The sequence below is a fragment of the Amia ocellicauda genome, chromosome 1, assembly GCF_036373705.1.
Source record: "Amia ocellicauda isolate fAmiCal2 chromosome 1, fAmiCal2.hap1, whole genome shotgun sequence".
NCBI classification, from domain to species: Eukaryota; Metazoa; Chordata; class Actinopteri; order Amiiformes; family Amiidae; genus Amia; species Amia ocellicauda.
The window spans coordinates 37,393,790-37,465,878 of NC_089850.1; the positions used below are offsets into that span (position 1 = coordinate 37,393,790).

Here is a 72,089-nt window from a genome sequence, read left to right on the forward strand (position 1 = left end):
CCCTTACAGAATGATCATGATAACGTATATTCCTCTGTGTTGTACTGTACTTATCTACAAGAACATTATATATCCATTCATGCATGGGTTTTATGTATACACACACACACACATATATATAAATCTTTATAAGCCTATATTAATACACTGAATGAAGGCCTCGCCAAGATGTTTCCACTTGCTTTGATCTACAGCTTCTCTTTTCCATGCCTGTAAAGTTTATGATTTCATCTTCCCATATTTTATGTGGTCATCTTCCATAGCTTAATTTGTCCATATTTGATCTGTTCTTCTTGCAATGTGTCCAGCCCAATGTCATTTTAACATTTTCACTCTTTCAATGATGACACAAATTTTCGTTTGTTCTCAGATCCATTCATTTATTTTTATTTACATCTCTTCTTGATATTCCAAGGATACATCTTTCATACTTTGGTATTTATTATTATTATTATTATTAGTAGTAGTAGTAGTAGTAGTAGTAGTAGTAGTAGTAGTAGTAGTAGTAGTAGTAGTAGTAGTAGTATTTCTTGGCAGATGCCCTTATCCAGGGCAACTTACAACATAAGTGCAAAACAAAGTGCAAAAATACAGTTCAATAAAGGCATCAATCATTACAAATTCAATTTACATAAAACATAGCAATTCAGAATATAATACATTTTACAACTTCTAAGTTACAGTTTACACGGGATTTACATTTCACATTTATAAGCATACATATATGTATATATATATTTGAAAACCCAAAATGGAATGTACTTCTATATAGTATGGAGTCTTGTTGGCAAATATATTCATACTTTAAACAAATAATTATAATAATTTGAATAACCAGCTGTATAACAAGATGCGATGTGTTCCGTAGATGCTGAAAACTTCTCCAAAACACCAAGCTGCATCAATAGAAAACTTTAAGTACATTGTGATTCTAGGTTTTCTGCCAATATTAAGACCTCCTTGAAATAATCAGATATGAGATATCAGTGACTTAATCAAACAAAACAGTTAAGTCTTACAATAAACCTGTTCTCCACGGGTGAATTTATAAACACCAAACTGGAGGCTGGTTGCATTTGGTGTGAACAAGCAGTAAAACCAGGTGGTGTAATTAGCTATTCATTGTTGCATTCAAGTGACTTTAAGCATTTCTGCTCACTCTTGTGAGACAAACAGCTGAAGTATCAGCAGATCTCAATGTCTGCAAGCAATTAAAAATAGCTATTTTTTTTAACTTTTTGCAATTATGATGATTTTATTTTTCTAAGACTTAAAATTGTAATTATCTAAAATAACGCTGAGATGGTCTTAGTGCCATAATATATTTCTTGTCGTTTTAAGGAAGTGCACAGTGTTTCCTTGCAGGCAGCCAAAAAGTAGGGAACATTGTACTCAATAGTGAAGTAGGATGTAATATACTGGGAACCTTAGCCAATAAACCACCACAAAATTAATTTAATGGATACATTTCCACACTTACACACTTTCTTCTAAACACTTTATGGAAACAAAAATAGTCACAATAACTCTTGGGTAAGGTGAAACATTTATACAGCACCATTAATTTATAGATGCCTACGTGTACTGCATGTAAACAACATTATTAATCTTATTAATGCAATTTTCCACTGGCATCTTCATACTAGATTACTCTTCATTACTTTTAAATGTTCTAGGGCTCATTTATTCATTTTTTTTCATCTTATATTCTGTATTTGTTCTCTGTTTCGACCCCCCACCCCCCACACACACACATAATTACACAGTTTACCTAAACAAACAATAGTAATTTAACAGAAAGTTATTCACTCAGACAAACCAAATATTGTCACATTTATTGTGCTATAAATAAAGGAAGACTGTTGTAGATTGTGTTCCTAAGCCATCGAGACTGTAGCCATGCTTATGAATTTCATGAAGGATATGAGTAAAGAGAATAGTAAATACAATTTTAATCGGAAGTTGCATATTTACACAAAGGCCATATCTATCTATCTATCTATCTATCTATCTATCTATCTATCTACACATTATGTGTGCATTATTTTAAATGTGTTCAGGATAGTAGTGGAACAATATAGATGATTAAATGATTAAAGTCCCTATTCCTTCCACAGTGCTGTAACAGATGTTTTTGTTTCTGCGACCAAAGTAAAAGAGGGTGTACTGTAAGAAAACAGTGTGCCTGTTCTTGCCCCAGGCATGGCATCTAATGACAAAAAGGCCTGCACTGTGCATTACGAGGAGCGTTCTCACGGCGTTGAATCAGCATGTTTCCTGGTTAACACACAGCAGACCCACAACGAGTGAGTCTTCACTCAGGGCTGCTCTTGTGAAGAAGCTCTGCTGAGTATCATGCACCGTGAGTCACACACACTGCGCTGTGGGTTTCCTAATTGTTCTCACTCCTCTCATTATGAACCTGCTGTGAAAACTTAAAGTGTATTTTACCCCACAAAACCATTATGAAAAAGCAGCAAGAGGACAGAGATTATGAAGCTGAGAATTCAAGCACAGATTTAGAAAACGACAAGATATAGTGAAAACTAAAATACAAAAACACGACAACAAATAAAATAAACATTAGGACCACAGCACTCCCACACATGCCTAGAGGAAGATTGTTATTTAGAGAAAACCTATAAGACGATCAGCCCATGAGACAATCAGTGCATTTGAATGAGCATTCAAATTTTTTTCAAAAGTAATTCTGATATCAAGATTCTACTGGTTTTCAGAGAACACAACCTAGAAATGTCCTATTGTGTTCTGAAAATCTTTTGTTCTGTCGTGTAGGCACTTTTTCTGGTAGTGCACTACATGTGCAATCTGTAACCTTAATTCCTTCTTGAACAGTCACTGAAAGAAAATATCTATCTATGTATACAGTGGAATTCTAGTAGAGCTTGAAATTGATAGTCATGTAAACATTTTATGATTCACTTTTCCCAATACATTGTTTCTTGAAAAACCTGATCTGACGTAAATGCACTGAATGAGACACATGCATTGCTAGTCACTGTCTGTTTCTTCCACTACTACTTCATACAACTCCAAAACAATATTGTACCCATGTAAAACAATGCAACTTAACATCTATTGCAAAAGTTGCACAATATTTAAAATGGGAACACAGTGAATGGTCTCCTACCTTAACAGCATTCAATGAAAAAATGGGATTCAGATGATATATAATCTAATAGACTGCAATGGATGGCAAATTAAATGAGGATCTAGATTTTGTCTTTAAGTTTAAATGTTTTAAATGGTATCGCATGTATCATACTGAATGCGGTAGTACTAGGAATACAAATAGTTGCAGATTAATAATAGTTAAACTTGAAGATGTATTAGTAGTAGTAATCAAAGTAAGATCATTCATTTAAGTATTTTTAAAATACAGTTCTCTTATCAATTTGTAAGTCTGGAAATTTAACAATGTTTACATTTGCTTAACAGAATCATCCTTAACACTTCAATTCATAGTTCAATACAGGGTCAGTTTGTCCATGTTAATATTAATTCCCTGCCATCTCTGATTGCTTATCTCTTGTTCATTAACAATTTCAGATGTTCCTAGCAACAAAAGGATTATGGTTAGGTTTCTAACCATTCTCTTCCTATGATGCACATATTTGTTTTATCATAGGGTAGGAACAGGAATGATGTCTTAACTTTTCAGTCTTTCTGAAGTAGCTTTGTTATTTGTCTTGTATATCATTTACAGAATGAGTCATGACCTGCCTGATAGATGTGTTTGTTCACATGAAGTCTGGTTCAGTATAGGAGTGACAACAGATTGACAAGTACAGTTATAATGAGACTGACTGTTTCAAGCAAGGCATAGAGGATATATCGATCTTCTCTTTTTCCTCCCAATACTATTAACATGTACACTCACCTAAAGGATTATTAGGAACACCTGTTCAATTTCTCATGAATGCAATTATCTAACCAACCAATCACATGGCAGTTGCTTCAATGCATTTAGGGGTGTGGTCCTGGTCAAGACAATCTCCTGAACTCCAAACTGAATGTCTGAATGGGAAAGAAAGGTGATTTAAGCAATTTTGAGCGTGACATGGTTGTTGGTGCCAGACGGGCCGGTCTGAGTATTTCACAATCTGCTCAGTTACTGGGATTTTCACGCACAACCATTTCTAGGGTTTACAAAGAATGGTGTGAAAAGGGAAAAACATCCAGTATGCGGCAGTCCTGTGGGCGAAAATGCCTTGTTGATGCTAGAGGTCAGAGGAGAATGGGCCGACTGATTCAAGCTGATAGAAGAGCAACTTTGACTGAAATAACCACTCGTTACAACCGAGGTATGCAGCAAAGCATTTGTGAAGCCACAACACGTACAACCTTGAGGCGGATGGGCTACAACAGCAGAAGACCCCACCGGGTACCACTCATCTCCACTACAAATAGGAAAAAGAGGCTACAATTTGCACAAGCTCACCAAAATTGGACAGTTGAAGACTGGAAAAATGTTGCCTGGTCTGATGAGTCTCGATTTCTGTTGAGACATTCAGATGGTAGAGTCAGAATTTGGCGTAAACAGAATGAGAACATGGATCCATCATGCCTTGTTACCACTGTGCAGGCTGGTGGTGGTGGTGTAATGGTGTGGGGGATGTTTTCTTGGCACACTTTAGGCCCCTTAGTGCCAATTGGGCATCGTTTAAATGCCACGGCCTACCTGAGCATTGTTTCTGACCATGTCCATCCCTTTATGACCACCATGTACTCATCCTCTGATGGCTACTTCCAGCAGGATAATGCACCATGTCACAAAGGTCGAATCATTTCAAATTGGTTTCTTGAACATGACAATGAGTTCACTGTACTAAACTGGCCCCCACAGTCACCAGATCTCAACCCAATAGAGCATCTTTGGGATGTGGTGGAACGGGAGCTTCGTGCCCTGGATGTGCATCCCACAAATCTCCATCAAATGCAAGATGCTATCCTATCAATATGGGCCAACATTTGTAAAGAATGCTTTCAGCACCTTGTTGAATCAATGCCACGTAGAATTAAGGCAGTTCTGAAGGCGAAAGGGGGTCAAACACAGTATTAGTATGGTGTTCCTAATAATCCTTTAGGTGAGTTTATATTAGAAAGGGTTCCCTGTATATGATGTTAGATGATGTTCTAAAATATATATAAAGCACGTTGTCTCTTCCATGAACTTTGAACAAAATGTGTCCATCTCTTACTATTGGTTTATTTAAAATCCTCTGCAAAGGATCAAAATGAATATCATAAAATCAGGATGTCTCAAGGAAGAGGCATTTACCGGATGGGCTACTGGACAGTAATGAAGCTTGTACCATTTTATACACACGGCTTTCATAAACAGTTGGCTTTCTTTGCTTACTCTGAACTTGTGTCTGTTTAATATTTTAGTTGATCATGTCTCGCACATCTCAGGTCTACACCAAAAGCTATGGGAACTTGTGGAAAAAAATACAAAGAATCAGTTTTGGTTGGATGCATTTCAGACAGCATAACAATGATTTATTATATCCAAGGTTGAAGAGGCTTGAATGGAACTGCGATTTGATTAGGTCAGTGCTGTTGGCCAACAAAGAAAGAACACAGATGAATGTTCTATGTACATAGGTTTTGTTTTCTTAAATGTTTTGGGGTAAAATTGTATTTAATGTATGCAGATTTATTTTACACAATTGACCATGCAGAAATGTGTTTCAGCACTAATTTGAGCAGTGACTGATCATGTTTAATAACTTCTCAGTTTGCATACATTTGATCAATTATGGGCTCTCAGACAAAACTACAAGACAATGAAGACTAACAGTTAAGAATAATAAACATGTGTGTGTGTTGGAGATTGGCAATGGAGAAGTCAAGGACAATGAGTTTGAATGATAAAGTAACACAAGAATAATTGTAATAGTTGGGAGGGACTTCAAATTATGTAATGAGGACGGTAGAAGTTTTGTTTTTGGAAGGAGAGATTGCTTCATGTGGCCTCAATACATGGTCTTTGCTTTCTGCTCAGCCATTTGCATTGGAAGTCATTCAGCCCTGGCTTTGCCAAACGAAGACCTTCAGTTTCAGAAACTGGAGTACATCTCAGATCTGGTGGTGATCCAACTGGCTTGTCAGCAAAGAAGAGGGAGCTTCATGAAATCTGATAATAAAGACTTTCTGAAAGCATTGCAAGCAGCTACCCTCTGTGTTTTGTGCAGGATTTCATTGGTAGGTTAAACACAAGAGCAATCTATATGTTTTTATTTAATGAACTGAATTTCACTTTTATTTGCCTAATTTAGTGGCATCTGAACCCTGAAGTATCTCTGAATATACAATTATCTTATCTATATCTATATAATAATAATACAAAAAGTGTCTCTTATAAACTGTGCTTCACTTCCCAAATTATTTTTCCCCCAACATGGTATATATTTGTGATTTTGTGTTATTTAGGAGTCAAGTAAACGGCTTAGTCTTCTTGCGCTTTTTGTGTTCCAAGTGGTAAACAATGTTAAGTGGTTGTTCTTCATACCATACATGTGTCCATGTGAGTTATATTTTCTCTGAATGTTTACCAACTCAGTCTTGCCAGTACCCCAGTAAAGCTGCCTGGAGGTTACAAAGGAGGAATGCAGTGTCTTTAGAGTTCAGAGATGAACCCATAGAGCATGCTTTACAATGCTTTGATTGGCAACTGCATTTAATCTGTCCCAGTAATGTGACAATCCTGAAGCACACAATGGTATGGCAATCTATGGACTGTACTGTAACTATAAAATATTCTGAATCTATGGCAGGGATTAACACACTATGCCAAATACTTGCAGGCCTTTTTCCATTCTTGGGCTTAGCATTTAATTTTTTATATATATAACACACATGTATATATGTGTGTGTGTGAGTGTGTGTGTGTGTGTGTGTGTGTGTGTGTGTGTGTGTGTGTGTGTGTTCATTATGAGTAGTGTGGGAGGTTTAATTTGTTCTGGCAGGACTATGGGAACTTAAACATATACACATTTCCATAGAGGCAAACATACCTGAGTTTGGAACTGATGTTTTCATGTTGCTAATCCAGTCAAAATCTTAAAACTGTCAGTCGAGGTACATCTGGCACTTGGCTTGTGAAACTATATTGAAACCTAATCCAGGTCTACCCTTGAAAAAACGATAGATTGGGCTTTGTCTAAAAACTGACAAAGATGGGAAGAATATTATTGCAAGAGGTTGCAGAAAGCAACATATTTACTTGAGATCATTGATGCTGCTGCCAGTTTTGTTCTCCATCGATCAGTTTGGCCTTAATATCTATGCCAAAGCCGTCCTATTTCTTGGAAATAGCACAGTTGGAGGCAGGTGGGCATATTAGCAGACAAGGTTTCTTGGCAAACGCTTTCATTTGGACATTCTTGGCTACATGACCCATCTCTCTTTTGACTACAGCTGTCAGTGTCTGTTGTTGTTTCAAAATAAACACAGGAAGTCAGCGCTCAGAATGAAACATCAATACTGTACCAGTTGCAAAGTCAAATTGAAGCTACCTGCATTTTTAATATGCTTTTTAGCTAATTATTTTGATAGTGTCAAGAAAGCATCTGGTATCGCTGCTAAATGCATGAAATACTTCTTGGATCTTTGCAAACATAACAAAACTGCACTGCACAGCAATCACTGTTTTACAGACACTGAAATAAAACTGGGAAGAAAGATGATAATATACTGTGCTTGAGAATCTCTCTTGAATGGTTGAGAATATAAGGATGATGTACAATTTGGACCCGGACACTAGATGATTTGTTATGTATTGACTTTCCAAGTGCATTGGATGTGTATTGAGGATTGGAGCGCCATCTACTTCAAACACGTCTTATTTGAAATGTTTACCACAGTTGCAGACAGCTTGAAGGCTTTTTTAAAGTGCTGACAAAACTAGTACATAATGAATGTATTATATTTCTTTTGTTTATCCTGAAAGCAATATTCTTCTGTCTTTGCTGCTTCAATGGTATCAAAACGTATAAAGAATGTATGGTTTTCCCATGAAAAGGCTGAGTCAGAGCAAAAGTATGAGGAATACCTATCACATTAACTTGATTTTAGTCTTGGCCACTGTAATTAATCTGAACTAGTTGATGTTCCTGGAGCTGCTGTACAAGTTGAACTTGTAAACCACCTTAGTAAAGGAATTATGTTTTGCTGTTTAAGATTGAAGAAAAGCTTTCCAAGTTTAATTTATTTCAATCATAGTTTTTTGAATGCAGGGATTATCTAATCAGCAGCTAGTCTTCTAAAAAACACATCCATCTTACACTGTAATTCCATTAGTACTCATGTTTCCATCCCATCCTTCCTCCAGCACCTCCTTATGTTCATTCTACAGTTTGGCCTAACTTTTTCCTTTTATCATACATCATATTAACATGATGAGGAACCCATGCACTTTCCTTGAACTTATCATCATTTGCGGAAAAAAATTATAATAAATAAAATGTGATATATGTTGCTGACATTGACACATCTAAGTATAATTGAGGCATGCTAAACTCATTTAAGCACAGAGAAGGCAGTAAGCAAGTAAAAGCCTACAGTTCAACAAGCTATATTTGTAAGCATGAAAATACTTACGTAGTTCTCATCAAAAAACTGAATGATAAAAAAAATACTTCAAATCTTTCAGATAAAACATTATTACAGGTATTAAATGTATAAAATGTATTATTAAATACATCATTTTGACATTTCTTTCAGGTTTCAAAATCTGTTCAATCTGAATTCCAATGAAAAACATTAAAATTCAGTATTATACATCAACATGCCACAGTTTACAACTATGTGCATGTGGTAAATTACACTTGGCACTAAACTGCACAGTGCAAATGTGCAGTATTTGGCAGTGTCAGTGGGATACACAGTAGACTCCCAACATATATCAAAGGACATTTTTGTATAAGATGTGTTCATGATAACAGTGCTGAAGTTAATCATGTTTCTTGTCTAACAAAGACTGAAAAATCATATTCTGTTCTTTGTCTCTGTATTTGTACTCATTTCACCAGATTTAAGCTGTTTTCACCAAAACTATGAAATTATGTTAAATCTGGACAATAAAAATAAAATAGCAAATTATTTGAAAGCTGATTTAAACGTGCCATTCATAGAGCTTCTCATGGTTTTTTTATAAATGGAAAACCTCAAAAATAATGTAAGTGTACCTTTGTATTTCGTAACCAAATTGTGTGGAACTAATTGTGTTATACCTAATACAACAATAAACGTATTGAAGTCTGCAGACCTTTATAATATCCCAACAATGATATAACCATTTTTTTTCTCCACAATGTCATTACATACCACAACGAGGCCAAGGAATAAGGAACCCTTACATATCAAGAACCATGGGCTGTTTTCAAGAGCATTTCTGTGTCAAAATCCCTTGAAGTGGTTCGAAGCACATCTGTGATACATCAAAGCCAGATTTCTTCCTTCAGAATTCCCCGAATCACTGGAAAAACTGACTGTTGTTGATCAATAGAACAATGTTTGTCTGATTTGCATGTCACTTGTTTTGATGAATCAGACCAAAAAGTGATTCACACTATGTTTCAGGACTGAATAAAAGACTGTTTATTCTGTCGGTGCTAACTTGAATGTTGTTCTCTGAAACAGTAACCTCAAACCACAGTGTACCAGCCCCTGTCTCACAGCAGGTGAGGTCTGCAGCGATACTCATGAGTTTCATACACTGACTGCAATTTGTGTTGTATTCAGTTACATCTAACATCCAGCAGCTTTTTCAGGTTTGGTGACTTTTATATTTTTGTACTGTGTATCCACAAAGAATAACTGAGCTAATGGCTCACTTACCCTGGTTATTTGTGTTATACCTTTAACTAGGACTGGCTGACAAGGTACAACGTGCATATTAAAAATGGGTGTCCCAAGCTGTGTGGTAGATTTCTAAGATCTAGCTTCACATTCAGCGTGTACCCCTGGCAGTTGGTAGATGTCCCAGTGCTAGGAATGTTTGCATTAAGCTGGGTAAACATGAAGGAGAGATTCTTGTCTTGCCACATAGCAGCAAATCCTTTGGTTGGTCATTCGGTCCACTGCAATATGGGTGAAAAATGTATTAGGGTCTGTCCTCCACTTAGCTATGAAATCTTTCTGTCCCACTTTGAACTGTGACAAGCCAAGGCACTTGGAAGATTGCATGTTATTTTAGTCCCTCCAAATAAGGACAAGTGTTGAGGGGCATTTAATTCTGCCTGAAGAGTCACTTGACATATGTATCATGGATCATCTAAGGGTTGTTCTTAACCAATCCTGGTGAAATCACTACCCCTGTCACTCCACTTCACTGTGACTCCTTCATATGTGTGCAAAGAAGACTCTCTACCACCCCATAACAGGATTGCTGAAATAGTAAACACTTATAATGTGTGCTTATTAAAGCTGTCTCTTTTACAGTAGCATCGTAATATATAGTACAAAGAAACCTAGCCCAAAACATGTGATTAAAAAATATTAGGGTTGTTCTGGTTACAGTTTGGAGGTTTTGAAGGAAATGTAGAAACTTAAGATCTGTTCAGATAATTCACGGGTGGTAATGAACAATAAAACAAGATAGTTATCATTTAATTCTGCTTCCATCTGAATTTCACATACTGCTAAGTAATATTTCCTGAAAATCTTTCATCCAAAGCGACATTCCTAGAAACTGTGACTAATTGCAAATTTTTGAAAACTGCAACTGTAATAAATTACTTCTGAAAAAATGCATTTCACAACAATTGTATGATACATTAATTTTAGCCAAAGTTGTTCATGGTACATTTTCATTAAGATTAGAAAGTAAGTTAATTTTGTTTTCGTTTCAAACTGTTTTTCCCTGAACCACACAAAGATTTATCAATACAATCAAATGTAATTTTAATTGCACACTACTGATATCCTCACAAGTTTTTTAACCCATGTATTTGTTAATTTGAACCTTTGCAAAAGTTCGACCTTTGAATGTCAGTGCCTATAATCATTACTGCTACCTTTTGAGATTGATTGATGTCTGATATGACAGTGTTAAGCTTGGCTACTGTCCATTCCTTATAAAGGAACATTAAAAAGAATGCAGTAAAGGAGTCAAAACGATTTGATTTTTAACTTGTCCTGTACAATACACAAGTTGACTCAGTATATTCAGTGATCATTTATTGATTGGTATTTCTCTTATCTGAATTAAACTTGAGAAGGTTTGTCACAGTTTTCATCATAAACAACAGATTTTATTAGAAAACACATTCAGGGAAAATATTACCCTGTAAAGAGAAATGCATTTTAGTTGTTTATTCAAGTCAGTTGAATACTACATTGTACTGTTCCGCTATTGCCACTTTTCTGCCATGGAAAACCCATTTACTACATAGTAATGAAGTCTAAAATTATCCTGAGCAAGCAGTGACATAAAAACAATGATTAATGGGGAAATTTTGAAATTAATGACATACCACTTAAAAAAATCATCTAGCCTCTCCCATTTCTACAATGACAGGCATCAGTAAGGACTATTTTTTGCCTCCACCTGTTTCTTTTCATTGCTTTCATGTGAATTAGTTTTTCCTAACCAGCCATGCAAAGTTTCCATGATATTTTATAACTGCAAAGTTTGTGTATAAAACCTCATTCTATTAAGCCTCTGACAGAATGCATGTCGTTTATAGAATCCTAACAATACATGCCTGAAGTATACATTTTGTCTGACTCATCCTGGACAAGATTAACTCAGATCATATCGGAAGTATTCAAAGCTGCACGTTTTTATTCCATGGTCTTATTCTGCTTGGCCTGCCTGTGCTGACTTTCATTCAAAACAAATGCTGGAACAGAATCGTTCTGCCATTATCTTTGTAGTGAATGCGGTGAGTGGGAATTATACTGGAATAGTCTGGTCTTGAGTAGGACACAAGGTCTGCTTAGCTAAGGGTGCTTTACAGTTGGCAATTGTTACAATACTTGCTGTCAGTATTTGCAAGAAATTAAATGACAGCAATTTCTCTAATCTACACTTGTCAATGTATTGCTGGCAATAAAGCTAGAAAGAAAAGTAGGTTCTCAGATTTTTCCACTTGGCATTCAATGATTCAAATGAAAAATAATGGTTACAGTATCTGCATAATAAATATAAATATTGTCTCCAACTCCAGCAATATAGCAAGCAATCGTGTTCACTATGTTACACTAGGCAATTTGCCTACTAGCAATTATTGTTAACTATAATTGGCAAGTGTAAACCTAGCCTAAAAGAGCCAAGGCTCTATAAGGCAAGTGATAGACAAGCTGATATATTACACAACTTCCTGGGGTTCCTTTCTCTGCATTTTAATAGTCTGGCTATAGGATTCATATTATACTAATCTAATATATATTGTTACCTTAATTTAAAATCCATGTTATTACACAAATTGCACAAGAGGCTAAATATTCCTCACTTTGCAGTCTCAAAAGCACACTGGCTGCCAGAGTTGAGTTGCACAAATGCACTTGGCGTATGATATCAGAGACATGCTACCTTCTCCTGCACTGAGCATAGAGGCCCTAATGAGAGAAGACTGGGCACAGGGAAGGACGAGTAACTTTTTCCCCCCTTTTGTGTTTAAACCGATCTACAGCAAGGATAGTTTCTCCAACGGCATGGCAATACAGTACACAGATTTGCACCACATTTCAAATCAAGAGCATTCTTTGGTTATTGTGTAGTTTATCCTTGTTTGCTGTCTCATGTTTAATGCAGCACACGCTTTTCATCTTTCAGACAGAAGTATAAATCTGTAGCAGATGCCCTGCCTATAAACAAAGACAATTAGCGTGTGGCCTTCTGCCTATGATCACATGTCTATTTGAACAGAACAGGCACAGAGGAATGGTGAACTGCCACTAGAAGTGCCCATTTACAGTTGAATGGCATAGTAATGATCCAAACACATGAGCCAGTTATGATGCTATGTGCTGACAATAGAGTGAGAGTGGAAAACTGGATTTACAACCTGTTTTCTGGATAATTAGCCAGGAGGTTCCGTACAGCCTGAATAAGAAGCAATATATCTATTAGAGTGCAGTGTTTAGGTCTGTTTGTACTATAACTACGGAGATTGGCAAGTATGGCATGCAGAGCCTGTCCAGAAAGTTATTAATGAGGGACCTTTGAGTTCTTTTGCCAAGTTTCAGCTAGGGGTTTAAAAGGAAGTACTGATTCCTAAATAGTATTCACCTGCACTCAACATAGTGTTTTGTACATTAGTATAATAGCCTTTCTTAGGCAAAAAATGTAGTCTTGACCCACCCACCAATCATGTATGACGAAAGATGTTTCTGGCAAATGCCGCCATCCAGTGCCACATCTGGAATTTGCAACTCAGAAATGCCAATCAATCTATGCCTTCGTTTTGAATTATTTACAAAATTGTACAAATAAAACAGTTATAGGGGACATTAAAAAGCTTTTATAGGCAAAATCAATCATTATAATTATTTATATTACCAATAAGTAACAAATGTTTGTGTTTCAGGAAATATTTTTTGTTTACAAGCTTCTCTTAGCAGAAGAACAGAAGACTAATGAATAAATGAAGGCATTGTGTGTTGGTCCACAATTAGCCAAGGTGTTTCAAACAGGGTATCAACTGCTGCATTAGGAATGGTTTGTTTTAGAAACAAATGCAGGCCTGCACATTGCTGAGGGATATTCATTGGGCTTTACCATTATCAACAAAGTGTCACTGCAGCTACTTACTTCTAGAAGTCTGCGATTAACTGTGCCATGTTTACAGTCTAATCTAATGAGGTACTAATGCCATATCTCTAGAAAGAGCCTTCTGATGGAGCACCTCTGTGAGATGTGTTTAACCTCCCCAGTTTGTTGTCAGCTAGTTTTTTTTTTTTCTCACCATTTCACAAGTTAATGTTCAAATGCAAAACTTTCAGTCGCCAGGTGTCAAAGTCAATTTATCAGCTACAAATAATGAGATCAAAAGCCCCAATCAGTCCACAGCTTCAGCTGGGATTGCAAAAGACACTCCAAGCCTCCTATCATCCAAACAAGCCGCACATAAAAAGCAGAGTGTTTATTATAAAACAGAGAGAAGAGGAAGGGGTCATGTCAAGCTCGCTGAACAAAGCAGGTGGTGCTTACAAGCATGGCAGAAGAACATTGGAGGGAGGGGCAGAGGTATGAGAACTATCTGGCGGGCAGGAAAGAAGCTTCAGGGGTTATTTATGATTCCTATCCACGGGGGACCCACCTCACAACACTCCCAGCAATATTACATGAAGTGGTAGCTCACAGCTTTTTCAGTTTTAAAAACACAGCATCCATAATGCTTTGTTTTGTCTTCAAATAAGCGTTCAAAACATTGAATTATTTTTTAATATAAGTTTCTGTAAAACACAAATCAAAAGTCAATAGGCACCTTTTCCTAATTTGTCCCTGTTCACAATGTAGATAGCGAACACGTATCCCTCAGGGTGCATTACACCACAGTGTTCAGGCACCCTTTATAAGACATACTTCTTGTACTAACGTTTAGTATACATGTCAGGGAACATGGTAGGTGTGCAGAGGCTCACTAAAGCCAAAGCTTTTGACATCATTACAAAACTTCCCCATTTTAAGTCTTTTTACTTTTTGATGTATGTTTGCTTAGTTCTTAACCAAAAAAATCATAGAAATACACCAATAACTAAAAATATACATAATTGAATGTATCTTATATAACAGTTTAATTCTAGTGATGTTTGTGTGCAGGAATCTGTGTGCTGTACCTGGAATGTTGTTTTTCGTGTCCCCTGGTGTTGAAACATCCACACGTATCCGTACAATCCCAAAAGTAAAGGAACTGTGGCCACCTAGTGGTGCAAACAACATCTTACATCTTCAGTGGTGGTGGTGCCTCAGCCACACAGGAGAGAAATGTAAGTATTGTATGTATTGTGTAAAGTAATATGAGGATTTACAGCTTACAGTTTTTGAATGAAATTATTTGTGTATTTAGTTGTTTTATGCCATTATAAATGATGCCGTTTAAAATGCTCGTTTCTGAAACTGAGCTTTTGAAGCCTGTCAGTAATCTACTAACTGGCAGGCTGTCAGTTGAACACTAACAGTCACAACCAGTTCATATTCTCTAGGATCTAAGAGCAGAGTTTGACACCATAAAACCTGTTTTTTGTTTTTTCTGGATAACTGTGACAAATACCTTGGTCTCTCTGGTACAGTATAAACACAGATGTGGTTTCCTGTACTCGTATGTGTGAAATGAGGGCAATTGTCTACTCAGAAGCTCTATTTAGTGTTCTGACCCACTTCTCCATGGACAATACCCAGGTACACTTGAGGATTACTCCTGTGTATCTCTCATTTTCCTCCACAATTAGTCCATGCTTAGAAAATGCAAATGTAAGGAAATCCACAAGGTGAATTCAGGGAACACTGAATTGTTACTGGTGAGCTCCAAATTACAACTTCATAAACACACCACCATTTCTACCCAGTTTTCTCTCCAATTGCTCACATGTCGACCACTCTGTGATCACTGTGGATTTGTCTCCTTGGTAACGCATAATGTATGACCTTCATTTGGTCCAACCATACTGTTGTACAATTGTCTGTTCTGGACAAGAAAGGGTGCCATTTTTCCACCTGTCAAGTGGTTGCACTTCAATAATTAAGAATCGGTTTGACTATGACATTCTTATAAAGCACATTAGGAACCTAAATATGGTTAAATGTACTATATAAACTCAATACCCATTTAATCACTCATTAACATGTAAACAATTAAGTAATGCCACTAGGTCATTAACACAAGTATGTAAATTGAGGCCACAGTAAAGAGCTTTGGATTCATTCTCCTATGTAAAGTGAACCTGTACTGTTCATAGTATATCATCTATCAAGTTTACCAAAGCTGAAAAAACACTATATTGTTGACCTTGGAGTAGCTGACACCAACTGGAACTGCAGGTGTAGTATTACGTAAATTTAATTTTTGCAAGCAAAACAAATTGCTGGTCAGTACTTGGAAACTTTAATGTTGTACACAGCCAGCAGCTTAGAGATGTATTGCACAGAGAGAGAGAGAGAGAGAGAGAGAAAAAAAAAAAAGTTCCTCCATTTAGGTACTGTATTTTCATCCTGCATAGTCACCAAAGGATATGACTCTGATACCCTTAACATCCAGCAGGCATCAGACCACCAATCCTGTCAGAAAACCCACTGGCCCTTCTGGCAGAGACTCCTAGCTAAATGGCAGAAGTTAAGTAGTTGTTAGAATTTGCGAGTGCTGTGTAAATAGGGTCTTCTGAAACTGAACCGGCTGTGGGCTGTGTCAATGTCCCTGCTCGCTCATGAGCATTAATTTCCGAATAACAAGTTATTTTAAGAAAAATAAAAGGTCAGATCAGTTGGTAATTCGTTATTACAGATGGTGCAAGTGGCAGCATGCCCTCTCAAAATTATGGTGCTTGACATTGTTTAAAATTGGCTTCAATTTGGAAAGTTTCATCTGTGGCCTTTGCTCTACTTTGTTTGCCAAAATAGACAACTAACAATTATAATACAATGTCAATATATATGCATGTAGATACATGGAGAGTGACGGAGACTTATTTATTATTTAAAAAATTCAATTCAATTCCCCCTCCTAATTTCCTCAATCATATCTTATGTATAATAATGTGAATTTCAACTTGTCATTTACAATCCACACCTCAGCAAAGATTACTGAATGTCACTAAGAGGTAAATTCCCTGATCACATTCTCTCTAAACATGAATAGCTGGCAATGGTAGAGACTGGAGATGGATGACAGCTCATTGATACTGGGCTCTGCAGTTCCTTCATGCCGAAGCAGTGACGGATTCTTGTGTAATAATTCTAGAATGGTGCACAGTCCTTGTCCTGGAGTTGTATAGTGTCTTCATGTTTTCATTCACGTTTTATGCTTTCAAAAGTCCATTGTACCAAATTATTGGTTCGGTTGGACCAGTTTAACAACTCTTCCCTGGACCAGGACTGTCCATCCTTGCTTGAATAAAAAAAGGATTAAAAGTAAAGGTGTGATCTAGTGTGCTTTACCAAGAACTTAACGCATGATACAAAATTTTAGTATCTCAAATATATATCTTTCAAGTCGAGAATATCACTCATGTAATGGATTTGTAAGGGCAATGTATCCCATAGTCCCCTTTGGGTGTTATTCTTTCTTTCAGAAAACCAAGGTTGCAACTTATCGTTTTATGACATATTCCAGGTGAACGTGACTTCTGGAAAGGTGCCTTTTTAAAAAAAACACATGTAAAGCAAAATAATTATAATAAATATGCAAAATATTTAAATTGTGTGGGCAAAACAGCACCTTAGAGTTAGAGCCAGATGAAACTGGAAAATATGTTCTAAAATTTGAAGACAGGCCAGAGATTTTTTTTTCCCCCCGATATAAAGCAGGCTGACCAAGTATTACCTAAGATTGATTAGGCTGCTCTAACAATTACAACACTAATGATACTATTTAAAAGTTTGTAATCTATTGTAATTGTTTTTTATTGTTTCAGTTTTAGCCAGCACTAATTTATTTTTGACATACTTGTGTGAAAAAATCTGATAGTACGGGGGTAACATGAGGCAGTTAACAAAATTCGTCCGTGCTTTATTTTTATTACGTTTCTTAAACTTCAGTTTTACCTCAGCCAGTTTGCTGAGCTACAGCAGTCACTGATTTGAAATGTGTAAAGCACACAGAAAGCGTTCTCTGCACCCTTGCTTTGTGGTTGAATTGGAGGAAGTATGAAATCTCTTTGAATAGGATCCAGCAGCATATCTTTTCTGAAATCTTCTCTCTCAATTATTAGGGCTACACTTTTCAAAGTATATAAAATACAGATTATTTTATTATTATTATCCACACCCTTTGAGACACACACACTGGTGGCTAGACACGGACACAGCCCATGGAGGTTGCAGGAGTGGTATGTTTCTTGTTCTTTTGTCCTTTGGCATTGATGCTGATTGTGCCAAATCTAAATCCTGCCAAACTAGAATTATTACATTTCAAACGTATTTTCATATTATGATAATGGTTGTCATGAGCAAGAAGCCAATTAGCTACTGGCATTGTCTCTGGATTGAGTCACCCAGTGGCTCTGGCCTTAATGAAAAGCATGTACATGATCTTACATTTTACTGTAATCTACTTGATGGATCAAAACTGTGTCAGCTTTAAGGAAGCTTAAAAAGTTTTGAGTAAGCCCTTCCACACTGGAAACATTAAACTGAATTTAGTCAAATTTACCAAAATCCTCTGGTTTTACTTCAATCTGAGCTCTCCGGTGAATTTGTTGAAGGGCTTACTTCCTTAGCTGAGCGCATTTTTTTGTAATCTTCCCAGCCATGTCTAAGGCAGTTTTCAATTAAGTAGTTCCAATAAAATGTTTCCAACCTGTTTTTTTTCTTTTCTTTTCTGAATTGACATTGTAAATATAATAATGTTAAAAGACTGCATTTTTATCACATTACACGTTTGTTGAGATATGTTTTGAAGAAAGCGGTCACATTATTTCCCATGGGACTGAAGTTCTGTAATATCTGGTCTAGTGTGTACATATGTGCAGCAAAGTAGGACTGTGGCCCTCTGGGACTTATACTTAAGTTATGAAGAGCAGTGTGACCTAGAGAATCATCATGGATTTTCTCCAATTGCTTTACACGGAGAGATTAAGTCAGCATATTGATGTATTGATCTGAGAATTTGTTTTTGAACAGCTCAGCATTTGTGGAAACAGTGTCCCCTAACTGGAAATAAACTGCTATCATAATTCCCAGTCCTCTTCATCAAGGATGCAAGTCATTAATCTCCAAAGTAGATTTTGCCAAAGCAAGTGACAGATTCAGACTGCTGTTTTCATCCAGACCATATATAATTTTAAGGAGAGCTGTTTTTTATTATGGAAATGACAGATTGACTTTTCATTGTTATTATGTGGCAAAAGACTGGAGGAGGCTGGCATACAACATTTTGAATTAAAAACCGTTAAATACATTAGAATACTTGGAAGATGTGCTTTTTCCCCAGATTATTTCAAATATATATTCTATCAACACATTTGTATTTGAAATTAATACTGAAGCTTCCTAAATGGATACTTTCAAACATCACTTCTCAACAAAGTACTAATGGAACTGAAATATTTAATAAACCTTGACTACTGTCTACACAACAAATAAGGCACCTCAACAGTCCAAAGTGTTTATTCTAGTGTCCTCACTTGTATTGTTGTGATTGTTTAATGTTCAGCAATTACACTTGCACAGACTATTAACTTATTTCCACAGTGTAAAACAAATATCCCTTAAATACTGCCTTGACCCCAGCTGTGTGAGTGATACAAAATACCTGTAATAACCATACTTAATCTTTTCTAAAGACCATTACCAAAAGCAGCATACCTCCTAAATTTGAATGATATCTTATTTTGATGAAAATGCTCTTGGTCTTTGGGAGTGTTCACACATAACACACCCAAGAGATCACTGACCTGCGCGCAGCATGCATACTAACCTACCCAACTCCCACTCCCACACTAAAAACCTGTTTTATAATTTGATTAAAAATGTACAATTGTGTAATTAATGTGTGTGTGTGTGTGTGTGTGTGTGTGTGTGTGTGTGTGTGTGTGCATACTTGAACATATTTCATTCAGCTGATTATATTGCATTTAAGTCTAAAAACATTTTTTTTTATTAATTCACATTCTGATTAGATTTCAAGCAATATAAAAAGCTTCAAAATCCCACTAATCTATATTCTAGTGCAAGTGTATTAATAGTCTTGAAACCAATTCAGAATGTTTTATATCTCTCCTTAAATAATCATCTGCTTTTAAGCCCCTATCCCCTTTATTGTGTAGGATCAATCACAAAGAAACAGGCCCATGTTTTTTTGTGCGATTAAATGGTGTTGTTACAAAAACAAACAAAAAAAAACATATCAGAATTTGTTGAAAGAAAAGTTTAGCCTACTATGCATGTAAGTGATCCTCTGGTGATAGAAATAATTACATCACTGTTGACCTGCATTGAAAGACAGAAGCTCCCGGGCACAGGGAAGGAAGTGTGGTGAGCCTACTTTATAATTAACAGCAGTATGTAATGCTCTAGTGAGGAACACCTCCCTTTACATATTAAACTGACATTACCCAGATGTGCTGTGTGTTACTACAATTAGGCAATTGGAAGTGTAATACTGTAATATATAAATAAAAAGCAGGTATCATTTAATACAGCTGTAGAGATCATTTTCTAAAGCACCACATCATGAAAAGCTTTTTTTATAGAAAATGACATATCAGCAATGCCCAAGTACCAACTGTGGAAACGATACTGTGACCAGAGACTATGGATATGTTTTACTTGGCTGCAAAAGCATTCTAAGTGCTTGGTTTATTGTTCTAAGAACTTGAAAATGAAAAAAATGAAAAAAAGAATTGTTTAATAAAGTGAGGACTGGAACCCAAATATAAAAGAAAGGAACCAGGTTTTAGCAGCTACAGTTACTTGAAATTGCCACCATGCAAATTAAGCAAAGAAACATTACTGAAACCGTTAAACATGACAAATTGACATGATTTACCACTGAAATACAAATACTTTTTTTTTTGTTAAATTATGATATATTTATTCTTTACAAAAAAGCATATTTCATTACTAAGAACAGTGAGTTTTGGAATGAAAGTGCACTTGCTTTTTGAAACCTAAACTCAGGGTTCAGCACAGGTAATTATAAGACATGACCAGAGTGCCAGTGCTGTTCCTTTTTTCATCTTCTAGCTTTAAAAGAATCAAGTTTGAATAAACTAAATATAATTATCGCAAGTGCTGAAATATGCCTCCCAGGACCCAAGAAAACATAATTTGTTCCTATATAACACCATACATATTAAATGCAATGAAAATAACAACCTTTATGAAAAGGAAGTACAGTTATGTACACTATATGCATACTTTAATATAACTGAAGTATACATAAGTGTACTTAGTTGTACATCATTTTCATAAGGTAAGAGGCATGCATTTTTGGGTCTGGCAAAGGAAAAAGTACAAAAGCATCAAAGAAAATACAATTTTGTAATCTTCTATATTGTGTGTCACAGAGGCTCCCTCTGGTGCTTATGTCACACTCTTTAGCAGGAATAAGACAGGCTACCAGAAGTGGTAACTTATTTATTTAAGTCCACCGTCAGCTCTCTGCCTTTCTGTCTCAACACTCACTCCTTGATCCTCTGCAATCCGGCTTCTGCACGCACAGCTCACTCCACTGAGATGGCTCTCCTGGAAGTCACTGACTCCCTCAGCTGTGCTCGGGCAGCCTCCCTCTCCTCAGTCCTCATCCTCCTTGACCTCTCCACAGCATTTGACAACGTTGATCACTCCACCCTCCTCTCCTGCCTCGCTGACCATGGAATCTCTGGGACTGATCTCATCTGGTTCTCCTCCTACCTCAGTGACCGGTCCTACCAAGTGACATGGCAAGGCTCCTCATCCACCCCCCAACCTCTCCTCACAGGCGTCCCCAAAGGCTCTGTCCTGGGTCCCCTCCTGTTCTCTCCCTACACTCACTCCCTGGGCCCCCTCATCGCATCCCATGGTTTCTCCTACCACTTCTATGCTGATAATGCCCAGATCTTCCTGTCTTTTCCCTCTTCTGACCCTCTCATCCCCTCTCGCATCTCTTCCTGCTTGTCTGCTATTTCCGCCTGGATGCACTCACACCACCTCAAGCTCAACCTCTCCAAATCGGATCTCCTGTTTTTCCCCCACTCTTCCTCACCTTCTGCTTTATATTCTCTTTATATTTACATGCTTTTGCAGTAATAATATTCAGTGTAGAGATCTTCTGAACACATTCACTAGATCGTCCCTTCTCAGCGATCTACTAATTTTTCCATTGGGTAGATCTCCAGGTAGCACAGGGATTACACTTTGTTTCTAATATATAAAAAAGTGCACTTCATTATTTAAGTATGAACGAGATTAAAACTAAAGAGCAGACAGCAAAGGCAGAAAGAGAAAAGAGCGCAGAAGAAGTTGACTGGGCAGCAATGTAGGCAGCTTATGACAGCATCAATAAGACCTCAAGGGGGAGGGGTTACAGTATAACCAAATCGTCGCAAGGGAGGAGGCAGCGAGCTGGTAAGAGAGCTTGCCCCGAAGCATACCTACTAAGAGCCATACCAACTCTATGATAGAAGCCACAGGGGCCCCTTGGGGCCACTTCTGGGTTGCCCAGGCACGAAGACCACAGTCATGCCGAACTGGGAAGAAATAACTAATGGTGTATCCACGGGGCAACAAGAACCTTGTGCCTACCGCGAAGCCTAGTAATAGTGACCTCCTGCTCTACTAGCAGGGCTAGGATTTGGGCCAATACCAAGACCACACCATATGCTCAACATACAGTGGGCTAACCAGACTGGATAGCCAATGCTGGATAATTCAATTAATTAATGGAAATATATACACAGCATGGCAACAAGACCCAACTCTGCACATGGCAGCAGTGGCCCCCAGCACATCTAGCAGAGCTAGGGCGGGGCCACAGACTGCTGGCAAAGTAACTATATACATAGCAAGGCACAATGTGCCCTCGCTAACAACAGGAGCAGTCATCCACGCTCAACTTAATAAGGAGCGGACAAGCTCAACTGTCTATTCCAATGAACTATATACACTGTGGTGTGCAGGAACCAGCTCATGCAACACACGCAGGACACAGGAGCAAGATACACACTGACGACCAGGAGCTAGCGGCAACAGATGCTCTACTGATGTCAATAAATCAACTATATACACAGCGGGGCACAAGAGAAAACTCAAAGCCTCCCGCTGAATACAGCAGCAGCGGCCCTCAGCACAACTAGCATAGCTAGGGTGGGGCCACAGGCCTGCTGACAAAGGAAGGGTACAGGTGTAAAAAACACATGCACTCCCGCCAACACAATGAACTATATACAAATACAAGTCACAGGAACCGGGTCCATCACGTCCAGCCTGTAGAACCAAACAAAGGTGTGTGGATGAGCCCGGCTGCACAGATGTCTGCCAGTGGGGTGCCTTGAAAAAGGGCCCACGACGTGGCTACACCTTGAGTCGAGTTGGCCACCAGATGTTCAGGCACAGGGGCTCCAGCCGACTTGTAGGCCGTGGTAATGGTGTCCACAATCCTGTGCGAGAGGTGCTGCTTTGAAAGTTCCTGGCCCCGCGTCTGTGCTCCGTAGGACACAAACAAATGGTCCGAACGCCGAATGTCCTTGGTCTGCTCCAAATAGCACCGGGCACAACAGTTGTAGCCTACTCTCCTCCTCCGAAGAGAAGGGAGGAGGATGGAAAGCCATCAACTCAATAGGCCTGTTGATATACACTCACCTAAAGGATTATTAGGAACACCATACTAATACTGTGTTTGACCCCCTTTCGCCTTCAGAACTGCCTTAATTCTACGTGGCATTGATTCAACAAGGTGCTGAAAGCATTCTTTACAAATGTTGGCCCATATTGATAGGATAGCATCTTGCAGTTGATGGAGATTTGTGGGATGCACATCCAGGGCACGAAGCTCCCGTTCCACCACATCCCAAAGATGCTCTATTGGGTTGAGATCTGGTGACTGTGGGGGCCAGTTTAGTACAGTGAACTCATTGTCATGTTCAAGAAACCAATTTGAAATGATTCGACCTTTGTGACATGGTGCATTATCCTGCTGGAAGTAGCCATCAGAGGATGGGTACATGGTGGTCATAAAGGGATGGACATGGTCAGAAACAATGCTCAGCTCAGGTAGGCCGTGGCATTTAAACGACGCCCAATTGGCACTAAGGGGCCTAAAGTGTGCCAAGAAAACATCCCCCACACCATTACACCACCACCACCAGCCTGCACAGTGGTAACAAGGCATGATGGATCCATGTTCTCATTCTGTTTACGCCAAATTCTGACTATACCATCTGAATGTCTCAACAGAACTCGTGACTCATCAGACCAGGCAACATTTTTCCAGTCTTCAACTGTCCAATTTTGGTGAGCTTGTGCAAATTGTAGCCTCTTTTTCCTATTTGTAGTGGAGATGAGTGGTACCCGGTGGGGTCTTCTGCTGTTGTAGCCCATCCGCCTCAAGGTTATACGTGTTGTGGCTTCACAAATGCTTTGCTGCATACCTCGGTTGTAACGAGTGGTTATTTCAGTCAAAGTTGCTCTTCTATCAGCTTGAATCAGTCGGCCCATTCTCCTCTGACCTGTAGCATCAACAAGGCATTTTCGCCCACAGGACTGCCGCATACTGGATGTTTTTCCCTTTTCACACCATTCTTTGTAAACCCTAGAAATGGTTGTGCGTGAAAATCCCAGTAACTGAGCAGATTGTGAAATACTCAGACCGGCCCGTCTGGCACCAACAACCATGCCATGCTCAAAATTGCTTAAATCACCTTTCTTTCCCATTCAGACATTCAGTTTGGAGTTCAGGAAATTGTCTTGACCAGGACCACACCCCTAAATGCATTGAAGCAACTGCCATGTAATTGGTTGGTTAGATAATTGCATTAATGAGAAATTGAACAGGTGTTCCTAATAATCCTTTAGGTGAGTGTAGAAAAGGAGACAGCACTTTTGAGAGGAACGCAGGATTAGGCCGAAGCGTAACCCTGGAACCATCTCCCGCAAAACAGACACACGCAGAGTGAACGGACAGGGCATGTAACTCGCTCACGCATTTTGCTGACGTGATTGCCAACAAAAACGCCATCTTCAGTGACGTTAATCTGAGGTCAACTGATTGCAGGGGCTCAAACGGGGCCTTAGAAAGCACGTCCAGCACTACATCAAGGTGCCACACGGGCAGAGAAGGAGCGCGAGTAGGTCTCAGCCTGTGCACACCTTTCAGAAACTGTGCTGCCAAAAATTGAGAGCCCGGAGGTTCGCCATCAATCCTGATATAACATGAGGAGATGGTTGCCAAATAAACCTTGAGTGTGGATGGGGACTTTCCCTGGTCCAACAGCTCCTGCAGGAATTGCAGAATGACACCTACATGGCAATAAACTCGGTCATGAGACTTCTCCTGACACCAAGTTTGAAAAGCCTGCCAGCTGTAGGAGTACTGCGACCTCGTAGAGGGAGCTCTCGCTGACTGAATAGTAACCACTACCGCATCTGACAGACCCCAAGCCATCAAGCGATCCCACTCAGGGACCAAGCCCAGAGCTGGAGCAGGTCCAGGTTGGGATGCCACAGTTTGCCGTGCACCTGAGACAGCAAGTCCACCCGCAGGGGAAGCTGCCAAGGCTCTCCAACCAAGAGGGAAACCAGGTTCGCAAACCACAGTCTGCGGGGCCAGAAAGGCACTACCAGCAGAACTGTCACTCGTTCCTGCCTGATCTTCTCCAGAACCACTGAGAGAAGAGGAAACGGTGGGAATGCGTAAAGGAGACAGCGCAGCCACGTGTGGGCTTGCACGTCGATCCCCAGGGTCCCTGACTGATCCCGAATGGAGAACCATAAGTGACAATGTGTGGACTCCACCAAAGTGAAGAGGTCCACCTCTGCCCTGCCAAAGCGACTCCAAAGCTTCTGAATCACCAGCGGGTGGAGATGCCATTCCGACACCGGGAGGCCTCCCCAAGAGAGGAGGTCCGCTGCCGTGTTGGAGATGCCTGGGAGGTGGGCTGCTCTGATGGAGTGCAGCTGAGGCATAGAAGCAGATGATGCACTAGCCGATATAGTGTGCATGACTGGAGACCTCCCTGCCTGTTGATGTAGGCAACAACCTGTGTTGTCTGCCCGCAATAAAACATGACTGCCCCGAAGGGCCAGCATGAAGTGACGGAGACCGAGGAGCACAGCTCGTAATTCCAGGGCGTTGATATGGAGGGCCCTGACAGGCGCCGTCCAACTGCCCCGGACTACCTGTCCATTGCAGACAGCTCCCCAACCCTGCTTGGAGGCGTCTGTTGTCAAAATCACTCAGTGGCAGATTGGCCCCAAGGGCACACCGAGGGTTAAATTCAAAGGGCTCCACCAACAACGGAGCGCCTTCCAGCACGCTTGAGTGACTGTCATGGCAAGGATGCATCCCATGGGACCTGAACAACGGCTGCAGAGACCTTAGATGAAGGAGGCCGAGCCACTAAAAGGCCCAGCTGCCTCTGGCAAAGGGACACCCTGATGCGGGCTCTCAACCGGAAAAGGGAAAGACACACATTTATGGAGGCAACTCTCTCTGGCACCAGCGTGGACAGTATGGTAATGGGATCGAGGCACAGTCCGAGGAACTGCGCCTGCTGAGTTGGCACAAGACAGTTCTTCTCTCGCGTCAACACCATGCCTCTCAAACTGTAGGGAGTAGCCACCTTTTATAATTTGGAGCACCCAGGAGTCTTGGGTGTGGAGGCGCCAATTGGAGAGTTGCTGGGGGGTATTAGGGTGGGCCAGAGGCTGCTGGAATGCTCCAGGGCCACTGTGCGGGAGGTGAGGGGGGCAGGGGTCCGCTGCCTGTCCTCTTGCCGTGGTTCCTGTTGTTTGCCCTGGCGAGCTTGGGTAGGCGCCTGCCTGTCGGTGAGTCGCTGGCACAGGCCAGCAGGAGGGCGAGGCTTGAGGTAGTGCCCTTCTAGGCCCTGCAGGTTGTCTGCGGGGCTGGCCCAGAGATGCTGCTTGGGGGTACACTCGGGCGAGCTGTAGCGACTGCTTTCTCTCCTGTCTGCGTCCGGGACTCACCTTGCCTGGGACACCCAGAGTTGACGGCGTGCCGCCACAATGGCTGCCAGGGAACGGCCATTGGCATGTGCCCCATGGCGCATGACCATCACTAGGAGGTCTGCCGCCGCAGCCAACTCGCCAGTAGGCTGTGGGGCCCCTGAGGGCCTAGCATCTGGGGCCTCCACCAGCTGGGCGATGTAGAGGGCCAGCAGGGACTCCGTATTGCGGAGGCGGGTCGCCTGAGCTCCAGCCTCATATGCTTGGCTGAGCATCACCTCTGTCACCCTGCACTGCCTGTTAGGACAGGACAGGTCCCTTGGTGTCGCAGAGAGGGGTGGCAAGGACACTAATGCCGAGTTGGTGGAATTCACCTGCGCACCCTGGGTCCTGGCATAGACCTTGCCTGTGCTTGGGCGGGGGCCATCGCCAGGTGGTCCCAGGTGGAGTACAGCTCTACCAGGAGGTCAGGCAATAGTGGGTGTGCCCCTGTGGGATCTGGAGGGACTCCACTGCCTGCTGGGCGACTGCTCTAATTGTCCTCTAATTGTCATGGCCAGCGATGGGGCAGGTGCCTCAGCAGTCACTGGCCTGACAGAGGAGACAGGGGGGCTGAGGGCCAGGTGGAAGAAAGGATCCATTGGCACCGCGCTGTTTGGAATTCGGAGGGCCTGTGGTAGTAAAACCACCAGCCAAACCAGTGCTAAACACACCAGAACCACTACACGGACGAGTGAGCACAGCAGAGCTCAATCCAGTAAACTGGAAGAGACCAGAGACCAGCCGCAGCCGCAGTCTGTAGTGCAGGCACAAGCCAGCGGAGGAGCCCCTTTCACGGGCGAGGTCTCTTACGACCCATCAAGGCTTAGGCCGGCCAGTCAGTCTCGGCTATTACTGCCGCTGCGTGCTGCGTGGAGGAAAAAGTCCTGTGGACAAAAACCAACACAGCAAACTAGCCTGAATAATAAAAATTATAATATTAAATGACTAGTAGTCGTGTGAAAGCCACGATGAACTGAGGCGAGAACAGAACAAAACAGCGTGGCTAATTTAATTAAAATTTAAACACACAACTGTGTGAATCGGTGGGTGGATGGTACTATTTGTACTACCAGCCAGCCGAAAAATGCAATTTCTGTTTTTTATTCACAAACACAGAAGCTCTCTTGACGAATCAAATCGAAAGGCAAAAAGAGGAAGTCTTTGTGCAGACGTCACCTTTCATACAAACAGGAAATGTAAGGGTCCTTTTTGAGTGACGGGCACAAGGGCCAATGGCAGCTTTGATAGACAATTGTCTTCGATACGTTCCAGCGATGCGCTCTGAAAATCCCTCCCCCCGGGGCAGTGCTTCTAACTCAAAAGATACATAACAGGCAGCGCATTAATTTCAATTACATTATTTATTTATTTTTAGCATAGTGCCCTTTGCAACAAGTTGTCACAAGTTGCTGAGAAAATCACATCAAATGTGTGATTATATGTGTGGAGAATTTACTACATGGCTTGGTAAAATCCATTTTCAAGTTAACTAATTATGCAGTCATGCTATTGACAATGACAGAATAGAAGGAATTTAAAGATTTAAATGCTTTTCCTTCAACTTTAACAGATGGGCTCACGTGTACAAACTTTTACAATCTGAATATCTTTCATAACATTTGTGGTAAGGCTAATATGTCATTGGTGTTGCTCCTGAACTAACGAGTTGCCACATTTCTTCGCAGGTATTGCAGCCGCTACAATGTTCACTCCTGATAAAGAAATCCAGCTCTGTGACCACCAGTTGCGTGTGGCCTTCGACGGTGATGCAGTTCTGTTCTCTGATGAGTCAGAGATCATAGTAAAGGAGCACGGCCTGGATTCTTTCTTTGAACACGAGAAAGCCTTCGAGAACAAGCCCCTTGCACAGGTGATTTATTTACCAACTAACGTCCTACCACATATCCAGTAATTTTATTTGCTTTGTGTCTCTTGTAGGAAAATGTATTTTTGATATCAGCATACCATAGCATTACCATATTTCTGGTAATTATGAACTGACAATATGGTTAGATGACTGATAAATTTGAAATACAGAAGAATGTCTGTTTCTTGAGTAACACTGTCTGCTGTGTTCAGGAGCACTACGCCCTGTGAAAACAAACAAATGCATCTTTGATTATGTCACAATTCAGTATTCATAAAATTACATTTATATATATATTATCCGTATTATAGCCTTGTGTGAGTAGGACACTTTGTTTCACCTTATAAAGCAAATCAGAAAACATCAAAAGTTATGTGCCCAGAAGATTACTTCACATCTTTGACTTTATGGTAATGTATTAATAATTTGGGCTCAGTGGGATGTGGGACCTTTATATGGATCATTATCCAGGTCTTTCCTTTTCTCTGAGCTTTCTTACACCTGTAAACTATGAGAACATGTCTTTCATACTTTACCTTACACTTAGTATATAAGTGAGGAGACACTAAAAAAAATAATAATAATGAAATATTTTATCATACGAACAAAACTGAACAACAATTAAACTGATTTATTTTGCCAAAAGGGCTGGTTTCCCAAAGCCCTGGTAGCAGGAAGCAGGCTAATACAAAATATATGGCTTCTTTCTTCTATTTCACAATACAATATATAAAGATACAAGTGTGTGTTTCTGTAGGAATCAACAAAGCTGCTAAGTTGAAAATTAAAAATAAGCACAAAGAAACGGGCAACGTTGAGGACCGTAGGCCCAGTGGTCGGCCAAGGTAACTTACTGCAGCAGATGAAAGACACATCATGCTTACTTCCCTTCGCAATCGGAAGATGTCCAGCAGTGCCATCAGCTCAGAATTGGCAGAAAACAGTGGGACCCTGGTACACCCATCTACTGTCCGGAGAAGTCTGGTCAGAAGTGGCCTTCATGGAAGACTTGCGGCCAAAAAGCCATACCTCTGATGTGGCAACAAGACCAAGTGACTCAACTATACATGGAAACACAGGAACTGGGGTGCAGAAAAATGGCAGCAGGTGCTCTGGACTGATGAGTCAAAATTTGAAATATGTGGCTGTAGCAGAAGGCAGTTTGTTCCCAAAGGGCTGGAGAGCGGTACACGAATGAGTGTCTGCAGGCAACAGTGAAGCATGGTGGAGGTTCCTTGCAAGTTTGGGGCTGCATTTCTGCAAATAGAGTTGGGGATTTGGTCAGAATGAATGGTCTCCTCAATGCTGAGAAGTACAGGCAGATACTTATCCATCATGCAATACCATCAGGGAGGCATCTGATTGGCCCCACATTTATTCTGTGGCATGACAACGACCCCAAACATACAGCAACAGTCATTAAGAACTATCTTCAGCGTGAAGAAGAACAAGGAGTCCTGGAAGTGATGGTTTGGCCCCCACAGAGCCCTGATCTCAACATCATCGAGTCTGTCTGGGATCACATGAAGAGAGAGAAGCAACTGAGGCTGGCTAAATCCACAGAAGAACTGTGGTTAGTTCTCCAAGATGTTTGGGCCGACCTACCTGCCGAGTTCCTTCAAAACCTGTGTGCAAGTGTACCTAGAAGAAATGATGCTGTTTTGAAGGCAAAGGGTGGTCACACCAAATATGGATGTGATTTAGATTTTTCTTCTGTTCACTCACTTTGCATTTAGTTAATTGATAAATATAATCTATTAACATGTCTATTTTTGAAAGCATTCTTACTTTACAGCATTTTGTCACACCTGCCTAAATCTTTTGCCCAGTACTATGTATATATATATATATATATATATATATATATATATATATATATTATTATTATTATTATTAGTTGAAAAACTATGTTAAGCACTCAATTAAATAATTCTGCCTTAAAATCCCATTAAAATATTTGCTAGATGCCACTATGGTGATGCCCACTTTTCAGCTCCAGTCTTAGGAACAGTCCTGTCCCTCCATTAGTCTGCTCTGATTTACATGCAGATCTAATATATCCTATATTTAAGTATAATCTAGTACATGCCTGTGTTCTATATGCAATGTAAAGCAGGGAAGAAGAAATTATAACTAATTAGTAGGTGCCCTTCAGAGCAAAATCCTGGGCTGCTTGGTTCCACAGGGCCGATGGTAACTTGTGTGCCTTTCCTTTTACCCTTGATTGATGTCCACTTGTACTGTTCACATGGCGTCTATGTAGTTTACATCAGAAAGGCATATTGCACACAAATGTGTACATCAGCTGTATTCATGGTTTATAATATTAAAGTGTTAAAATGTTTAATACCAGTACAAGTAGTGGTTACTTTACTAATGTATATGGAGAATTTGACCAGAGGTGTTGGACTGATGTATTGTTGACCTTACAAAGAAAGTAAGGTTTAAAACTTGCTTTATATTTATTACAAAATGTTTTATTTCAACACTAATACCTATTTATTGTATTCTTTCTAGGTAATTTAACAGTAATGTTGTAATGTAGGTAATGTAACAATTATAAATAATAATGTGTCCTGCTGTTGTCTTTTTTTTTTCTTCTCTGATTGTCTTGCATTTTCACTGCAATTAAGCTGAGCTGAAACATTACTTGAGAGTGTTTACTTTCATAACATCCTTTGTTTGTATATTTTTTTAGAAGATGGTTGAATGAACATGATCAAATATGGAGCATGTTTGCAAAACATACACATCTTGGTGGTTACATTTAAATCAGCAGATTATATCCTGTTAGTTCACATCACACAGCAATTCACAGACTAATTTCCAGGTGATATCTTTGAGGAGAATAAAATGATGCTTCTATATGCTTTTGCTGTAATAATAAAGTGTAGACATCTTCTCAGCTTCCACTAGATCTCCCCCAAACGGCTTGAGGCTCATGGGTAATGGCTGCTTCAAGGAACGCCCTTGTCGGCGAACCACTCATCACTTCCGCATTGTTTCCTCCTCCAGGAACTGGGTTGGCTGTGCTGTACTTCTGCATTTAATAAAACTCCAGGTAGTGCAGGGATTAGAGATATATATTTCTTATATATAAAAAATTGCACTTCATTATTTAAGTATGAGCGAGATTAAAACCAAAGAGCCCGCAAAGTTAGACAGAGAGAAAAGCGCAGAAGAAATGGACTGGGCGGCAGCGAAGGCAGCTTATGACAGCATCAATAAGACCTCAAAGAAACCCAGACCTGTAAGTTAACAAAATGACGAGAAAATGCGTACTGTGTGCATATGCATGTATTCTCCTGCTGTTTTAGCCAAAGCAGTGACATATGTACGAAATGCATGTACAACATCACTAGACTGGACGAGAATGAACTCATTTGTGTGTTCTTGTGTTTAACTTCGGGTTTGTGAATTTGCAGCCCAAACCCCAGCATGCTGTTACTATCGCAGTGTCCTCCCGAACATTATTCAATATGGACAAAGAAAGGAAACTGTACGAAGAAGAGGGGGTAGAGAAATACGTGCAATACCAAGAGCAGCACGAAGATGAGCCGCTGATGCCGGGAGCGTCGCTGCCGTTTGTGAAGGTACGGGCGGCGGCGCAGGGACGCGCAGAATGAGCTCTGTGTGCAAAGCTGATTGCGTGTCTGTATCATTTGTGTTCCACTCTGGCACCATGCTGTGGCCTATAAGCACATATCCTTGAATTGGGTGGTGAAAGGTAGATTTTAATCAGTTGTGTTGACTTTCACTTTCTGAAAGATATCCAGACTGTAATGTACCTGATTTGTCTGCAGTCACACTACATACAATAATAATATTGTGCTTGATCTAGGCATCAAGTGTATTATATAGATTTTTTGGTTTTATTTGTCTAACACAGTGGTTGTCAAACCTGTCCTGGAGGACCACCTACCCTGCTGGTTTTTGTTCCAGCTGAGCTCTCAGTTACTTAATTGAACCATTAATTGAACTACTGTGATTACATTTGACTCTTTAAATTGTGTAACTGATCAAAAGTGTGTTCCTTAATGAGATAATCATTTCCTTATAAAAAAAATTATACTTAATTTAAAATCCCTACTGTTAAAAATAATTAAAATGCTCTGATTTAGGAAATTTGTTCAATTATGGGTTCAATTAAGTAATTGAGAGCTCAGTTGGAACAAAAACCAGCAGGGTAGGCAGTACTCCAGGACAGGATTGAGAATCACTGGTCTAACATATTTAAGCAAGACGCTACACATTTGTACATAGGAATGGAAAGTTACATAGTGTTGCATAGTTTAACCAACAGAGAGTAAAACAGTATGGTGCAATTTGTTAAAGAGTGATGTAATAATCTAGAATCAGGTAGAACAGCTTCAAGAAATGAAGCCATCTTGGAGCAGAGCCAATGCTGTAGTAAGGTGCTTGTGAGCAATGTAAAGTAGGGCTGTTGTAGTGATTTAAATTATTTGGCAAAAATAGGCATGTCATTTTGTTTTTACAGGCCTTAATGACTGTTAATGCCCGTCTGCGGGAACTGTACCCGGACAGTGAAGAGTTGTTTGATATTGTTCTGATGACTAACAACCACGCCCAGGTTGGGGTTCGCCTCATTAACAGCATCAATCATTACGGTACGCACAAACTGCAGCACGCGTAGAAACGTGAGTCTTGCTGAGTAGTGGTAAATATTGTGTTAATTAATCTGATCTCCTGTGTGTACTTTGTCATGACAGCAAACTCTGGTTCTCATGGTGTTATCTCAGTATTCTATCATATGCAAAATACATTTTATAATCAAACTAGGCAAGGCTTCACTGTATAAAACTAACAGGCTCAGATAGATCATACTTTATCATTAGACCTGATTATAAAGAAACTCTCAGTACTTCAAACGAATTGTACCAGAACACTACATTATTTCAAACCATGCACATTTTACAGTGTAATTACAAAAACGAGAAACATTAATTGTTTAAAATTATATTTATTTGAAAATCTTTTTAGGTTTAACAATTGAAAGATTCTGTATGACTGGTGGAAAAAGCCCTATTGGATATCTGAAGGCCTACCTTACCAACCTCTACCTCTCTAAGGACTCTGAAAAAGTGAAGGAGGCGATTGAAGAAGGTATGGAAGAAATATTACTTTGAGGTATCATTTTGGAAATTTTCTCAGTGGGGAAAAAAAAGATCAGTTAGCATATGTGTGAATTCTAATATAATTTAGTTTAAAAATATCATATCATCAGTTTACAACATTTGTGGTAAGGCTAGTATGTCATTGGTGTTGCTCCTGAACTAACGAGTTGCCACATTTCATCGCAGGTATTGCAGCCGCTACAATGTTCACTCCTGATAAAGAAATCCAGCTCTGTGACCACCAGTTGCGTGTGGCCTTCGACGGTGATGCAGTTCTGTTCTCTGATGAGTCAGAGATCATAGTAAAGGAGCACGGCCTGGATTCTTTCTTTGAACACGAGAAAGCCTTCGAGAACAAGCCCCTTGCACAGGTGATTAATTTACCAACTACTGTCCTACCACATATCCAGTAATTTCTGACAGTGCAGCTAGGTCCCATTTGCTTTCTGTCTCTTGTAGGAAAATGTTGGAGATGGGCGAAGCCAGATATTTATGGAAGTGGAAATAGATTAATTATTTTTTTCTTTAAAATCTCATTGTCCTGAGGCATTGCAGTTTGTTTGGTGCTCTAGAGGAGATTCCCTTCAATACCACAAAATGCAGCGATGACTTTACTTGGAGGATTCCCAGTTGATTAATAGTCTATAATGGCTATATTTGCATTTTAATATGACTGTATACCTGGGAGTCCTACAGGTAGTATTTTACTATGAACCATTTTGTCAAAACATGATATAGCATAACAGTAGTTTCTAAGCCTAGGCCAGCTCAGGTTTTAATTGTGATTAACGCATTGGTTGATAGATCTTGAATTGCCTGTGCTGCCTTTCAATTAATTAGGAAGTGACTAGATGGTTAGAAGAATTTGAAATAGGTAAATATTTACATCTAAGGCTGTCTGTTTCTTGAGTAACACTGTCTGCTGTCAGGAGCACTACACCCTCTTTAAACAAAGAAGTGCATCATTCATTTTGTTACAATTCAGTTACATTCACACGTATTATCTGTATTATAGCCTTGTGTGGGTAGAACACTGTGTGGGACTCATCAACTCTGCTCATGGTTTTTAGGGGCCTCTGAAGTGCTTTTTAGAGGCACTGGGAAAACTGCAGCGAAAGTTTTACGCCAAGAACGAGCGGATGAACTGCCCCATCCGCACCTACCTGGTAACCGCCCGAAGTGCTGCCAGCTCTGGGGCTCGAGTGCTGAAGACCCTGAGGAGCTGGGGCCTGGAGATCGACGAGGCCCTCTTCCTTGCCGGGGCACCGAAAGGCCCACTGCTGCATAAAATCCGCCCCCACATCTTCTTCGATGACCAGATGTTCCATGTTGAGGGTGCCCAGGAATTGGGCACCATTGCTGCACACGTGCCTTATGGAGTAGGACAGAAGTACCACAAGAGCAAACTCATAGAGCCGACCCCCAAAAAGTAAATAATCATAAGCACAGAGCAGGGTGACATGTTAGCTATATGCTGTGCTGGACTTTGCTGCAGATAAGGTGGCCTTTTAGTGGGACGTGTGGGGAGGGTGCTGCTGTACATTATTTCACTTTAAATAGACTCGATTGGATTCTTGGATCACTTAGTTATTAATAGACACCAAACATGCACGATGGGTTGCATGGCCTCCTCTCATTTGTAAACTTTATGTTCTTACTCTACACCTATAAATAGGACATAAGGACTTGAGTTAAATATCGGGATTGTTTTAAATATTCTAATATTTATGGAATTTTATATGGATCATTATCCAGGTGTTTCCTTTTCTCTGAGCTTGCTTACACCTGTAAACCGTGAGAAAGTGTCTTTCATACTTTACCTTACACTTAGTATATAAGGGAGACAAAAATATATGTTATCAAACAAAGAAAATTGCCCAACAATTAACTTGATGAAGGTTTGTTTTCCCAAAAGGGCTGGTTTCCCAAAGCCCTGGTAGCACAAAATCTTAGCTGGCTTTTTTCTTCTATTTTCACATTAGAGTATATAAAGATAGTTGTGTATTTTTGTAGGAATCAACTGGGCTGCTGAGTTGAAAATTAAATATTTTCTTATCTCACATTTTATTTATCTTGAATGCAGCTGAACTTGATTTTAGCAGACTGCCATATAGAATAGCTACATGAGTTTTGTAAAAATGGTCAGTTTGCTAAGTGATTGAACCCCTGGACTGTAGGAATGAATGGAATTGGTGTGCATTCATTTTACACAATAGACCTTCAGAAGGCCCCCACTTTAGTTTTCTTTCATATTTTACATGTATTTTAAATACACTGGTATATAAACAATCCTAATTTGTTTGTTATATAGATTGAGGTTATGTCTTGCAACTTTGAAAACCATTTCAATGGAATATGTTAAAGGGTTTAGTTTATTTCTTCTCCTGCATGTCATCTATTTCAAAGGCTCACTGTAGTCGGGAGAACAAAAATCAGCATTGTGTCATCATCTATCAGCCTTACATAAAGGAGGTTAAGAAAGGCATTGTTTACGTAGATCATGAAAGAAATTACTTGTGCGTAACACTTTGCTAGTTTTTTGTATCTGTTTTATGGTTCCTGGTCTCATATGGAAATGGTAACTGGTAAAAGAATGTGGTCAAGAATTTAATTTAGCTCATCATAAAACATGCTTTAGCATTAATGAGTCTTCAGTTATTAATGTAAGCCTAGTTATTAAGATGCATTCATTTTGTCAAATATGAAAATAGTAAGTAGGATTCCATCAATATATGCATGAGTTTACCTAGGTTTATACCTGTTCTACCTGTCAAGCCTAGAGACTTAGGATAATGCTGAATTATATCACTCATTATTAAGATCCTGAAGCCTGTCAGATATAACTGAGAGTATACAGATTATGGCTACACTGCAAAAAAAAACAAAAAAAACTGCTGCTTTGATCGTTGAAACAGGCCCATTTTGCACATATGTTGCATGTTGACAGGACATTGTTTTTGCAGAAGCTGTAAAACACCTCTCACAGTACTGTATTCTTTCATAGGAAACATGGAATTAGTCTTCATGTGACAATGCTGTTTTGTATTATTTTGTTTTAAATGTGATTTACATTGTACAATGTTTTTAAGAAGTCACTGATAATTAGTATGATGATTAGCCTTCCTACTGAATGTTTTTTTTTTTTTTTTTACAATTTTACATATTTGTGTAATTGATTTTAAATGAAAATCTGTCATTAACTATATATAGTTGAAAAGCTATGTAAAGCACTCAATAATTCTGCCTTAAAATCCCATTCAAAGTTTTGCTGGAAGGGCTGAGAATTGCCAGTACGGTGATGCACACCAGGAATGAATGCATGCTTAGGAATGGTCCTGTCCCTCCTCAAGTAGGGAAATGTCTAGGTTTAATCGAACCAGCACTATAAAATCTGCTCTGACTAACATGCACATCTAACATGTCCTGTATTGAAGTATAATCTAGTACATGCCTGTATTATATATATATATATACAATGTAAAGCAGGGAAGAAGAAATTATAACTAATTAGTAGGTGCCCTTCAGAGCAAAATCCTGGGCTGCTTGGTTCCACAGGGCCGATGGTAACTTGTGTGCCTTTCCTTTTACCCTTGATTGATGTCCACTTGAAATGCTGTACTGTTCACATGTCGTGTATGTGGTTTACATCAGAAAGGCATATTGCACACAAATGTATACATCAGCTGTATTCATGGTTTATAATATTAAAGTGTTAAAATGTTTAATACCAGTACAAGTAGTGGTTACTTTACTAATGTACTATGGAGAATTTGACCAGAGGTGTTGGACTGATGTATTGTTTACCTTTCAATTCATATGACTAGAACAGTGCTCAGATTTGTTGAATATATTTTTTACAAAAAATATTTTATACTTTAACACTATATTTTTCATTTTTATATACTCTTGTTTTGGTGTGGTTTGTAATGCATGTTTATTGTTTTATTTTTAGATAATTGTCATATAACAAAACATATAAATAAGAATGTGCCCTGCTGAGTTTGACTTTTTTATTTTTTTGATTCTTGCATTTTTACTACAATAAAGCTGAGGTGAAACAGTATTTTAGTACTTAATTTAAATATTCATCACTATTTTTAATTTGTTTAGAAGATGACTTAATCAATATAATGAAATGTGGACCCTGTTTTCAGAACATAGGCATCAGAAGTTTTTAATTCAATAGGAGATATCCTGTTAGTTCGCATTAAACACAGTCATTCACAGACTAGTGATGTAGCATACATGACTGGCATTTCACGATGAACATACATAAAGCAAACAAACTAAAATAACTGAGCAAAGCTGTGTATTAAAGTTCAGTATGATCCATTTGTTTCCATAAATGTAGCCAGGGTGGTTTTAAACTTGCTAATGATACACATCAACATATATATCAGCCATTATACTATTTTAATTATGTAACATTTATTTAAATTGAGAATCATTTCATGTGTATTATTAATGAACTATTTATTTAAACCAGGGATGGCGAACCTGTGGCACGCAGAGCTGTATAGGTTGTCACGCAAAGTGAGCGACTATGTGTTTTTTTTTTTTCCTGTATCAAATGGAGAAATGGCCACAATCATATTTAACACTGACAATTTACAAACTTCATGAAGTTGGCAAAAGAAAGCTGTAAATTCTCAAAAATAAATCAATTGTGCACAAATGTACTGTACAAATCAAAGGCATACTCATACTCATGGTAGATTGATACCACTGTATTATTTTTGTCTTAAAACATAAAGTGCCACACAATGTATATTAATCTACCAGTTTAAGTTATTTTACAAAATGTAAAACCAGTATATCTACTGCTTTTACATTTTGTAAAATAACTTAAACTGGTAGATTAATATACATTGTGTAAGTAAATGTGGGATGAAATGTGATTCATGCATTTTACTGCACTGTAGCAATACTGCAACATACACATGATGTATTACTTGTATGATGCACTTATTCTTTATTCTTCAATGTTGTGACATGCTATGGCATGGTGTTCCACTATATACACTTACGTTTGATTGATTTAATTTGAATGAGAATTAAAGATTTTCATTATCCAAAATTAAAAGGGACTTATTCCAGAAATGATCAAGCTAGTGATGTGCTCTTAATATTGCTTTGTATGTATGTAAATTGACAATAATCTGTAAGCAAAAATGGACCCTGCATATTTATAATATTTTTGGGGAGGAATATGTACCTCTCTTCATTCAGCTTCATACTCTGCAGCAGACCCCCATTAGCAGACTGGAGCTGCGCTTGCTCTCCAGACTACAGAGGGATAAGGGAGTGGGTCCAAGGTGGGGGGAGATTGGCAGTGGATACAGGTGGTGATTTTTCTGTATTGTGGTTTGTTTTGTTGGCATGTTTGATTAATAACAAAACAATAAATAAAAATAAAATATTGCTTAAAACAATTTAATGTATAAAGTTTTATAACCCTAATTTGTCATTGGCACCCTTTGGCACTTAGCAAAGTATACAAACCAGACTTTGGGCACTCCATTCAATAAAGGTTCGCCATCCTTGATTTAAACTTTGAGACATTGTATCTTTAATGTTTCAATCGAGCAGCTGTGTGCTTCGCAATGGCTTTTGGGATTTGTAGTCTTTCGTCCCACTGCGCTGTCTGAGTGATACGAGCAGTGCGAGGTCCTCCGTCTGGATGTCAGCAGCGGTGGTGCTGGCCGCTGTTTTCGGCGGAGGGGTGCTACTCTTCGCTCGCCGGTTCTTCTCCAGGCGGTCCGCTGTCCAAACACTACGTTATTCGACTGGGATGATGCGGGGGAAGACTATAATCGTGACCGGGGCCAACAGCGGCCTCGGCAAGGCCACAGCCGCGGAGCTGGTTAAGCTGCAGGCCCGTGTTATCCTGGCCTGTCGAGACCAGCAGAGGGCCGAAGCGGCGGCGCAGGAGATCCGCGACGAGGCCGGCCCGGAGCAGGGAGAGCTGGTAATCAAGCAGCTAGACCTCGCATCATTGAAGTCAGTGCACAACTTCTGTGAGGAGATCATCAAGGTACACCGGACTGTTTAACTATACATGCATTGCATTGCTTTGATCCACATTCACTAGAGATGCCCCAAACTGTCAGATTAGAGGTATATTGACAAGAACTCGTAGTTTTACCATTTTAGTGTTGTTTGAATGGCAACGGAGAACAACACAGATAAGTAGTTACATACAAATGTTGTATGCAGGTTCCATACAAGAATGTGCTTCTTAATAATAGGTGGAAATTATGGATGCATGTATTCTGAAAATGTTATTTTTAATGTCGATGCAATGAATCTATGGTACCAAAATGCGTGTGTGAAATGAATATAATATTAATGCATAGCAAAGGGCACCTTGCATTTCGTAGCAAAACTGTACACGCCCCCGTGTGCAGTTACTGTATTGTGCGTAACTATTACCCTGCATACAGCAAGCCTTTTGAGGGTTTCTTTATTTAACCCTCAAAACTTGTACTTCTCTGTATTTTTTCACTTTGTTTGCACTTATGTTGTAAGTCGCCCTGGATAAGGGCGTCTGCCAAGAAATAATAAAAATAAAAAATAATAATAATAACTACGTCGGGTAAAAGTAATCATGCATTTAATTAGTATGCCCAAAACAAGTCTGTTTTTGTGAAGTTTATGTTTTAAAAAAAAATATTTAAACACACACACACACACACAATATATTTTTTATTATAAAATGTAAAAGCTAGTAAGTTTAATTTAATTGAATCTTTTTCTACACTAATAGTTTACACACAAGGAATATGCATAGAAAATTGCATATAACCGCACATCATACTACAGGTCACATCAGTGCAGATTTTGTCTTCAACGTGTGTGTAAATGAAATCTCTGTTTTTGTAGAATTACACAAAACCATCAAGAGATGTTATATGCACAAATGCAATGTCTGATTTCTTTGTTTACTTTTAATTAAAAATATAGACCAAACACACAATTTAAACATTCATATTTTGATGCCAAGTACTCTTTGACAAAGGCCTCTACAAATAAAAGCATATCATATTGAGATGTAGCATATTTACAGTAGTGTGAAATGTTATCTAGAACATTTTTTTTTTTGTCTGAGCTCTTCTATGGAACTAATTCAGCATTAAAAACACACTTTGACATTTACAAATGAGTCCTCATGGAATATGGCCAATCAGCGCAGTTCCCACTGGAATACTGTGATGGTCTAAAATACTGAGGAGCTTCAAGTGATCCACAGTTCCATGTGTTCTGCAAAGTTGAGTGATGCCAAACTTCTAGAAAGTTCCAGAAATCTGCTAGATTGGACAATGATTAATGTATTTTGACCATTTTCCCATGGTTATAAGACAGGCGCTGTATATTCTTATTGTTTTTACAGAGATATCAATGCACTGTCAGTCTAAAGTGCACCCACACCCTGTTCCAACAACAGGCATCTTTTGTTTTCTCTATACTGAATGTGTTGAGCAAACTCAGGTCAGTTTAATGAACACTATTTATTAAACTAAATCAATCATAGACTAACACTGCATCAAATGAAAAGGGTGTGAATACTTTTAAACTACAACTGTATATATTTTGCCCTGAGATACATGTTCAGCACATTCCAGTAGAGACTGCTGGTAATGCTTTAGTTGACGACCTTGAAATGTTTGTTGCATCCACTTTAAAAGAATACCATTGAGTATCTAAAAATACAATGGAATGGAAGCCTAGCATGTCTTTGTGATAAGATTGTTCTGCAGTTTTTTCTGAGCATCATGCCTGTTTGTTTTCACTTTATAATGATTGCAAAGATTATAAAGTCTTTCACAGAATTGCTTTAACAGTCCAAGTAGGATGCATTCATTGGGAAAGATGAGACTGAATGTAGATTTTTTCCCCCATTTTGTTTTTTACTCCATATGTGTAATACTGACTGCATTGTTCAAGCAGATGCAGTACGTACAACATAATTAAATTAATACATTGTTCTGTTCTGGAAAAGCAGATCTGTTTAATGTGCAAAGCAGGTTAATCAGATGAAAATTTCCAGAGTGGTTTACTTTTCCTAAAAAGGACAACATGCAGGGCTGCCATTATAATGACACTAGCATATTTTCTTTGACATGACAACATCAAGTGCATGTTGTGTAATGCTGGCAGTAGTCTGACAAACACTAACGGGGCACTTGCAAATACAGTGTGTTGCAGTGATTTTTGCATGTTTACTATAATTTTCACACACAAGGCAAAAAGTACACACTCACAAAAAAATGAGAGATGTCTGAATACATCTGCCAGGGAAAGTTTCTTTATGAGCTATGGGTGTCAGATCCCTTCCTGGAGGCCCTCTTCTGCATTTTGTTTCAGCACAACTCTCCGCTACTTTATTAGTCAGATTACATGATTAAGTGGATACATTTAACACTGGTCTCCAGCCTCTGAAAAGGTGCTCCTTCATTCAACAGTACATATTAAGCCATTAGCTGTAAAAAAAATAAAACATAAATCTGTTAAATAAGCCTAATGGAGAAGATCACTCAAGTAATTTAGTAACTGAGTGCTCGACTTGCAACAAAAAGCAAACAAGAAAATGTGGCCCTACAGGAACAGCTTTGACACCCCTGGTTTTGAGGGGCTATCTAGGCATTGAGGAGGGAGAGAAAAATGTAGCAAAGCAGGCCAAGTGTGGAAATGCTCCTAAAATTGCTTTTCAAGTCTTTAACACCATCCTTTTTTTCTTTCCTGGGAGCTTTGCATGCTTCAAGAATATGATTGATTGATTTCTATGTTCCTGAAAAGAGGCAATTTATTACAAAATCATAATTCCACGTCATTATTCCAGCACAGTATGCTCTAAAACCCAAGACTGGTTTCTATGGGACTGCTAAGTGAGTTCAATAAGTTACAGGCTGAAGTGAGATGGGAATAGTACCTTGGATCATCACAAACAAATTTAACTACGACAATTCACACGCACTTACACACATTTCTGAACCTGGCTGTTACTGCAAAGTTTTTATTTTTCCTCCACTCTCCCTGTTGTTGGAGCCCAATCAAATGAGGACAAGCTTCTTATGAAATGCACTGCTTTTTCAGACAATGTTACTCCCTGAAAAAGGAGAATGCAGATTGGAAAAAAAGATTGTAGTACCTTTCTACTGAGAGCTGTCCAAAGTGCTGAAGTCTTTCTTTTCACACCTGGCCTAATAGGTTATCTATCAAATAGTTTTTGTAAGGTAACGTGCATCTAAATTGTATGATCTTCTTTTGCTCTGATCAAGCTGTTAGCCTACAATATCATGGCCAAGGGACTAGAACAGATTCCCAAGCTTATCCATTAAACATATCCATTAAACATAATCTTGTGTGCAGCAAACTAACCCCCTATTGTAATCTTTGTCAAAACGTAGCTTAGAGGGTGTTTGGAGAGCTTTATTTAGAGTAATATAGATATAATCGAATATAGCTTATACACAGAGCAATGTAGCAATCAGATCAGGGTTATAATTTAGTCTGGGTTATAGTTGGAGTTCAGGCTGTTTGACCTTAAATGGGGTAGGTAACCTGCAGATATAGCCTAATACTATGTTTTGGATCAAGTCTCTCTATTCAACACTGAATTACAGTATTGCAGTTTAGAATTAAGATTCTGATATCTTTGGTTAATTAATTAATATCTCTATGAAATTGAGTTCAATATTTTGGGGATAGGTAGGATGTAATTTAATAAGGCACACCAACTTAAAATATTTTCAGGCATGTCAATCTTTGTTTTATTCTATTAGGGACTTATTTTATTTAAATACATAAGTGATTTCTTATTTTATTTTTTTCCTGTTGAATTTTCAAACATTATGTGGCAACGCAAAATGAGCTGAAAAACTAAGCCCCATTAAGTGGTATTTTTGAAGTTCACTTTGAATCCTTTATGTATTTATTTTTGGCTTATTTTAAAAAGTGACCGCTGTGTTTATTTGCCTTAATTTCAAAGGAAGAGCCGAGGTTAGATGTCCTCATCAACAATGCTGGAGTGTACCAGTGTCCATACACCAAAACCGAGGATGGCTTTGAGATGCAGTTTGGCGTCAACCATCTGGGCCATTTTCTTCTCACACACCTCCTCCTGGATCTGCTGAAGAAGTCTGCCCCCAGCCGGATTGTCGTGGTGTCCTCCAAGCTCTACAAATATGGAGAAATTAACTTTGATGACTTGAGCAGTGAGCAGAATTATAATAAAAGCTTTGCTTATAGCAGGAGTAAGCTTGCCAACTTGCTCTTCACCCATGAACTGGCTAAACGCTTGGAAGAAACAGGAGTGACTGTAAATTCTTTAACCCCAGGAATAGTTCGAACAAATCTGGGGAGGCACATTAACATTCCTCTTCTTGCCAAGCCTGTGTTCAATCTAGTGTCTTGGGCTTTCTTTAAAACCCCCTTGGAAGGTGCGCAGTCCTCCATTTACTTAGCCTGTTCTCCAGATGTAGAGGGGGTGTCCGGGAAGTGCTTTGCCAATTGCAAGGAGGAGGAATTGCTGTCGAAGGCAACTGATGATGCAGTCGCAAAAAAGTTGTGGGACATTAGTGAAGTGATGGTGCAACTGACAAAGCAAAGCAGAAAAACAATCTTTAAGAGGTAATTCTTTACTACTGTAGTTAATCAAGTCAAGGCGATTAAAGTTATATTTCAGTGAAGTATATAGAAAATAAAGAAAATCTACAGGATTATCCATAAACTCTATTGCAGTAAAGTGTACGATATACTTCGCAGCTTCAAGTAATGTTGAACAAAGATATACAGAAAAGCTGTTCTTTTTGAATTTGCCTACATCACTTAACACTTGGTGTATAGTTTCTTAAAGATGGTCATGTTCATTGATTTGACTGTCCACTGCAGATCCTGCTGCATGCCCTTTGTACACTATAAATGTGGGTTTTAGAGAAGTGAAATGGAATATTTACAAAACAATTGTCCACACTGGTAATTACATTTTAACGCAGTGTATTTTTTTTATTATTTTTTTCAAATATAATAAATGTATTTCTTTGCAGATGCCCTTATCCGAGGTGACTTACCGGTTACATGAGCATTTAATTTGATAAGCAAGGATACATTTAGTTTGGATTTGAAATGGAAATGTGTAGTGTTGCTTTCATATAGTTTTTAATGCACTGCCTTATTCTATGCTTTGCTGAAATGATTAGATTGAGTCTAGTGATCTATTAAAATTGATTTTGAAATGTTTGTTTTATATATTTTTTAATTTGTATTTGTGGGAGGGGAGGGGTGCTATTACAAAAAAAAAATCACATGTGAAACCCGTTTTAACATTTTTATTTTTCAATAAGTTTGTGTAGTCTTTCACATTCTAACATTAGTTGTGGAAGATTTATGCAGACCTGCAATGTAGTTTACAGAGTGCTTTACACTTGCATCACCAGCTTTTCTTCTGTCACTGGAACAGAGCTCCAGATCTCGTACTCCTGAAGACGATCAGTATTATACAAAGGACTTTAAATAATGAAGACCAGCTTACACTTGTGTAGTAGTAGTAGTAATAATAATAGCAATGCCAATGGATGTCTATGCAGATAAATATGAACCCAAATAAATAATAATAATAATAATAATAAAGAAATAAAATTCTGTTAATTTCAGTAACTAAGATAAAGATTTGTCTTGACCTACATGTATTGTGCTTTTAAATGGGGATGGTGCAGTGTCTACATAGTTAAAGACCGCGCACAGGAGTGGAGATTTCACCCAATACTCCAACCATTACAAGATTATTGCGATTGATCAAGGAGGGAGCTTTACATAAATAAAATATGGCCAGCAGGCCTTGCAGTAGTAATTCCAAATGTTGTAAAATCCATTCTCATATGTTTAGCATATTAAACTCCCAGCTCGCAGAATTTCTGCACTTTTTAAACCATTTCAAATTGTAAAATTTGTAATTTTAAAGAAAATAAATCTTAGATAGAGTTGGAAATCTGATTAATGTTGATTGCGTGGCCTAATTCGTGAAGACGTAATGTCTGTTAAAACAATCCTAATAAACTGCAATTGTTTCAGAGTTCAGTTAGTATCAAATCAACCATGCCTGTTCTTGGTTCTATTTTTCTGCATGTGAATGGTAGATTAACCAGCTTTCGCAAATAGTGGCAAACAATTTTGCTCAAACTATTTATTGATTTCCCAACGTGCCATTGCCATTAATGCATTTTCTGGATCATTTACCGAGCAGTGACAAGCAAACATGCATGTGATCCAAGATCAACTAAATTAATCTGATCCAGGCCTCACAAAATAGGAGGTCTTATAATAGGAAAATATTAAGTACTTCAATTTATTTGTTTTACAAATAAAGAAAATCACCCAAAGATAATGTATTTAATTATACATTCTGCAGTGGTATATACTGTTAAGTGATGCCTAGAGCTGCTATTATTTTGACTTCTGTCAAAAGTTTTATTTTCTATCTGTACTATATCAGGATTGTTTAATAGGAAATTAAGTTTGTTCCTTCAATTATCTATTCAATTAGATATATTCATAATTGCAATCACTTTTTTACAATTAGAAAGTAATAATATGGTCCTTTTCATTAACCAAAAGCATTTAGTTTATTATAAAAACTGGGCCTGGTTAGTGCATTGTGTTTTAACTGAATTACCAGGTCTCAATTTTGCAGGAATTAAATTACTGCTGTTGTTTTGGTGTCAGCACTTTTCATAGTTACTACTAATTCTCTTACATTGAGTCATTTGTTTGTGCTGGATGCGATCACTGAGAACCTACATCGTTTGTTGTGCAGTTCGTTTGTTTTTTATTAACAGAAGAATTAAAGATTTTGAGTTGAAGCCAGACTTTAAGGAACGTAGTCTGGATCCAGTTTTATTGACCTGCCATGGGAATTTGCCAGGACAGCAGGGTTAACCTCACATCCCCTTTGAAAGAATACCAAGATCTCTCGAGCTGAAATGGTTTGTTTTTGCAAGTCTTCCAGCAGGACGTTATAGAGTCTATTGACATTTTGTACAGTGAAGTAAAATAAAAACTCGCATCTGAAGAAAAACAAAGGCAGCTGTAGGACAAGCAGAAATGCAGCGATAACACAGCCAAACAACGAGGCCTAGCGGAGCAGTGAGTTGGTACAGATTCAAGAAGACAGAACAATTTATTCAGAAAACATCCCCAAAGGAGGTGGTGCACATTATTTAAAAGTATGACTTAAAACACTATTGGAGTTTTCTCAGGCTTTAAAGAAATATTTGGATAAGTTACCAGTATGAAAAAATGTGTGTACTTTGACTTTTTTTTTTTCTTATTTTTTATATGATTATTATTTAATTTTATCCAGCGTTCACACATGGTAACAGTTACGAGAGTATAAATCTTTTCATGGGAAATGTGTAGATTTTCCAAAGTATGAAAATCTAGTGTTCCCAAAGTCAAGCTGATTAGTTTTGATTTACTTGAGCAGAGCACAACGCGTATTCAAATGCAGTGGTGGTCTGCAGAGTCTCATTGATCACAGGGCATGGTTTTGAGCCCCAGCCAGGCCTTGCTTTTCAGTCTTGACATATGGTGACTCAAACAGAGGGGTTAAGATTTATTTTTTTGGTTTAAATCATTCCTTTTATTAGTTGGATAGGTTGTTCATTACCTATCTGCAATATAATAGAAGATTACATTTCCTGAACTTTTCACCACAAGCACAGTCTTATTTTTTTTCTGTTTAAAGAATAAAATTAAATATGCTGATTTGTCTGATTTAGTATACAAGCAACCACAAATATGAATTGAATGAATTAGAACCTCAGAGAGCTTGAATGCCTTTACACTCTAAATCAAAAACTTCAATATGTGTACATTACTGGTTCAACCAATTTATAAATTAAAGGCCAATCACTTTAAACACTAGGGCATAAAAACATTTAACTCGTAAATTGTGTACTTCTTCAATTTAGGAGGACACTTGCTACTATAGCCAAATATACCAATTTTGACAATAAACCTCAAATGAGAAGCCTCATCTACAGTATATACCAGCAGCATTCTCTTAACACAAGACCCAGCAACATTAATATCAACCTCAAATGTTTTTTCATCGATCACAGATTCATATGAAGTTTTCCAAAATACAGCCAAAACAAATTAATACATCTTAACATTATCTTTAATTCTGTAAATCAAAGTATATCATGCAGCTGACTACATTCTGACTCATCCCTCTGTGGCTACTTCCAGCTGAAATGTTATGACATGTTTCCAGAGGTCCAGTGATCTTGCAGTACTACAGGGATCTGCATGTGAAAACGTTTTGTCTCAATCCCAGTGGTATTCATTGCAATTGTCAAACTGGTCCACATGAGCAGGCATGCGTGTCATCCTCTGAGGTTGTCTTTTCAATTCATATTCTCATTTCATCTGTGCATATGAAAAGAAAACACATTTTACTTTCATGTAGGACTCAATGTTTGTAGAAACCTGTGCAATGTTGGAATTGTTGCATTGTAATCAATATTACATCCAAGGTCACAATAGCCACTGACAGGTTTTTTAAGATATTTAGTCTGGCAACAATAAATGCCATAGAAACCTAATTTATTGGACGAGTTCAAAAGTCATTACCTAGGCAGACATGAAACAGGTCTAGTAGAGTTTTTTTTTCTTTTTTTTTGTAAGCAGCCAGATCTGATTATTCAAGGTCCAACAAAGACGATTGAGTGAAACTACTTGATTATTGCAGTGGGATAAATGAAATGTTAACTTACGCGACCCTAAAATCAAAACGTTGCTTTTCAGACAAATACACACTGGGAATTTACAGCCTCCTTCATCACTGGGTATTTCAGTGCTGTCTGAGGTTAACTTCACACACACAGCCATATCTGCTGCTTCTCTGACAAGTAAACTTGAGCTTCATATCTCTTCTCTTAAATATGTAGGTATTAAAAGACACACAGTCCACTACCTTTTTCTGAGCACATCTTCCAACATGAAAAATACATCCTAAACAGTTATTTAAACATTAGGCTTAGCTGAATATCACAGTTACATACATGGAGGCATCTGAATTACCCCAACGTTTTCAATATAGAGAGATGCAGAAAAAATAAATGTAGTATTTCATTGGTTCAGTGAAGAAGCTAGATATGGAAAATATCTAAAACAAGATATGCATTGTATTTATATCTAATTTTGATATCAAGGAAACTGACATCCAATTATGAATCAATTATATATGTATGTTTGTGAATAAATATTTGTATATATAATTTCAATTTATAATTGTCAAAAAACAAACACAAATTATGTTATTTGGGCAGATCTCAGTTAACCTGGCTCAGAATGTCTTGCATGTTTCATAATTATTATTAACTGAAGGTACTGACATCTGGCAAGCAGTAAGTATGCCATTTATCAATTTTTTGGACTTCAACAAAAGTAGCGTGACTAAAAAAGGAAGGCTGAGTAAAACTGTGTTAACACAATCTGAATCGTGTCAGCTTTTACAAACTATAATTAATGTAGTCAATTATTTATCTCTGTCTTTCACCATTTCTCTTAATACCATATGGGTGAGATCCAACCTTATAGGCAGTAGAAAGAAAACATTACCATGTTTTCCTTGGACAAAGCTGCTGTGTGCATCCAAATGTTAAAAACATGAAAGATCCTCCTGAACTTTTAAACTGTAATAACTAGTGAATAACAATGTAATATCTTCAAAAATGTTATTGAATTATTAATAAATAGATTAGCCCTACTATTTAAAAGTAATACAGAGTAATTGACAAATAACTGACACTAGGACAATTGTTTATATGCAATTCTTCAAAATGTTACAGCTCAGTTACATGAAAATGGTGGTTCGGTTAAAAAAGGTCCTAGCTATTATTTAATAAGTCCTTCACCATGCATGTGAGAATATGCAACCATGTCTTAAAAACCACAATTCACAATCAAAAAGTATTTTCAAAGTTCCTTGATTCATTATTGAGTGTCAAACCTCTTTTGAACCCCAAACAGCAGTTGCATCTTAAACAATGAACATGAAGAGCATTAATCCGATTCCAATTAGTCAACAATAAAGTTGAGCCAAATAATCAAGTAGTAGCTCTTCTGCAATCCAGTTAAAACAGAAAGAGGCAGAATTATTTCAAAAGCTGTAGTTTGGAATTAACCTTCCAAATGACCCAAGAGAGGGACAGCAAACACAGGAAGGCTCTCTATAGTAGGGGGGCTGGGATGGGACAAATCTTTGCAGAAACTAAAAGTTTTTGTTGTATTTTGTCCTCCCTCTCTCTCTCTGAAGCAGAGAGGGATTTGAGTTTATCCTGCAGGATACTTCAACCTGACGGTGGTCCGGTTGATATTGCAGTGTATGTTCAGTGTAGTAGAGCAGCAAAGACTCTCTGTAAGGAATGCAAGTGAAACCGCAGCTATGAGAACACACACAAATCATCTGGAACCGTTTACTGTAAAGTAGCAGAACAATCCTGTTGAGCAGGGAAGGAGTCAGGGCCCCTCTTGCCATTTGGCTGACAGGGTTTTGTTTGGTTTAACCAATCCAAACAACCTTCTGAGAGGCTCTACCATTAATAGTGTATCATCACTCAAATACCAAATATTACAGTTGCTTTGTCAGGATACTAGCATAAACACACAATTTATTCTTCTGTTAGCAAGTAAGAATGGTTTCCTTCCGTTTGCTTGTTTGAACTCTTTTGTAAATGCACAGCTTTTAAGTTTAAATCTCGGTTTGTGTATGAATAGACTGTAATTGCTGTGCAAGTTTCCCAATTTTGTGGCTTTTTGAGGGCTGTAAAATGTAAGTTACATGCCAGTCCTAAGATGGTTAGGACGTCGAATCCCAGCCATAGCAGTAGTCACTGGTCATTAACATCACTGAGCTGGTGGCAATGCTTGTGTCCTAGGAAACTCACTTCTACAAGACTTGCTCATGTGAATCCTGTGGCAGCAACTGGCTGCAAAAACACAATTCACTTAGGCCTGATGTGTAAGAATGCTTTCCTTTGCCCTGGGCAAGGTAGTGCAGCCACAAGCCTGGACTCCACTGGTATTTGGCCTCTGTTGTGTACTGTTCCAGCACAAACACTACCCAAAACTATGTCTTTCTATGTGTATGTTGTTATCACATTTTTCAGGAAACACATTTAAAAGTTACACTGGGTGATCTTGAAAAGAAAAAGCAGAAAGTCTAAGAAAAGTAGACTTTATGGAAATTACTGCAGAGAGCTTGAAGGACTGAATAGCTCTAAAATATGTGAAAAACAATAATAGTAACCCTCTGAGTATTAAAGCATTTATAATCTTGAATAAATATTACGTCATGCACTTTTAAGTACTATTTATTTCTTATCCATTTTGTGTTGATACAAAAATAATTGTAATAATTGCATTGCTTTGTTAGTCAATGTAGTCACATGGCACAAAAACAGTTGTCTGTCCACACCTTTCAAATAGGTTTACCTTACAGTTACACTGTATAAAACAACTATAAACACACTACAGGACTGCAAGCTTTGATCTGAATGTCCTTTACTGAAAGCCAGGGTAAGATCAGTTATGATTAAGAGTTTTCTTCCGTGATAAATATAAAAGGAGACATTGTCAGGAGCTGTTTAAGGTTTGCATAATTAGCCACACCTTTGGGAATAGAAATAGTTAACTAATGAAACCTGACCCGAGTTTATTTATTGATATCAGTGAGATGTGGTCTGTCATTTGCACTGTGATTATAAAATGCTTGTAAATTGTCAAGGCCTCTGTAAACTGGGGTTCCAGATCCGCTGAACTGAGTATGTGAGTCCATATTTATTTTCCATTCAGAAAAAGAAAAACAATCTAATTGTATCCAAAAACTCTGGTGTAAAATCAAATCACACAGATAACTAACTAGACAAGTGTGTGTCATAAAAAATCACATATGTTCAAAAGTTTAATAGGATTTTTGAAGAGACACTCGGCACAGTAAATAATAATACACCCACTATCTACATACTTATAGGTAGGTGCATTTCTTTAAATTAGACTTCACTGAAGTGGAAATACAATAAAAAAAGTACATAGTTATATTTATGAAACCACAGTGCACATTTTTAAGGGGAATAGCATATTAATTCATATGGGTTCATGAGTACAAAATGTATAAAACCACAGTTAGTCAATGTTGGGTATTCTGTCAGCAAGGCTTATAAACTGCATACAGTAGCTACAAATTATGTTCAGATAAAGGCTGTTAACAGCAGTGGTTATATGCTTTAACAAAGAACTCGTAATGGAGCCAGTTTGCTTTTTGACTGCTGAACAGTGGAGGGTGGTTTCCTATAGCTGGCACTGAATTAGCAGATAGTTCACCTTTTGATGTACAGATTGTTGAAATTAACAATTATAAAACATCCCTGTCAACAGATTTTAATTGAAATCCCAGATGGATTACATCACTTTGGAGTTATACACAGACCAGACATGAAAACATAAGAGGACAACATTGGAACAAAATGTTGTCTTATTTAACTTGTTGTAATGGATTTGATTTTCCCAGAATACATCTTATTGGAAAGAAATCTGGAAATTAAAAGGTTCATGACATCTGGATTCATTAAGCTGTCACTGCAATACTGCAAGCAGACAAAATATGATTTATTTATTTTTTCATTCTTTCTTCCCTTTTTGTTGTCTTTTTATTATTACTAATAGTAGTAAAAGTATTGTATTTAAATAAAAGTACATCTATGATCATAATGTAATCAATTACAAAAGTATTTAGCAAAGTAAAATTAGATTTAGACAACACTACATAATAATATACTGAAACTGATAATTATATTACAATAATAAAAATAAACAGTACAAATACAGTAGATTCTAGAGGTTTGCCTCCCCCTACTGGAGATATTATTGAGGATTACAATAATTCACACCCATGAAAAGGGAGATATGAAAAACTATCTTTATATTACTTTTAAAGGCTAATGTAAACATCCAAATTTGTGTTAGTGGGCACCGCTCACTGGGTAGAATCTTTATTGGCAGTTCTAGCACCTTTGCTTTTTGTAGGGAAGAAAACAAACAAACAAACAAACAAAAAGTTTGGATTGCAGAAATCTTGCTTTTGAGCTTCTGAACACATTATCATAGTAAACACATACACAGGGAATTCAAGGGAGACTGTTAGGGTCCTACAGGCAGCAATGTATTGGATCCCAAAATATCCCTGGAAAAGCCTGCACCCATATATGTTTGCCCATCTTGTCTCAAGCCTTTTATATGCATACCTTGTTTAGGACGACGTTTTCACTCTTCCAAGAATTCCCCTAATACGCGGAAGATGGATGTCTTAACTTTTTACATCTGTTCCACACACATATGCCATTAACGGGAGATTACTTGTCCCATAAAGAATAATCTAGTGTGCCCTTTCTCAAAGTGACACTCTATCACCAACTAATGGGACTGTAGTTTAAAAGAACAGGTTCAATTTGCTATTAATACCGATCAGGAAGTACACTTAATATACACACACTGTCACAGTCTGCTGTAAACACAGCTAAATAATACCACTGTGAGAGATCTGTTTATGTTCCACTGGTGCAGCCTTCATATGTTATGTGGGGACTGTAGGGAATATTTTTTTTTGTTTTGATTTTGATATGATTTTTGTTTTGTCTGAACCGTAAAGAGATAATGAAGTTCTTGCGTAAGGATGTGTAATGTAAAACTGCTGCTGAAAACCATTTCTTCTGTATCTTGTTCGAAGGGTGGGGTGATGATAGTTAATGACCCTGAGATACATTTTTCCTAAGGCGTAGGAGACTCTTAGATGAATGTTCTGCACACAGGCACACAAAGTTGCCATTTGATCACTGAGTATCCTAACTGTTTAGTGAAAGGATTTCAAGCTGTTTTTAAGCCGTCATAGAAAGACTTACTCATACATTGACATTGACACTGGAATTCTTTATGTTGTAGTGTATTATATTTGTGAGTACATAACATCAGTAAATGATTACAAAGTTAATACATAAAACCTTCACGTCGATTAAAAACGAACCCAATCCGAGGCCATGTTTGGAAGATTATTTTTTTTAAATTGTGTGTTGATTTTTTTGATCGATCTATTTTCGAATTAAATTGTCTGACCGAAAAGATCGAGGTTTATCTGATATTCCCTGTGACAAGCAAAGCTTTGGGTAGTCCCTTCCAATGTTTTTATTGGCAGGGACATGATTATTTTCACTGTGCTACTTTTTTGTCTTTTCTATTTTCCTCAACATACTACTGAAAAACAAATGCATTTTCCCTCTCTGGGTTTCATTCAGAGTCATGACCACTTTTTGTTTAAGTACCGATGACAGGCCAAGCACTGAAATACAATCCCTTCTGTACTGTCACAGAACTCCCCAACAGAGAACCTTTCTTATCCAATAAACTTGGTCAGATGTTCTTTGAAAGGTGGGCCAGCAGAGAATTTCAGCTGGTCTCGGATGAGCTGACAGGGGCTTGGATAAGGGAAAAATCACTTATATGCAGAGATCCACAGGGATTCACAGGGAACTGCCCATGTTTTGATAAAGCTCCCTGAAGGACCTCCCTGTTTTGCTTCTAAAACAAACTTTCCAAAGAGTTATGCAATGAGCTTCACAAAGCCAATGCCAGCAGGCCACATTAGGGAAACATTGAACTTCATGGTCTTTTTCATTTTTTTTATTTATTTTTTTGCGATCATTGGCAACATATGGAAGGGAAAGCTCGAACCTATTTTATTTATTGCTTTTAACATCTTCTCACTGTTTACTGCGGCCACTGCTTGGTAGGTCCAACCTTATATGGGTGGAATTCATATTTGATTGTTGTAATGTATTGTTTAAGATGGTATTTTGTATTTGCAATATTACATCAGTTTTTCAATCCGTTTCAAAATCATATAATTTAGCATTTTTGCTGGGGTGTGTCAAAGACAATGTAAAACCCTCCTGCCTTCAACCCTTTGTACTGTCTTGATTGTTACAGCATTACTAGACTAATGGTCATACAAGGCTGCTTATTACAAAAGTAGAAAGGATACCAATATGGTTGGCATATTTTTATTGTTACAGTCTTTTGGTTTGCATAATCACCACAGTACTTTTGTTATTTGTGTGTTTGTATTTTTGTTAACCATCAACAGATTTAAATATACAGCTTGTAAACTCATTTAGCCTTCCTATTTGAATAATCAAGGGTTGAATTATATACATAATACTGTCTGTGGCAACTGATGCTACACTGTTCTCTTGAAAGTAAGTCTCTTAAGCTGATAGTCACATGTGCTGGTGATTATATATACTGTAGATGATTGTTAATTTAAATGTACTTTTCCTTAAATTAAAAAAATCTGTACTATAATTCAACTCCAAACCTATACATTAATCCTGTTGATTTTTGTACATTCCTTCTGTTGCTCAATATTTCGGTATGGGTCTCTTCTACACACACATACATTGTTAATGTGCTGAAAGTGTATATATACTCACAGGATAGTTAAATACCCTAGTAATTAATTGTCTATGTGTACAGTTTACTGTTTTTATTTTAATGTGTTTAATATGAAGTCTGGATGCAAATGTAAACAGTGAATCATAAACCTCCTGACAAATGGACCTTTTCAAAGAGGAGAAAAGGCAGACTCCCTATAGGGCAGACCTTAAAAGTAAAAGATTACAACACCTCTCTGGTTAAGGAGTCAGTTTATATTAACCTTTTCACAAGGGAAAGCGTGCAATGTTTATAAAGTCCAGAGCACTTTGTGTTATAATTAAAGCATTTGATTTTAGTAATCAAATTGTAACCTTTGCGCTAAAACAATAGGACTTGATGAGGTAGTCTCTGGCCTCCCCAGCTCTGTTCCCCATTGTGGATGATAAAGTTCATATCTGTACATTTAGACAGGAACAACATAAAACAGACTTTTAATCAACTCACCTTTTGTTTCAGTCTCTCTATCTGTACAACCAAAATGAAAAGCAAAGAGTAACAGTGGTCTAAAATACGCTCATACATTTTATATGTTACCAATACCAGAGGTGAGCTATAGCAATCAGCCCACTTCCAATGCCCGTTTTGTGGTTGGAGGCAGGATGAGGATTACTCCATATGGAGCTGTGGTGAGGTAGTGTCCCAGGCCGCTCCACTACCTTTCCTTTAGCCTTCATACTGGACTGGCTAAGAAAAGGTTTCTATTTAGGTGCACCTTAAATGACATGCCCTCATGATTGGTAACATCTCCCTTGTGTGTGTGTGTGTGTGTGTGTGTGTGTGTGTGTCTGCATTTTATCTGTATTTGTGTAAGTCCCGTAACAATACGTCAGTGACGTGTAAAGTACAAAATACGGGATGATTAATTCAATGTGGTGGACAAATCGTAGACCTTAAGCCCATGTAGTAACTTGGTTTAATTGACTGAGAAATAATTTGAGTTTATTTTAAGTCTCCATTAAAATATGGAACAGCTTCAACTAATAAAAAATATGTACTTCAATTAAGTAGCACCACCATCTGTTTGGTGTTCCACATTTATCCAGAAACTGGGATAATTTTCCCCAATAGAAATGTTCTTATAAAGAATTAACAGAATTAACCCAAGATTAAGAAGCATCAGTACAGAATCAGTACTTTTCAAGATCACTTATTCGTCGTATGAGAACTCAAAGGCGCATGGCAGAGGGGTATACACCACAAGATAACTAACAATGGTACAATTCTGTAAGCTTGGCCAGAGCTGTGAGCTGCAGGTTTTCTGCTTTGTTCATTTCCCAGTTGTTGTGTTTTTTTTTTTTCAAGCTCTTAGTGAGCACATAAAACAGCACAGGAAATACAAGACATCTGTACCAAAACCAGTGAACATGCTATTAATTTGTTTCTCTTGCTGGTGTGGTCCTGGCATTTGTATATTTCTCTAGAGAGTGATGTCAAAGAAACAAGCCCTCTGCAGAATGTGAATTTCGACTTCTATTCATCTTCCTTATTTTCCTTGTTTTCCTAGCACCACATTCTGCAAATCCCTTGCTGGGGGGCTATTGGACACGCTGTCGAATACCTCTGGTTCTTTCAGAGCAGGGGCCGGAGTCAGAGCTGGCCAGAAATATAAGTGGAAACTGATGACACAGGCTGACATTTATCAGCTTCACATTATTTTCTACCCACTAGGCTTCTTCTAATAAATCAAGTCACTGGAAGCCTAAAGGGGACTCGGCCATAAGAGAGTAGCCAGTTTGGTCCTGCACTATTAAATATGATGAATCCATTATCTAATTGTTTTTTACACACACTATGGGAATATGTGATCTGGTGATACAATGCCACTCACGATACTTTTGGGTCTGGTTTAAGTCATACAATAACAAATGTAACCACTTAAGACTATTTCAGGGCCTTGTGGAGTGGTACAATAATGGAAGAGTGTATCGGATTTTCCTTTTAACATTTCCAAAGCAGGTGTGTTTACAACTTGAGGTTATTCAGGTTTTGGCTGGTATTTAAAATGAAACTCAACGGTTTGTTACTTCAATGAAGGTCCCATTTAGCTTGATTTACTGTGACACCACAGTGAACTTGTGAACTATTTAGCCCATACATTAGTTTCCCATATCATTGAGATGAATTCCACATTCCCAGAGCATGGTGTTTCTCCAGTCTCTCATACTGACTACCTGCCAAGGTCAGTTGGGGAGCTTCATTTCAGAAGTTGAAACTTTATTTTTGTTTTCTATAGGTGCCTGGATCTACCCTTACATGTAGTTTTAAATGAAAGTAACATTGGAGAAATGTGTCCATTAAATAAGTACTGCTGCTGCTACTACTACTATTAATATTAATTATTATTATTTTAAGGTTGCAGCATACTTACATATTTTATGGACAAGATCAACAATCACAAATGGACTATCCAACCTCTAAACAGACTATATATAATGGGTAGCAGAGCATATTTCTCTGAAGGTTACCCAACCCATGAATGTCAATGTGTTATTTCTCCCATCAGCATCTTTGTAAAAACAGCCAATGGAAAAAAACAGTAACCATTGATGCAGGGGGTTAAAATCCTGTGGATGAGCATGTGTTTTTCTTTTGGAACATAAGCATATTTTATTGCTGACATGTGTGGGTAAATTAAATGACACTATTCTTGAAGCAATGAGTCATAACTGAAGAAAAGCCTCGTTAATTAAAAACTCACTTACCAGAGCTGGAAAACGATCGGCACAGAGGAATATTCACTGGAAATCCTCATCAGGTCAGATGATTGTGAGGTTATGTTTCTTTGTTGAGAGAGAGAGAGAGGTAAACTATATAATATAGTGATACACGGTCTATCCATCATGTGAGGTTTGTTGCTCAGTTCTCTCATGGAATATGAATGACGGGAGCCATGGAAACACCATTCATTGGGATGCTTCTGCAGAGTTCAGTCAAGGACAGGAAACAAAAGCTCATTGAGTTTAAAGTCCAGTGACTGGCCAGGCCTTGGAGTTAGGGAAAGCCTGACTTTCCTTGGTGTATGGTTAGATGTGGACCAGAGAGCAGGGAGGAGATGAAGGGGAGTAGATCAGGAGCAGTCGGGGGTCAAGGGCGCACGTGGTAGGTTTGTGGCCTTGAAGCAGAGAGGAGAGCTCAGAGTCAGAGAGGTGAGGAAGAAGAAAAAGAAGGTCAGTTAATAGGAGATAGGAGGAGAAAGGGGTGTTGAAGAGTTTGTGGATATCGGCAATTTTAGAAAAGAAGCAGGCAAAATCATCTGCACAGATAGATGAAGGAGGAGGATGGAGGGGCGAAGAGGGTAGGGAATGTGGTAAAATGTTTGTGGGCGTTATTGGCAGTGGATTCAAAGAGTGATTGAAAGTAAGTCTTTTTGCAGAGGTGAGTGAGGAGGAGAATGTAGACATAAGAGAGTGGTAGAGATCAAGGGCAGCCAGGTGTTTGGACCTCTTCCACTTTTTCTGCAGAACGCAGAGTGGATCGGTCGGAAGAGATCCAGGGCTGCGGGAGGGGAGGGGGGGGCACTTGCATAGTAAACTCTTCCTCATTAACAGGACATAAGGGTGAAAGGAGTCTTATACAGCTAACAAGCACTAATATTTCAGCACACTTATAGAGCAGAGGTCAGTGGTTGAAGAGAAAAAAGAAAAACAAATAGGCCTAAAAACTAAACTCCACAATGGTTGTCAGGGATGAAATCTGAGCTCAGCAGAGTTGACTCAGACAGCACCCACTCCCTTTGCTCTTGAAAACACTGCACTGGTCACTGAGGAATTATTACATGTTTACTCCAGTGCTTCGGAACAAGTTATTCTTATGATCCTATACATCTTTTAATTCATGATATATATATTTTCCTCTTTATTTTCACACTCTTCTTTTTCTCCATGTAGCGTGTAATATGTCTTTCCAGTTCTGGGATTATTTATTAACCAGATGGAAACATGGAAGGAAGGGTGGGCGGGCGGGGGGGGTGGGTTCCAGCTCTATTTATAGAACCGTAAAACTTGAATTTACAGATAATCTTTACTCATATAAACTGGTAAAATCTCTGACAGGAAGCTGCCTTTATTGCTTATTTACTTTTTGACCTTATTGGGTGCCTAGGGCAGAGGAATCTTTCCTCTCAACAGAGTGATTTATTTTCTGTCCACTGAACCAGAAAATCTGGACCATCAGTTGCTACATCCTCTGTCTGCCAAGCACTTAAACTACGAACATATGGTTTGCAACACATTTCTTCATGGTTTTCACCAGTCACATTGTTTTTACTGCTTGAGAGAGATCATTTGCTATGAAGAGTTCTGTAAAAGGGATTTCGGTCATCCTAATTACATTACTGGCAGACCAAAACTGTCTGAACCGTGGACTACTGTAAATGCTACATATACCACAGTTACATATAGCCGTTGTTCTGTGAAAATTCACTTAAACATGCAGCACACTGTGCTGAGCAGCCTGTCCTGCACATCTCAGACAGCATATGGTGGTGTCCTATGCTGTCAGCAATAACAGTACAGTTGTGGTTTGTTTGCATTTTTAAGATTTCATAATTTCCAACAAAATATGTCCGAATGATTTCTAAGAACTTTAAAAGTTTTGTTACTTTATTGTAACTAGAGAAATAGTTAGATTAGTTCTACTGGACAAAGAATTTGAACTTTTCGCTCTTGCCTGACCTGTATAGAAATATACTGCTTTCATCACTAACGCTTATATTTTCCTAGGGAGATGATAGATTTCTCGATGCGAAGAGGTGGCATTTTCCCAGCTTTGAGCCTTAAACAAATAAACAGGACTCAGACTGAAATGGAACGTAGTACCTGTATATAATGTTTACAATGTTTTTCTTTTCTGAGATACTTTGGTAAAATGCTAGTTCTAATTGAAATAGATCCTATCCAGAAAGCTGGAGGCAATAACAGTATGTTGGCACCTCTTTGTTATGACATACGGTAATAGGACAGCACAATGTGTTGCGTTTCCATTCTTGAACAGTTAACTGTAATAATTCAATTCATCCCAAGTACGATATACAATGTGTCAGCTGTAACTGACATACAGTAATGCTTTTCAACAACGTTTAATACAAAGTAGTACACAATATCAGAGGCTGTTGACAAGGCTAAGACACAATTGTACATGTACACTTCACAGCTTAACTAAATAAGGCATGCTTCGAATAGTCACTTCACTCGCCAGGCTCGGCATTTTCAAATGATCAATGATCTAGAATATGTTTATAGTGGTTAGTGTGTATATATATACACTCACCTAAAGGATTATTAGGAACACCTGTTCAATTTATCATTAATGCAATTATCTAACCAACCAATCACATGGCAGTTGCTTCAATGCATTTAGGGGTGTGGTCCTGGTCAAGACAATCACCTGAACTCCAAACTGAATGTCTGAATGGGAAAGAAAGGTGATTTAAGCAATTTTGAGCGTGGCATGGTTGTTGGTGCCAGACGGGCCGGTCTGAGTATTTCACAATCTGCTCAGTTACTGGGATTTTCACGCACAACCATTTCTAGGGTTTACAAAGAATGGTGTGAAAAGGGAAAAACATCCAGTATGCGGCAGTCCTGTGGGCGAAAATGCCTTGTTGATGCTAGAGGTCAGAGGAGAATGGGCCGACTGATTCAAGCTGATAGAAGAGCAACTTTGACTGAAATAACCACTCGTCACAACCGAGGTATGCAGCAAAGCATTTGTGAAGCCACAACACGTACAACCTTGAGGCGGATGGGCTACAACAGCAGAAGACCCCACCGGGTACCACTCATCTCCACTACAAATAGGAAAAAGAGGCTACAATTTGCACAAGCTCACCAAAATTGGACAGTTGAAGACTGGAAAAATGTTGCCTGGTCTGATGAGTCTCGATTTCTGTTGAGACATTCAGATGGTAGAGTCAGAATTTGGCGTAAACAGAATGAGAAAAAGGATCCATCATGCCTTGTTACCACTGTGCAGGCTGGTGGTGGTGGTGTAATGGTGTGGGGGATGTTTTCTTGGCACACTTTAGGCCCCTTAGTGCCAATTGGGCATCGTTTAAATGCCACGGCCTACCTGAGCATTGTTTCTGACCATGTCCATCCCTTTATGACCACCATGTACCCATCCTCTGATGGCTACTTCCAACAGGATAATGCACCATGTCACAAAGGTCGAATCATTTCAAATTGGTTTCTTGAACATGACAATGAGTTCACTGTACTAAACTGGCCCCCACAGTCACCAGATCTCAACCCAATAGAGCATCTTTGGGATGTGGTGGAACGGGAGCTTCGTGCCCTGGATGTGCATCCCACAAATCTCCATCAACTGCAAGATGCTATCCTATCAATATGGGCCAACATTTCTAAACAATGCTTTCAGCACCTTGTTGAATCAATGCCACGTAGAATTAAGGCAGTTCTGAAGGCGAAAGGGGGTCAAACACAGTATTAGTATGGTGTTCCTAATAATCCTTTAGGTGAGTGTATATCCACACACAAAAATCAGATTATAGTTTTAGTCAGTAGCAACTGCTATAATGGAATGTTAAACTATAAAGTATGGGGGGCAAAAGTCATATACAGGGATGCATGGTTATTATGTCAGAGTTTTATATGGAACTGCTTTAGAATCCCCAGCACCTCAAATGTTGGGAGATGCATCAACACAGAGAGGACATACTGTTCATTGTTGATATTAGCGTAAATAAGCAATGAGGTCCATGATCAAGACAATAACGGCTCACAAAAAAGCCAATATATGTGGTTTAATAAAAAGTACAATATTTTGCACCACAGTATAATTGTTTTATATGTGTATCACATGTATTTAATAGCATTCCGTCAGTACAGAATTATTTCCCACAGAAGAGTATGCCTATGGTTTTAATGTGCTTTATAAAGGGGGTCTGTATATCAAAACATAAAATTCAATATAAATTAAGATCAAACTTTTTGATTTTCATCTGTTTTCTGTTAGTTGTTTGCTGTATTTTTTACAGCAGTCATTTCAATTTATCAATACAAACTTGCTTTTTTCAGGTCAGCAGAGTGCTGCTAAATAATCTGCAGATGTATTGGACTGTGAGAAGTGCTTTCGGAAAATCATGCTCAAGTTCATTATTCACAAAACATCTCTGGAACAAACAATCCAGTGAAATTAAACCTAATCGGGAACATATTGTTTTCTTGGAACAGAAGGAAGCAACATTTGACAATTCTCCTTCAAAGAATAACTTGTGTACCATTTATATTATTGATATGAATGAATAAACCTTTCCACTTGATTAAAAAGCAAAACAAAACCAAAACAAAATTAGATTTGCACAATACAGTAAATGGTAGAATCTTACAAATATATGTGTATATCTTAATATATATACTTAACTGCAGAGCTTCCAAGGTCTAGTTGCCGGGTGGTGAGCTACTGACGACACGAGCATCTGTAATTAACTTGTTCAGTAAGAGCTTTATGAAGGGTCATTACTTCAGTTCAGGAGACAACCTCTTTAATTACCATCCTTACAGCTGACTTGCAAGATGCTAATGCCCTCAGTTCCCAAATCTCTAGCTCTATTCACTCTAATCACTAATAATTCACTGGCAGGTAATTAACCATGCCTTGTTTACACATCTTATTTTGATCAAATAATTATATTTTGTTAAGTGAGGAGTAATATGAAAAACTGGAGTTGATGATTGATTTATTCTTATTTTAGCTTTTTCCCCAGAATTGGAAACTGAAGAAACACACACACAAAACTCAACGTTGTACATAATTCAGTGCTGTTGTTTTTTGTAATGCACACCACTTTTAACTGCATTAACTAATTAATATTACTCCTAAGAGAAAGATTTATACACACACACACACACACACACACACATATATATATATATTTACTTATTTTTCTCAAGAGATTATGTGTTTCAATCCAAAAAATATGTTTTTAATTATCCTCCTGTTACACATATCATGTTATCTGGCACTCCATTAAGAAAGGAGAATAGCAGAGCATTAATTGCCCTACACAGTAACAGTAAATTTTAATTACAATAAAATGGACTTTCATTAAATATATAATTTTGTAATATTATACTTACCCTGGCAGAGTACATTTCTATGAATGGACTATATGTATAACTGCAAAAATATAATTCCCATTTCCATTTTTAAATGAGTTTTGCTTCTTTTTGTCACATTTTGTGTCTGCAATATGGCAACTCGCAGACCGATTGCGTTTCAGCACTTAGCTAATGCAATCTGATCTCAGGAAATGCTGCAGTGCCAGCATGTCAAAACACATTACACTTCCCCCCTTTTTTCTGCAAATAAGACATCAAAGATTGATAAACACATGTGACAGATACCCTATTTATATACTTAAGGTACAATTTATTTGCTGAAACTAGCATTTGAGAAAGTGTAAAGATAATGCTTGACACAGCTTTCAATTAAAAGCCAATGCTGGAGAGCAACGATGCACTTAAGACTTTGTTTGTTTGTTTGTTTGTTTGTTTTTTTGGGGGTGGGGGTGCTAAAGACATTATTTCAAATTCAAAACTAAAATGAATAATGTGTGTGTCAGGTGCACTAAATGGTCATGAATTTGAAAAGTGTGCGGACAAATTAGTCAGCCGTGCACAGATTAATAAATCATCGGCACACGTTCATCTCATGCTTTATTATATTTAATTTTTATGTCACCACTGGGGCTTTGCCCATTAATGGCACATATGTAATATCTGGTCTTTTAATTACTCTGTTTGCCTCCATCCAGTGACAGAGGGCTGCTTGTGGGAAATGCATGCAACTATCTGACTCGTCTCATGGATAATAACATCTGCAATCAAAAACCTGAAATGTGCTGCAGTGAGGAAGAAACTCTGAAGTATACCAGCTCAACAATTTACAGTCGCGACCGATGGTCCTAGCCATGGAAATGATCTCTTCATAAATAACTTCAAAAGATCTAATGATCATCACTTAATTAAAAACTGGTTATAATTTACAGCTTGGTCCTTATCTATTTGGTTCAAGCCAGGTTCACTGCTTCCTGGCATGTATTTGCAAGTAAATTCTCACAGGTTATTGGACTGTTAAACCTTTTGATGTTGGATCATTTCTAAATGACTGCTTTAAATATTGCTATACAGTGACCTGCCTGGAAGTGCAGACTCGACAAAGCTGAAAACTATAAAAAACATGTTATAAAACAGAATTCACAGCAATTATTAAACAAATATTGATAGTAACAGTAAGGGCAGGGCTGTGTGTCCTTTGTATCGTACAACAGGATAATTACTTTGTTCCAGTCAGACAGAGTAGTAACATTATATGCATGTGTTTAAAGAGCAAGTTAAAGCACAAAGGATTAACTATACTTTAAGAGGAACAATGTCATGCTGGGATGACTACCACAGGAATCAGTTTTAAGACTCTTTCAATCTGAAATTACCTACAATTTGAAATCCTTGAAATTTGCAAATATAGGTATCAAATGTGTGTTGTCATAGACCAACTAGATCTGAAACGAATGTTAAAATGTAAGAGATAAAATAAATTAATCGCTTTTAGTCTGAAAACAAAATGAGGGATGCTTATTGAGGTGCTGAAACGTTTCTTTATAAAAGGAATAATAAATCCCTGACCTTTGCTTCAAACTCCACTCTGAACTAGGGGACATAATGGGAACTCTGCAACATTCAACTTTCATATCAAACCAAAAATCCTTCAGATGCTGTATTTTTTAAAATATGTAATGCTCTTACATCCAGCAAACAAATGGAAAGCATATTTGTTTACAAAGAGATGCAAAGCAGACATATTTGCAATACAGTAAGTGAAGCAAGAACTTTGAAAAAGAAAGGACTAATGTGACCTTTTTATGTATTTGCAGGATGTCTTTCAACTGGATTGCACCAGTTCTACCTTGTCACCTTCATCGATACAATCTGTGGCTGACAAAAGAAGCTCACTGTCAATGCATAATTGCTTTCTCTCAAGTAATTTGCGATGAGTCAATAAAAGCAGCTGTGATTTTTTTAGATTGATTTAAATTAACTTATCTCTGCTGATTAAGCTGTCAAACCAAATGCCCTTCACTGCGCTTGTTATCAGCCAATCATAATCATTATGCTGTCCATGAGACTACCTATCAAGGACAATTCGGGGTTTGATTTCTATCTCCAATTTAAAGATAAATCTAACTTCCTGGAAATGCAAGTGACCTCAATGTTATAATCAATCGGAGAGAGAAAAAACATATTTCGATTAAATACACTGTGCAGTCTGTGGACATCAGTACACGTTTTCTGAGTCTTTGATCTCATTTGACCAGATTGTGAATAGTTGATTAAAATGTCTTCTTAAAGTATATTTTAGTTGTGTTAGTTGTGTGTGCTGACAATCATAATCCAAATATATTATATTGTGCACTATTGCCACAGTCACAAAAGCATGACCTATACAGAAACCAAGGACAAATCCATATATTAAAGTAAACTTGCCTGACATCGCAATCAGAATAATACAGCATGATTTCAGTGTAATGATTTATTGTATTGTATTGTATACTGTTATTCTTTGCGATCTATAAAAGTAAATCATTTGCAGGATCTTTGTGGATGTTATACATAGTCATAGTTCCAAAGAGACTGTACGTGTGGCAGCCGATTGCCTGACGTTTGGGCTTCTGCTGATTTGGTAATAAACTTGTTGGCAGTGCCAGCCATCTGGGTTCAGTCTCTGGCCCACACTGCTCTCCCCTCCAGCATTAGAGTCCTTAAATCTCCCAGTAGTCTTGAAATGCCTTAAATCTCAAAGAGCACCAGCAGGTTTCAAAATGTATTCAGTTTATAAATGTTACTGTATAACTGAGCTCATGCTTGGGCTTTTGAAGAAACAATGTGGCACAAAAATGCGCCAGTATAATCTGTAAGGTTAACTAAAACAGTCCATACTTATATATACAGTACTGTACAAATGTTTTTGGCAGGTGTGAAAAAATGCTGTAAAGTTAGAATGCTTTCAAAAATAGACATGTTAATAGATTATATTTATCAATTAACTAAATGCAAAGTGAGTGAACAGAAAAAAAGTCTGTGACCAACCTTTGCCTTCAAAACAGCATCAATTCTTCTAGGTACACTTGCACACAGTCAGGGATTTTGTAGGCATATAGTCAGGTGTATGATTAAACAATTATACCAAACAGGTGATAATGATCATCAATTCAATATGTAGGTTAAAACACAATCATTAACTGAAACAGAAACAGCTGTGTAGGAGGAATAAAACTGGGTGAGGAAACTCCAAACTCAGCTAACAATGTGAGGTTGCTGAAGACAGTTTACTATCAACAGTCATACACCATGGTAAGACTGAGCACAGCAACAAGACACAAGGTAGTCATACTGCATCAGCAAGGTCTCTCCCAGGCAGCAATTTCAAGGCAGACAGGGGTTTCCAGATGTGCTGTCCAAGCTCTTTTGAAGAAGCACAAAGAAACGGGCAACTTTGAGGACCATAGACGCAGTGGTCGGCCAAGGAAACTTACTGCAGCAGATGAAAGACACATCATGCTTATTTCCCTTCGCAATCGGAAGATGTCCAGCAGTGCCATCAGCTCAGAATTGGCAGAAAACTGTGGGACCCTGGTACACCCATCTAAGGCAGTTTGGTCACTGAAGGGCTGGAGAGCGGTACACGAATGAGTGTCTGCAGGCAACAGTGAAGCATGGTGGAGGTTCCTTGCAAGTTTGGGGCTGCATTTCTGCAAATGGAGTTGGGGATTTGGTCAGAATGGTCTCCTCAATGCTGAGAAGTACAGGCAGATACTTATCCATCATGCAATACCATCAGGAAGGCATCTGATTGGCCCCACATTTATTTTGCAGCATGACAATGACCCCAAACATACAGTGACAGTCATTAAGAACTATCTTCAGTGTAAAGAAGAACAAGGAGTCCTGGAAGTGATGGTATGGCCCCCACAGAGCCCTGATCTCAACATCATCGAGTCTGTCTGGGATCACATGAAGAGAGAGAAGCAACTGAGGCTGCCTAAATCCACAGAAGAACTGTGGTTAGTTCTCCAAGATGTTTGGGCCAACCTACCTGCCGAGTTCCTTCAAAAACTGTGTGCAAGTGAACCTAGAAGAATTGATGCTGTTTTGAAGGCAAAGGTTGGTCACACCAAATATGGTTTTGTGTAGATTTGTCTTCTGTTCACTCATGCATTTTGTTAATTGATAAATATAATCTATGAACATGTCTAATTTTGAAAGCATTCTTACTTTATAGCATTTTTCCACACCTGCCTAAAACTTTTGCACAGTACTGTAGATATATATGTCACAGATCAGGCTTACAGAGGTGTACAAGTTGTGCTATATATGTCATTTACCTTGAGCATTAAATCTGAACAATTCTTCCCATTTACATGCTCCAGTATAAATTATAACTCATTATGCAAGTCATAAACATTTGAATTTAATTATTCTGTCACTCTGTCTCAGTATCTCCTTTTCTATACATACCAGTAATTGTTAGACCCATGCATTGGTTTGTATATGACCTAATTCTTACATTAATATACATACTTTTGTATACATAAAGGTGAGCAATTGCCACAGCCTTTAAATGCAAAGTTGTTAATTAAATAAAACTGCCATGGTTCAGATGAGACCAAAGAATGGTTCACATTGAGAATATATACACACCGCTCACAATGTGGAAGTAATGAGAACAGCAGTTGACTTCATCCTGAAACAAAAACAAACAGGAGGTGAAGCCTATGGAACGGTGTTAATGCCTTTGTAACACACATCAATTTCACAGAATACACAGACTAAATATTTATAGTCCATCTGTTTTCTCCTTTTCAGTAAAATCAGTTTGGGTATGTGATTGTATTCTTTAGTATAGCCATGAACTAAACTAAACTAAACTAAAGTTGGCCTTTTATTGTAAAATATTTCCATCTAGTGGCCAAATTCACACTGCACACTCTGGGTATTATTGTATGATTCTCTTAAATTTTAACAATAGTAGTAAACAAACCTTTACAATATGTTTGTCTACTATATATAAATATAGTTAGATTTACTTTGATATTCTAAAATGACATGTTGTTAAGATACAATTAGGCTATGCCAGTCTCTAAAATGGGTGGAAAGGCAGGCCCAATGACATTTAACACCAGAAGAGAAACCACTGAGCTTTTAATTTATTACACTTCAGTCTTCAGTTTATCCATTTATACAGTTCTTAAATCAAAACCCTGACTTTTCTTATGAATGTATGAATGTATTAATATTGAGTATCACACTGCTGACATACTGCACTTTGTATTGCGCTTATATTTTGTAAGTTGCCCTGGATAAGGGCATCTGCCAATAAATAATAATAATAATAATAATAATAATAATAATAATAATAATAATAATAATGATAAGAGGTGGTGTTCTGATGAGTAACTGTTTATCTTACTCACATTGTTATTCATTTTTCATCTAGTTACCATACAGATCCCTCAGACACTCAGAGTCTGTAAGATTAAGTCTTAAATCCTGTCAAATGTATTTTGTACTGTTATTACTTCTAATGGATTTCCCTATCTGAAATGTAAATCCTAGAACCTAGGTCCAGGTTAACAAAACAATATAGCACCAGTTAGATACCCTAATTGTATTACATTGTAATAATAGCTTGTGGTAATCAAGCAGAACTATCAAATTTGCAAATGTTTAATGCTCAATTTGTGTGTTAATTTCATTTACATTAGGGTCACTATTAAAACGGTCCCAGGAATTCTGCACTATTCTGAATAAAGGTGTAGAATACTTTAAACTGATCATCAAGAATCTTAAGTGATGAAAATATGTTTGTTTGTTTGCATTTTAGTTACTGTTTTTGTGTGTGCTTGTTTTGTTTATTAGAGGAAGTTGCTATACTGTATGATATGATACAATCCATTTATATTTATTGGCTTATCAGTCTTCTACAGAGCTACAGGTCCGGTCTGGAAAATCTGTACAGGTAATAAAAATAGACACAATAACAAAAACATTTGTTACACTCTTGCAGAAGCGCAGAAGGAAGGGCATAGAAACATGTGTATCTATAATGAAATTATCACATAGTCCCATTTTGAAGAGTTCTGTTTTTCCCCACTCCACACCTGAGTTATCACATCGAGTTATCACAGACTGTCTTAGTGGATCTGCACATTTATAATTTCACACTTCAAATGTGGCACCGGCAGAATGTATATCTGCTCTGTTGGGTTTCATGTGTAATATATACAAGTCAGAATTGTAATGTGGTTTATGAGCGTGCCAGAACATAAAACAGATATGAATAAAATGAAGTATGTCCTTTCCATACGAGACTATAAAGCCTTTGCAGAAATAAAGTGCAATAGCTCTGAATCCATCCATACCAGCCTGAATAAAATGACCTCTGAGGGCTCCCTCTGGTCCTCATCCAGTTTAAAATTAAACACAGAGTAATGGCAATCCTTTGGCATGCACACTGTGAAGAGGTGTGTGGATACAATCCCTTGTGGACTTTGTATGCGTATACATTTAGAAACGATTGAGAGAGAAGCCTCATATTTATCATTCACCCTAGCCAGTTTTCATTTTCTCTTTTTGTACATTCAGTTTTCCATTTACAGGCTATTCCTGTCATACAGATGCAGTATCCCTGGGCAGTGTGGCATCTGAAGGGTGAAGAGGATTCAAAGTTCAAGAGTCATGGTCACAACTCCGGCATACTTAGAGAGCAAGTAAGTAAACACTAGATCAGCCTGTGACATACAAGACTCAATTGCTCTTTGTGGAAGGTCGAAAGCTTTACTGTATATTAATTTATGATATCCTTCTGATTATATAAAATTGTACTATCAAGCTGCTGATTTGTTATAATTATTTACATTTTATGTTTAAAGAGTTCTAGATTTAAATATACAGTCTATCATATCTGTATGTTTGGGAAAAGTAAAGACAAAATTAGTTGATTTACACTTTCTAATAGTTGCTCATTCACTTCCTTCTTACAAAACACCACATTATGACAAGCCAAATTATCATTTTGAGATATATTTAAAGATATCTTTAAATCATTGAAAGATCTGCAAATCAATTAGAAATATCTGCAAATCATTTAAAGATATCTCATTTAAAAGTACATTTAGAGATCTCTAAATGATTTGCAGATATCTATAGAGATAGCTTGAATTCATTTATAGATCTGCAAATCATTTCAAGATATCTTCAAATCACTTCCTGTATGTAGCCCAAGATTATCACTTCCTATTAACGTGATCATTAATTTCTATGTAACTGAATGAGGAAACAGGAAGTGATAATCTCAGCCAAAATGCAGGAAGTCATTTGAAGATATTTCAAAGTGATTTAGAGATATCTCTAAATTAATAGGAAGTAATTTGCAGATATCTCTAAATCATATAAAGATATCTTCAAATCATTTCGAGATATCTTCAAATCACTTCCTGTATGTAGCCCAAGATTATCACTTCCTATTAACGTGATCATTAATTTCTATGTAACTGAATGAGGAAACAGGAAGTGATAATCTCAGCCAAAATGCAGGAAGTCATTTGAAGATATTTCAAAATGATTTAGAGATATCTCTAAATTAATAGGAAGTAATTTGCAGATATCTCTAAATCATATAAAGATATCTTCAAATCATTTCGAGATATAGAACTAAATATACTTTAAAAAAACATTTAAAATGTCAAGACTGGACCTGAAGAAGGCAATGACCCCTATTACTCACATTTATTATTTCTTTGCATATTTACCAACTACTCCTTTAAAAGAGTTTTAACCTGAAGTTTGGGAGGAAGACACCCCCAATCTCATGCCTTGCTTTGCCTTACCAATCAAGTGTCTGGCAACAAAAACACTTCCCAGAATTCATTGCTTAGCTTCGCTTCTTCACCCCCAAACACTGCCTTTGCAACAACTCCATGGCTCACTCCACCTAGTGGGGGAGTTCCCATTGCCTCGTCCTCAAGGCCAGGTCATCGATCCCTTAGTCAATCGAATCTCAGCCTAAATGAACTCTAAATAATTGTACCTTCGAAATACACCCAATGAGGTTTTCGGAACTCCTGGAATGTTTTTAAACATGAATTCGAATGAACACTGAACATTACACACTCGTATAAGTCCTTGTAGCCAGTAGTACATGTGGTAAACTGGGTGGTGAGATGATATGCATGTGGTGAAACCACACTGAGGGAGGATGGAAGGGAGGGAAAATAAGGAGGCAAACATTGCAGTCTATAAATTTCAAAGAGACTTCAAACAGAACACATTGGAGCAGAGACCTAGCAGATTTATCTTAAAGCCAACTAAGGGAAGTACTCTGTATGGACCATAAAAATGCACAACTCTCATACAGATTAAATGGTCCTGCTATACAGTGCAATTTGAAAAAGATTTACTTCTTCTGGTACTGCCATCATTAACGGGGTCTTGGCAATGTACAGAACCAATTAAAAAGGCTAACAGAATGCTGGGATGAATATTCAGAGGAACAGAACACAGATCTGCGGACAGTTTGGTTCAGGCTGCGATGTGACCTGGTATCTCAGCACTCAGCTGTGATATTTGCACTGGAAAGAAAATTTTAGTTTCAGAAAGGGTACATAAAAAGATAGAAGACTGAGCTCATCGCT

General features: G+C 38.0%; 2 protein-coding genes across 2 annotated transcripts; both read left to right on the forward strand.

Moving 5' to 3' along the window:
• The first annotated feature begins 31,671 nt into the window (after positions 1–31,671).
• nt5c1ba (5'-nucleotidase, cytosolic IB a) lies at positions 31,672–37,895 on the forward strand. The gene is made up of 6 exons (XM_066703582.1): positions 31,672–31,947; positions 32,123–32,290; positions 33,196–33,325; positions 33,699–33,821; positions 34,019–34,203; positions 34,903–37,895. The coding sequence occupies exons 1-6, from the start codon at positions 31,822–31,824 to the stop codon at positions 35,263–35,265; spliced, it is 1,095 nt and encodes a 364-aa protein (XP_066559679.1). The 5' UTR covers positions 31,672–31,821; the 3' UTR covers positions 35,266–37,895.
• A 1,553-nt stretch (positions 37,896–39,448) lies between these two features.
• rdh14a (retinol dehydrogenase 14a) lies at positions 39,449–45,070 on the forward strand. The gene is made up of 2 exons (XM_066703596.1): positions 39,449–39,866; positions 43,821–45,070. Exons 1-2 carry the CDS (start codon positions 39,513–39,515, stop codon positions 44,463–44,465), a joined length of 999 nt encoding a protein of 332 aa, XP_066559693.1. The 5' UTR covers positions 39,449–39,512; the 3' UTR covers positions 44,466–45,070.
• The last annotated feature ends 27,019 nt before the right edge of the window (positions 45,071–72,089 follow it).

What these genes read in the sequence shown, in the direction of transcription:
- rdh14a (XM_066703596.1), top strand. Translation starts at nt 39,513, where the DNA reads ATGTCAGCAGCGGTGGTGCTGGCCGCTGTTTTCGGCGGAGGGGTGCTA. An exon ending in TCTGTGAGGAGATCATCAAG is followed by an intron (nt 39,867 to 43,820) that starts GTACACCGGACT and finishes TTAATTTCAAAG; the next exon opens with GAAGAGCCGAGGTTAGATGT.
- nt5c1ba (XM_066703582.1), top strand. Translation starts at nt 31,822, where the DNA reads ATGAGCGAGATTAAAACCAAAGAGCCCGCAAAGTTAGACAGAGAGAAA. An exon ending in CGTCGCTGCCGTTTGTGAAG is followed by an intron (nt 32,291 to 33,195) that starts GTACGGGCGGCG and finishes TTGTTTTTACAG; the next exon opens with GCCTTAATGACTGTTAATGC. An exon ending in TAACAGCATCAATCATTACG is followed by an intron (nt 33,326 to 33,698) that starts GTACGCACAAAC and finishes AAATCTTTTTAG; the next exon opens with GTTTAACAATTGAAAGATTC.